General features: G+C 45.5%; 2 protein-coding genes and 2 long non-coding RNA genes across 4 annotated transcripts; all 4 read right to left on the reverse strand.

Moving 5' to 3' along the window:
• Positions 1 to 4,401: 4,401 nt before the first annotated feature.
• On the reverse strand, positions 4,402 to 5,180 carry LOC136479399 (uncharacterized). Its single transcript, XM_066477276.1, has 2 exons — positions 4,962 to 5,180; positions 4,402 to 4,821 (listed from the first exon to the last, which is right to left on the reverse strand). Exons 1-2 carry the CDS (start codon positions 5,178 to 5,180, stop codon positions 4,402 to 4,404), a joined length of 639 nt encoding a protein of 212 aa, XP_066333373.1.
• Positions 5,181 to 5,853: 673 nt separating this feature from the next.
• Positions 5,854 to 8,217, reverse strand: LOC136481518 (uncharacterized). The gene is made up of 3 exons (XR_010764740.1): positions 7,724 to 8,217; positions 6,934 to 7,125; positions 5,854 to 6,209 (listed from the first exon to the last, which is right to left on the reverse strand). It is a non-coding gene; the product is annotated as an uncharacterized lncRNA (long non-coding RNA).
• Positions 8,218 to 25,345: 17,128 nt separating this feature from the next.
• LOC136479400 (uncharacterized) lies at positions 25,346 to 26,092 on the reverse strand. Its single transcript, XM_066477277.1, has one exon. It carries the CDS (start codon positions 26,090 to 26,092, stop codon positions 25,346 to 25,348), a length of 747 nt encoding a protein of 248 aa, XP_066333374.1.
• A 7,535-nt stretch (positions 26,093 to 33,627) lies between these two features.
• On the reverse strand, positions 33,628 to 49,837 carry LOC136481519 (uncharacterized). Its single transcript, XR_010764741.1, has 3 exons — positions 49,341 to 49,837; positions 48,682 to 48,788; positions 33,628 to 33,704 (listed from the first exon to the last, which is right to left on the reverse strand). It is a non-coding gene; the product is annotated as an uncharacterized lncRNA (long non-coding RNA).
• Positions 49,838 to 64,997: the final 15,160 nt, after the last annotated feature.

Genomic DNA, 64,997 nt, shown 5'->3' on the forward strand with positions numbered 1-64,997 from the left:
TTTGGTGGCAAGAAGTTTTTGCTCTGGAATATGAATTAGATATGGTATCCCAAGATGAATGAACAGGCATACAAGGACAGCTGTACATATCCACGAACAACATTGCAATAGGCATCGACAACTACAAAAATGAAGTAAATAACTAAAGGAGATTTAAATACCTTGATCAGTTGGTCAGCAGAGAGAAGCCCAAGAATCAATTTACATTTCCAAGTCGCAGCCACTTAAAAAAAAGAATGCATGAATGAATTTAGGAAGGTAAAGGTAAGTTAATTCTTAGCAGAGAAGGGGTCACTTGATAGGGTAAGAAGCATCAGTCTGGAACCATGTTTCAGAGGCCTGGAAAAGTTCAGCAGGATGGAAATCATGTAATTAGGCCCAATATATTATAGAGCACTATTCATGTATCATCTGCAGCCATGTCTAGAAGGTAATACGACACATAGGGCATCAACCAAGAACAAGAGTGATCCATGAACTTCCTGCTGCTAGAAATCATGTTATAAAAAACAAGAAGACCAACCAAATGCGAAATCATGTCATAAAAAACAAGACCAACCAAATGCTCACCAGTGTAGGAAGCACCTGCAACGTGGAAGTTCAACAAATCCCATTGCATAAAGCTGTAGCAATGAACAGAAGCAGTATAACAAATTAGTAAAATCCTGTAACATAGGAAAAGCATAAGGAAAAAAACAGAGCACAGTGCTACAGGGAAGAAGGAAAACTGAGCAGTCACATTACACAGGGCACCGTAGAAGAACGATAGGTCACATGAAGCACTAGTTCGAAGCATTGGACAAAGCGGTGAGGCCCGCGATCGTAGTTACGGTGCAGCACACCCAAATCAAGTACCTGCGGAAGTGCGGAACCACATTCGACCAAAACAGAATCTAGGTTAGCAAACCCGACAAATGGAGGGCCACAACGGGGACGAATCCCATCCATAAGAGCGGTGAGGAGGGGAGAGGAGAGCTGAGCGGCACCATGCAAGAGGAGAGTCGCCACTACCTGGATGTGGTCCCAATGAAGGCCTCGCGCGCCCAGGCGGCCGGGGTGCGCCGCTAGGGCTTTCCCGCGCCGGGGCTCACACAGAGGGAGGGGTCGACCGCACAGTGCTGGGAGAGGCGGACGCCGGCACGCAAGGCGAAACCCTAGGTTGGCGCTGCCGCCGTGTTGGGGGCTCGCCGTCGCCGTGCGGCGCGAGGAGGGCACGGAGGAGGAGAAGGGCGGCTGCCGCCGCGCCGAGTCCCAGCCACCGCGGAGGTCCGCTCGCGCCGCTGCCCTACCCGCGTCGGGAGAGATGGGGAGAGAGAGGGAGGGGAAGAGAAGGGACTGTCGAGATTTACCCATGCGGGGGACGGAGGGGGAGGGGGAGGAGGCTGGTGTTGTGCCAGCTGCAGGGGGGGGGCATCGGCCGCACCACGGGAGAGACCGAGAGAGAGGATGGGAAAGGCGACCTCCGTGCCTAGGCACGCCATGAGGTACGCGACCGTCGCGCCGCCCACGAATTGCGGCGGGTTTTGTTTTTTCGGGAAAATGCATGGGCGGACTTGCGGGATGCGGAGAGGAGTGAGGGCGCGGCGTCGGCATGCGGGGTGTGGATGCATGAGAAGCCTGGCATCCTACGTCGGCGTGCGGGGTGTGGATGCGTGAGAAGCCTGGCATCCTACGTCGAATCGTGGTCATCGGATTTGATTTAGGTGTTTTATTAGCCCTTGATTTTAATGGAGATGAATTCCTGTGTGCATTTTCTTAGGTGCATAATGGTTGGAAGCACTCAACGGACGACGTTTTCTGGAGGACCTAGTATAATTTTGATTGGTCCATTATAGTAGAGATATTTACACTATTATAAACCGTATTAGACTATCTAAATTAAGAAAAAAGTATTCCACCCTCACAGGGATACTGTTACGTTGCTTCGTTAGTTTTTTCTCTTGAACTACACAGGAGAGCTACGTGTCATTTCATTAAGATAGAAAAGAAAGTACATAGAGAGGGGGAGAGCCCCAAGACTAAGTACCAAACACACCCCAACACTCACAAAACACTACACACCCAAACACAAGGAAAGACCTGACCAGAGAGCACCAAGCCTAAGATGGTGCTACAAGCGACCTAGCAAGCAACTCTTTGAGCTTTAGAAGCTCCAGCCAAGCACCACAGGGTGCTTTCATTTGTTATGGCCTGCAGGAGCACCTAGGAGTTAGGGAGAACACCTTCAAACACGCAAGAATTTCTATGTTTCCAAATCTCCCAAGCCACCAACATGATGAGCAAATTTAAACCCTTTCGCCACTGATTTGGAGCAGCTCTAATGACTTTGCCCCACCAAGCTGAGAAGCTAGAGGAGTTTACCGGCACATCAACTACCAGATTGAGATGTGAGAAGACCAAAGTCCAAATTTGTTTGGTAAAAACACAAGATAACAGCAGGTGGGGGGCTCTTTCCTGCGTTTGGTCACAGAACAGACATGCCGGGAGGTGCTGCAGGCCCTTCCTGGCCAGCCGGTCAGCAGTCCATAACCGCTGTTTAATAGCCAGCCAAACAAAGAACTTGCAGCGTAAGGGAGCCCAACTTTTCCAGATTCTTTTCCATGGGATAACTTTATTGAGCCAACGAAAAGGGCTTCATATGCAGACTTGCTAGTGTAGATTCCAGATTGGGTCAGCTTCCAGAGGTGTTGATCCAGGGTATCCTGATTTAGATGGACACCATCTAACTGATCCCAAAGTAACAGGTACTCCATCAGAACCTCCACTGAGAGGCCTCCTCTAATATCTGAAACCCAGTGCCTGTTGGAGAGGGCCTGTGCCACTGTTCTAGATTTGACAACTTTCTTAGGAACAGTCTGAAACAGATTAGGAGCAATTTCAGCGATAGTTTTTCCATCCAACCATCTGTCTTTCCAGAATAGGATTCTTTCCCCGTTTCCAACAACCGAGACCACTGCCATGTTAAATAAGGCTTGGGCCTTTTGGGGTACCTGGATATGAAGACCAGCCCAAGGATGAGAATGATCTATTTTTTAGCCCAAAGCCATCTAATCTGCAATGCCCAACCAAAGGACTCAATGTTGTGTATGCCCAAACCTCCATATTCCAAAGGGCGTTGTACCTTTTCCCATGAGACCAGGCAATTTCCACCATTTGCCTGTTCCTGTCCTTTCCAAAGGAAACCCCGCCGTTTTTTGTCAATAGCTTTGATAACCCATTTGGGCAGGTTAATAGCCAAAAGATGATGTATCATAGAAGCCGTGAGAACCACCCTAGTCATAATCAGGCGGCCTGCTCTATTCATTAGGGAGGCTTTCCAGCTTGGGAGGTAACCAACAACCTTGTCAATCAGAGGCAGGAGTACTTCCTTGGAAGGTTTTCTGATTGTAAGTGGTAAGCCCAAATAAGTGCACGGAAACTCCTTTGTGGAGCATGCCAGGTGCTCCGAAATTTGCTATACCTCTTCCTGTGAGCACTGAATTGGGAAAACCGAACTCTTGGAGAAGTTTGTATGGAGTCCAGAGGCCTGACCAAAAATATCCAAAATCTGTTTCATTGTTATGAGATCATCCACACATGGTTGAAGGAAGATAACAGCATCATCCGCATAGAAAGAGGCCCTATGAATGGTCTGTTGAACCGCGAGGGGTTGCAGAAGGTGGTGTCTGGTGGCATATTTTATTAAGGAATTGAGAACATCCATTACCAAGATGAATAGCATGGGTGAGAGAGGATCACCCTGCCTAAGACCATGATGGTGGAAAAAATCAGACCCCGGCTCACCATTGACCAATACCTCAGTAGACGAAGTAGACAACACCAAGCATATAAGATTACACCACCCCTGTCCAAAGCCCGGATGGTGAAGAACCTCCAACAGAAAAGGCCAAGAGACAGAGTCAAAGGCTTTTGAGATATCCAACTTTAGGAGAACATGCGCTTCTTTTTCCCCATGCAAAGCCTTGACCATCTGTTGTACAAAAAGAAAGTTATCATATGTATGTTCCTTCCTCTAATGAAAGCGCTCTGATTGGGAGGGACCAGGATTGGCTAGAGAGGAACCAGTCTATTGGCCATGATTTTTGTCACCAGCTTGGCAAAACTGTGAATTAAACTTATGGGCCTGAAATCCTTGACCGAGTTGGCGTCCTGCTATTTTGGTAAAAGGGAGATGAAAGCTGTGTTGAGCAGCCTGAAACGAGCCACATGACCTCGATGTATAGCCGATAAAGCCGACATGATGTCGTCTTTGATAATACCCCAGCAAGATTTATAAAATCTGCCTGTGTATCCATCGGGTCCTGGGGCTTTGTCCAATGGCATCTCCTTTATTGTAGCCCATACTTCTTCCCCTGTGAAAGGGCTCTCCAACGAAGAGAGATCATGCTGCTAAATCCCAATTTATGCAAAGTCAATGGTATATTCCCTCTCCTCAGCCGTGCCCAACAAATTCTCATAAAACTGCAGGACTGCTTCCTGTTTATCTTTTTGGTCAACTACTGTTTGATCACCCACTTCCAACTTTGCAATGAAGTTTTTCTTCTTCCTGTAACGGGCTTGCTGGTGGGAAAAGGACGTGTTAGCATCACCTTCCTTCAAGTACAGAACTCTAGAACAGAGGTGAGCAATAGTACGTTCAAGAGAAGCCAATCCCAAACAATGAAGCTTAAGTTTCTTCCTCAGCCATTCCTCACTTGGAGAAAGATCTCTGGAATCCCTAGCAATCTCAAGATGATGCAGAATTTCCTTGGCTGTCCCTAGCTGAAGCTTGACATTACCAATTTTCCGTTGGCCCCATTTCTGAAGGTCCCGGCTAAGTCTCTGAAGTTTGAGGAAGAGCTGTTCAACTGCGCAGGATGAAGATACTGGAGTATTCCAATTCTGCTGAACTGCTTCTGTAAAACCGGACATTTTAGTCCAAAACTCTAAAAATGGAATCTATGTTTGCCTCTTGTACTAACCTTCAAACCCAAAACCAGTGGGCAATGATCAGACACAACCAAGGCGCTGCTCTGCAGGACGGCATCAGGGAAGATATCCTCCCAATCAACACAACAGAAAGCTCTATCAAGCCTCACGAGGGTGGGAGAAGATCTTTCATTAGACCATGTGTATTTCCTTCCTAACAGAGGAATTTCTTTAGCCTCAACATCACCTAGGAAGCGCTTGAACCGACCCATCATTGCTCGATCCAAATTGGTATTGTTTATATCAAAAGCTTGGTATATTAAGTTGAAGTCCCCCACTATCAGCCATGGGCTAGAACATAAAGCTCGCGCATCACGAAGCTCTTGCAAGAATGCTATCTTATCAACATCAACTTGAGGACCATAGACTCCTGTAAACCACCAATTGCGACCTTCTTGTTCCTCAAATTGAACTGAGATAGAATAATTATCCACTCTGGAAGCTAGGATCTGACAGATATTGCTTTTCCAGGCAATCAAGATCCCTCCCCTCGTACCATCAGCTGGCAGTTCCACATACTTGTCATAAGAAGTGCCAAAAACTGAGAGGAAAATTCTGTGATTCATAATAGCAATTTTGGTTTCTTGAAGACAGACCACAGGAGCATTTAAGGAACGTATTACATCGCTTACATCATTACACCGGCTTTTTTTATTAAGGCTGAGAGGAAAATTCTCTGATTCATAATAGCAATTTTGGTTTCTTGAAGACAGACCACAAGAGCATTTGAGGAATGAGTGCCAACGTCCTCGCCTCCCATGCATTGACATCTTCCTCAAACAAGGCGTCGTCAATAGGCAGTGAGGCAGTTTTTGGTCATCAATAGTGGAACAACATTTTCTATTTTTACACACTTCTATTATTTACTAGGTTAATGCACGTGCGTTGCAACGGAAAAAAAAATTATAACCATTAGCATTGAAGTTTGACATATGTTGTACCATTACAAAAAAACGATGTTAAGAGCGTGGTTCATAATGACAAAATCTATATGACCTATATAGATTGTACACATTAAAAGTCATTAATGGTTAATTCTCTACTCTCACATCAAGCCACATCATCGAAATTTCTTTTGTCTGGCCGTCCACTAATCATACATGGTACATCATCTCCTCACCTCCTTGACAGATTAAGGTCCTTCGCATCCGTGCTTTTGCTTCTTTGTTTGCCAACCAATGCTGCTTAGGTTGTATTCCTATGATATAGCATATCCATCCATTCTTGCTTTTACAGCCACTCTTTGGTAAGTCAGCCATGAGGTGCATATATACAGATATCAGCATAGCACATATCTGAGAGAAAGCAATACAGAAATATATCTACAGGGATTGATAGTACAGGGTGCTCACTTTAGCTAGCATGTAAGATAAATAAGCCATTAGCATCATAATGGAAACTTTATAGTACCAAACACCAAACTGCAAAAGGAGGGTGTCTCATCTTGGCTTAACACGTGCAAGATGCAAACAAAGTCTGTCACTCAGAATATTATCCCAAGTGTTGAAATTACATACAGTGGGAAATAAAGAAATCCAGTGTAAGAAAAACATAAGTAGTATGTGCATGTAAGCTGCAAGATTCCAATGTAAGAAATGGAATTCTCAGAGGCAGGGATTGAACTGCTAAACTAAACAGACTTTAATCAAATACCAGAAAGCCAGTGGACAAAAAGGTTAACCAAATTTGCTATCATTAAATGGTCAGTATTACGTTGAATTGAGGAAGTTTAACTTACAAATTATCACAAAGTAAGCATCAGTATGCAAATTTCAAAGAAAAAAAAAAGCTTTCCATGGAAACAGCCAACATGTTAAGTAATACATACAATCCATGTGACACGGCTCTTCATTTTTTGAAGTCTTTGAATATACAAGATACAAGAAAATGAAGATGGAAGTAATTTCGTACAGAAACATCTTCTAATCAATGCATTTGAATGTGAACACTGAAGTACGAACACACCTGTTTTTAGCAGGGAAGTGCCTTTTTTTTGACCGAAGCTAGTTGCTGCCTTAGGTTGCCCAATTTTTGTCATCACCTACGTAACCACCGTACAGTTGATCTTATGGCCCATGTGTGCTCTATTATGTCACTCAGATGGTAAAGGTCCCAAGTGGCCAGTCCAAGCTACAGTTAGGTTCCTCCAGTTCATTCCTGGAAAGCTCAGTCAGTTGTGGAGTCCAGTAGGCCCCGTTTGGCCGGGCTCCTGTGGGCTCCGGCTCCTGCACTGTAGCTGGGTGTCGGCCGCCCACGGGCCGATAGGTGCCCATAGGAGCCGGAGCCGCGGAGCCAGAAAAACGAGCTTCTCCGGCTCCGGTGGTGTCAGTGAGAGAGGAAAGGAGGAGAGAGAAAAACGTCTCTGGCGAACAGTAGCCAGGTGTCGGCCGCCCAAGAGCCGACAGGCGGGAGCCAGAGCCGCCGGAGCCCGGCCAAACGGGGCCTTAAAATAAGAAAAGGACAATGACAATAGATCAAAATAGACTATCCCGAGAGTAAAGTGGCATATCTTGAGGTCTTTGACTGCATTTCTCAGTCTGTTTGATATGCAGAATGGCTAATATTTCTTATATGTCATATATGGAGAAAGATTTAGTTGCATAGTCACAATGCAGCTTGACCGGAAATAGATTATAAGAAGTAAATAAAATATCTCATTTATCCTTTTCATTTACCACGTGTATGAAGGCATGCTAGATCAATATGAAGAGGACCCGTCTGCTAAAATAGAAATAGATGCACATGAAATCCTCACCAGTGACGCATTTCGTCAAACACCTCATGGTCTACCGTCCACGAGTACACGACTCCACCAGGCACAGAGGGACAAAGGGGCATCCCCACGAACGGCTTGCCCGCTGTTTAGTGCCTGTGGCCGGGCTCGGCTGCCGGCTGCGCGCTGCGGCTTGCAACGCGGTGACGCCTCCCCGGTGCCCGCCTGCCCGCCGGACGACCAGAGCTCGGATGCGGGATCTGGCCTGTGCGCTCCACGCCTGCGCCGCTGCCCTGCTCGGCGGCCTCCGCAGACAGGGAAGAGAGGGAGGCGAGGGCGGTTGCCAGGTGGCGCAGCGACGCGGAGCAGGGGGCGCTCGGCCGAGACGGGGAGGGGAGGTGGCCGGGCGGCATGGCGTCCAGGTGGTGCGGCGGCGTCCCCAAGCACGAGACGAGGTGGGCGGCAAAGGATGCGGATGGGGATTGGGGAGGGCGAGGCGGGCGACGTGCTCCTGGGCGCCTGGCCCACATGTCGGCGCAAATAGGAGTTACGGAGGTGTGATGGCGCTGCGGCTTCACCACAACCGGGCACCTCTCCGTATTTTTTATTGTAGAGATAGAGATAAACCATTTAACAAGCACAATCAATAACTCAGTCATACATGTACAAATAAATCTGAAATTTTTACCACAGCACATGAATCACATGAGTAGCACACCATAAATTTTTCATAATATGTGGAGCACAGAAACTACAGATATGAATTTAACCATAGAAAACCCTAAATATCATAAATATAATTCTACAAAGCAAACTTTGTACTAACACATGCCACATTATGCTTCTACTGCATAGATCTACTAACAAAGATTTCAAAACATTTTCATTTTCCATTTTATGATTTTTCTACGAATTACTATGCATTTTAGAAGTTTCAGCCGATTCCCTGCACAGAGAAAAAGATTAAACCGAAAAGGAAAAAAAACTTTGCACTGGGATCTCTGGACTTTTCACAAATCAACCCGCAGTTCTAAGCACTGTTTCACACTATTCACTTGAGTCACGGTCTTTGCAACAGGAGCCCTGGAAAAGCTTCTAATTCAATTTTCTCCTTCTTTTCTTCTTCCCATGGAGAGAGAGCAGGGGACGACGGATGAGGTCGGCCAAATCTCGGTGCGGTGGTGCTCGGTAGCGGCTGCGTGCGCGATGGCGAAGGTGAGGGCGTGTCTGGCATGGCAGAGGAAGGCCAGAGAGGGCACCCTACAGCTCCTCCACGCGGCGGCCAGGCAGCAGAGCGCAGAGCTGCGCAAGGAGCAGCGAACTCGGCGGCGGACCTGGCGATTCAAGCTCGGGATTCTAGGGTTTGAGTAAGCAGCAAAGGGATGGCATCAAGGAGGGTCCCCTGGAAAAATACTTGTTTGGGAGTGACTGGTGCAACTACTTGGAGACTTTTCCCTGTGTGCCCTTATAAAAGATCGTAATCCCCTGTGTGCCCCTGAAAAAATTCAGCGGTCTTCAGCGCCACTACTCCAACTTTTTCGTGTCATCCATGCCACTTCCGTCAGTTTGGGCTCTAACGCCGTTAAACTGCAGGTGTGAAAAGACGAAAATGCCCTTAAGTTCAAATATGTTATTAATTTTTTTTTGAGCATCTTAACGACTTCAAATAAAAAAACTCAAAACTAGAAAGTTGTAGATCTCGTCGAGATCTATAATTTTCATATAATTTTTTTTTTATTTAATTTCGCAAAAAAAAAATGATTTGATATGATTAATATATCTTAGAAAAATCATATTATTTTTTTTGCGAAATTAAATGAAAAAAAAAATTTATATGAAAATTATAGATCTCGACGAGATCTACAACTTTCTAGTTTTGAGTTTTTTCATTTGAAGTCGTTAAGATGCTCAAAAAAAATTAATAACATATTTGAACTTAAGGGCATTTTCGTCTTTTCACACCTGCAGGTTAACGGCGTTAGAGCCCAAACTGACGGAAGTGGCATGGATGACACGAAAAAGTTGGAGTAGTGGCGCTGAAGACCGCTGAATTTTTTCAGGGGCACACAAGGGATTACGATCTTTTATAAGGGCACACAGGGAAAAGTCTCAACTACTTGGCCAGTCTCCTCACCTCCTTTGATTTCTGCGTCACTACTGGAAACTCGAATTGTTCTGTAGGTGTTTAATTTTTCTGTGCGTTTTTTTCGGTACGCACAGAAAAATTACGATTTTTCTGTCGATTTCAAAATATCCCGACAGAAAAATACGAAAACTCACAGAAAAATTATATGCGTGACAATACACACACGGAAAAAATCAGCACTCACAGAAAAATACAAATTATTCTGTCGGTTCTTAAAAAACGCACAGAAAAATATACGTACGCACAGACAAATTCAAACGAGCAGGACCCCTCCCTTCTTCTTCCCTTCCTCCGCACCCGAACCCCAGCGCCCCCTCCCCCTCCCTTCTTCTTCCTCCGTACCCGAACCCTGGCGCCCCCTCCCCCTCCCTTCTTCTTCCTCCGCACCTGAACCCCAGCGCCCCCTCCCCCTCCCTTCTTCTTCCTCCGCACCCGAACCCCGGCGCCCCTCCCCCTCCCGTCTTCTTCCTCCGCACCCGGACCCCAGCGCTCCCTCCCCCTCCCTTCTTCTTCCTCCGCACCCGAACCCTAGTGCCCCCTCCCCTTCTTCCCCGACACCCGGCCCCCAGCGCCCCTCCCCTCCCTGTCGCCGCCCCTCCCCGGCCTTCTTCCCCGGCGCCGCCCCTCACTTTCCCGGATCCGGCCCTCCCTCTCCCGGATCCGGCCGATGGAGGCTGGTGGCGGCCGGATCTGGGCTCTAGTGGTGGTGGGCGGTGGGCGATGTGCGGCGTGGCGGCGGGCTTCGTGGTGCTGGCGTGGTGGTGGTGGTCCCCGACGCCGCCCATCCCCGGCCTTCTTCTTCCTCGGCGCCGCCCCTCCCCGGCCTTCTTCCCCGGCACCGTCCCTCCCTCTCCCGGATTCGGATCCGTGCAGATGAACTACATCGCTCTTCAAGAAAAGCTGCAAAGCACTATGTAGGTAACAGAGCTGTAATCTAACAAGGGAATTTGGATTAAACTGCATATCTGTTGATTTGCTTATTATTCTTTCTTTTTTCTGCTTTGGCCATGTGAAGTTATTCACTTAAATGAGAGTTCTGATCTAAAAACTGTACAAACAATTAACTCTAAAGGATGCCATTACTGTGCCTGTGTGGATAATAACCTTTTAAGTATGTCATTTTTGTATTTTTATTCTTATTATCTATGGTTCACCGTAGGATTATGTATAATGGCTAACCACATCTTGGTTCTGTATACCTTTTGAATTCCCGAACACTCTACTTGCACTTAATATGCATTAGTGCATATGCACTACAAAAAGTATGCATACTAATTCAAGAAAAGTGTGCATGCTAATTGCCATTTATAATTTATATATGGTTTGGATACACAGTCAAGCTTGAACTCATCAGATATTTTAGAAACTGCATATGTTAGGTCAAAGCAGCTAAAATTGAGTCTATAGAAAATAATTTCAATTTAATACATCCTACGTAGCAAAGCTAGGTGAGAGAAGCTTCGAAATATGATCTGGAGGCTGCAAACCTCTTTCATTTGAATCATTAATCTATTGTACTATAGTTCTTCAATAGACTTGAATATATTTTTTATGTCCTACTCCTAACATGGATTTTTACTGTTACAGATTCAAATAGATTTTCAAACTGGCAACATCCAAAATTAGAACTAAGTGTCTTATTAGAGCCACCACCACAATACCAAACAAAGCCCTAATCAAAGGTTTATATTACTAATTGAGCGTTGTTGCTTTGTTGCTCGCAGAATTCTGGAAGCAAGTTCCTCCAAATGAACCATATCGTGTCATACTTGGTGATGTCAGGGATAAATTGTACAACACACGTGAACGTTCTCGTCACCTATTGTCATCTGGAATTTCTGAGATTCCAGAGGAGGCAACTTTTACTAACGTTGAACAGGTTTGCTCTTTTTTCTGTGATATACATATTAGTGACTGCAGCCATCATACTTATAGTAATCTAATTACCACCTTCTATGTTGCAGTTTCGTGCCGCGCTGCTCTCCCCTTCCCTAACTATGCCTTTGTGACTTTTTTTGTTTTGTACTACTCTTGAGTGGCTATGATGAATCAAGTTTCCATTATAGAACTTTTGCACTTTAGCACCTTATGAGCTGGTACTTGGGATATTTTGTTCTATTTGCTGCTTAACTAGGATGGCTTGTACCAGTACAAGCAACCAGTTCTGTGGCCAGTTCAATTCTCATTAGATAGAGAGAATTAAATTAAGTTCTAGGTGAAATTAAGTTGCAGTTGTCATGCTGATAATGGGTAAATCTGAGCCATTTCTCGAGTTCTTTTGCTCCAGGTGAAATATATGTAGTTCTTGTGCTTTTGACATACTGCTCTCTAATGGATCTGGAATGACCAATAGTTTCTTTTCTATTAGCTCAGTTCAATAGAGCTTTGTGATTTTTGCATTGCTATTTGTAGAAGAACATGACTTTTTTGCATGCAAATCATATATTTGTTGCCTTGGACTGTGAAACTTAGGTAATACTTTCAAATATGAAATTTCTGGAGATGGTCAACTTCTAGAAGAATGTTCTTCTCCTCTATTGTTAGTTCAAACCGTTGTCTTGGTGGAGGTGGACCCCTCTCATCCGGTCTCCTTGGGGGTCTCCCAAGATTGTTTCTTTGGCCGCTCCTGTTACCAGATTTGGCACCCCATCCATCTGCTTTCCAGTTCTTGTTACTAGAATCAACTGTCTCTTTCCATTGAGCAGTACCTTGTGAGGTCTCAGCAGGCACAGCATTCCATCTTATCTTTCTCACCCCAAGTCACGCTCGCCTCCCGTGCTCACCTTTGCCCTCATCGTCCTGGTAATTCTAGCTCTCTGTCTGTTACCCGACTGCTACTGCTGTTAGTTGTAATTTTCCGGATGCTGATGGTGTTATGTGCTCATGTTTGCAGGGTGTCATCCTTCTCATCGCCTACTTCAACATTATTTGCTGCTTAACTAGGATGGCTTTTGACATGTACAAATCAAATTATTTGCTGTAGGGTGGCGAAAGAGTTTGTAACTTTTTAAATCAAATTCATCAATTGTTTTGTAGTCAGTACATGGTCTGATAGTGGGGACACACCAAGCATGCACAGTTGCTATTTGGTTGTTAAAAAGTAATAAATGCATATGTATTATTATGCAATTTTGAAAGCAAACTGACTTGAGTTAGTATGTATTGAATTGACAGCTATGAATTATGACCGTTCTATGTTATTGGCATGTACTGGTTTGTTCCAAAAGACCAAAATAAAACCAATCAGTGTTTCCTTGTACTTCTAGTTTGACTCTTTCTTTAATGGCCAGGTGATGTTATTTTTTTAGTCATCCAAATTTCTGATTTCTATCTTAAACTTGCTCTTCAACGTGTCATTAGACTTGCAGCCTGAAATATATGTTTTTTGTTCTCTCTGATTACAAGGTTGCACTTGCTATTGTAGTTTGCAATTAAGACGCTGAACTAGTTTTAACAATATATCTTATTCGTGGCTATGTTATTGTTATCTTAGCATTGTTTCTCAAGCATTATTATCAGTAATACTATTTCAACTGAGTAGTATGGTTTTTGTGTTATCCTTGAGTTTTTGTAGTGGGAAGCGAGAACCAAGTAGTCAATTATGCTGGTATTCATGCCTTCATGGACATGTGGTTTAGTTTTGATTTATTCCATATGTTCATATTGCCTGTGGTTGGCTCCTTTTGTCGAGCAGTATCATTCGATCTCTTTTTTACTTAACTAGGTTTAGTTGTTGTCTTGATCTGATACTATTCTCAAGTTGTAAAGCCAACTCTATGCAAATACATCTTGAGGCCATTTTAGTGCTTGAACAAAAAAGGTTACATATTAGGTTTGGGAGAACAGAGCATTGTATACTCTGCATCTAAAAATACTAATTCGATGTGCAGGAGCATGCCTCTCATTTACCTTCCCTTTTTTTCGGTAACAGCCCCTGAGCTCTGAAGATACATGGATGTACGCACCTCTTGCCTATAACCACTTGAGCATGGACCTCAGTCCAAATGTTGCTATGAAGCAATCATGACCGTCTGAAAAGAGTTGTCTGAACTGATCAGATGGGAGCTAGAACACAGTGCATGGTCCATCTTTTCATAAATCTGTAATTAGCCCTGACTTTACATTCTTGAGTTGCTTCTTGCAAGTATGAGCAAGAAGTTCTTTTGAAATAAAAATTGGACCATGGGTTCCCTTGTCATATGAGATATCGACAGTTCACGGAATGGGATTTTTTCTAGGGTGCATTAATGAATGTGCTGAACATTTGGATCTTTATATGTATGCTATCTATTATGTTGTGATGAAATTACAGTATGGACAGTCCATATTTAATATGTTGTTGCTACTGTTCTGTTTCTATATAATTATTGTATCCAATTTGCTGTATGATTAAGGGTTTTTCTATCGGTGGTCTGTTATTTTTCTGTGCGTTAACCGAGACCGACACAACATTTAAATTTAATCTGGGCTAACGCAATTTTTCTGTGCGTGTAACACGCACAGAAAAATCATTTTCCTGTCGGGCTTTTTGTTTTTTTCTGTGAGGATCAACGCACACAACATTTAAATTTAATCTGGGCTAACGAAATTTTTCTGTGCGTGTAACACCCACAGAAAATTTGTTTCTGACGGCGAACACACATAACAATTGAATTTTTCTGTCATTATATTTCCGTGGGTATTTTTCTGTCATTATATTTTTCTGACGGTATTCGCATTTTTATGTGTGTTTTCGCACACACAGAAAAAATGCGAGATTCCAGTAGTGCGTGGTAGCAAAGCATTCATGGACCCGTACGGTTCTACAATATATGACTGGTCCCCTGGAAAAATACTTGTTTGGGAGTGACTGGTGCAACTACTCAGTCAGTCTCCTCACCTCCTTTTATTTATGTGGTAGCAAAGCATTCATGGACCCGCACGGTTCTAGAATATATGACTGGTTCAGTTCCATTCTTGTTGGCTTTTCTTGGTGTTGACACATGATATTTGTATCGTTTATGTTAGAAAGATACTCCGGCACCTGTATTTCGTATTTTAGAAAGTTATACATTGATGGTTGACGCACCCTGCACCCTTGAATTCTTTTAACATAACATTCTTCTGGTGGCCGCCTAGGGCCTAGCCACAGCCTTGAGAGAACGCTGGAGAAGTGTGGTCCCCACCTCCGGAAGGCGCCCACCAGCAGTGTGCATACAGATATATCAGCAGCCTGTTCGGTTGGCTGGTTCGTGAAGAAGTACTGCTGGCTAGTTTGTGTGAGAGAAAAATACTGGCTACAGCCAAACGAACAGGCTGCAGGTTAGTAGTGAACTAGTGATCTATTTCGCTATGCCTACTTTCGTTCCAATAAATAAAAGAAGAAATCGCTATGCTACTGGTTTCAATTAGAAATGTGCATATATGGTTATGCATCTAATTTAGCCCACGTACGCTCGTAGCTTGACCATCAATATTATTACTGTCAACTTTTAGTAACTACTCCATCTCCATTTTAAATTATAAGACGTTTTGTTTTTTCAAAATACACAGCGTTTGTTATGTATTTAGGTATACACTATGTCTAAATAGTAACAACAACAATGTATATAGAAAAGCCAAAACATCTTATAATTTAGAATGGAGGGAGTACATACAGTTGTGATTTGTTAAATCGTGATTACTGTTAAAGCTGGATTAAGTAGTTTCTTCTGGTGTTAGATGTCGGCAATCCTAACCCGAAATCATCTTTTCATAGCTTCAACGTTAATAATAAACTACAGGCTACAATATGCATGCATGATTTATCTGTATGAATCCTTAGGGCAACTATCTATTGTGTATTTTAAACCGATGGAATACATCGGAGACCTAGCATCACCTTGCATCAATTGTCTATTTTTGCACCCCATGCAAATAATAGAAAACAATTTTCCTTCTCTCTCATCGTCTTACCCCTCTCATTTTTGTGGTGGGCGGCTCTGGGCGCGGGCACGACGACGACTACGCACGACGTGACGGCAGCGTGGCCCGCGGGCCACCCGCGCAGCGACGATGTGCCTGTTCTTTGTTAGCCCAGCCCGCCCACGAGGAGGTCCCAATAGTGGGCCCCACTAACCGTGTAGTTTCCCAGCGCGCAAGATGTAGGCCTGTCTGGCCAGGCTTGGATGCTCCAGCTCCGGTATCACATGGACCGCTGAGCGGGTGCTGTTATGCGCCGGCTGCTCGGACGGAAGAAGTCGCTGATAGTTTTCCGCGGCACGTGGTCGTGTCCGGCCCACCCCATTCGCGGCCCACCCCACGTACTCGTACATGGAAGAGCGCATCACGTAGTAGCTCTCAGCTCGCGCATGTCAGAGCAAGTATATCACGTCAGCGCATAGAAGAAATATTAGAAATAGAAAAAAAATGTGCGGAAGAGGTTGAAAACTAGACCAAAAGATTAAGACAACTATTCATCACTACTACACCATGTAGATGGTTTGTCTTACTTATAAAATATTTACACTATTATAAACCGTATTAGACTATCTAAATCTAAGAAAAAAGTATTCCACCCTCGTAGGGATACTGTTACGTTGCTTCGTTAGTCATCATGAGTGCCGCCGTCCTCGCCTCCTATGCATTGACATCTTCCTCAAACAAGTCGTCGTCAATAGGGATGGTAGCGAGGCAGTTTTGGGTTGGGTCTCCGCGAGTTTCAAGTCCAGTGATGTTAAGCCCTCTGATCATTTTCGGGTCCAACGTGTTAAGGCGCCCGCCTCTGGAAAGCCTCAAAACAATAGTCTGCTAAAATGATTTTTGTGGTGGTGGTGGGGGTGATTTTGCCCCGTGGTTTTTAGGTTAGAAACTTATCGGGTTTGGTTTCGGGTTTTGGGTTCTACCCATGGATGCCCAATGGAGATCCAAAATAGATCATTTTGAATCAAAACTCATGTCTTGTATTAATAAATTATTTTTGTAAACTGCTAAGTTTGTTCTAAGTTGAGCCATGGAATTATATGTTGTTTGTTGGCACTTGTTTGTACATGTGAATATGTAATATACATCGTACATGTGTTGCCAAAAATTCCTTATTGCTCTTATTGTATTGCCATACAATGGTGGGTTTTGAGTTTTAGGGAACCAATCAGGTTTCGAGGATTGTCGATGAAATCTAGTCGGTAGTCTACCAAGGGGTATACCCACGGTAGTAGATTATCGGTGGAGGTGCGCGTAATTGGAACCGGATGGTGACACGGGCGCAGAGACAGCGATTTAGACAGGTTTAGGGCCGTATGATCGACGTAATACCCTACGTCCTGTGTCTTGTATTATGAAGCGAGATGATCTGAGATGTTTTTGAGGGGTCCCTACCCGCCTTATATAGTCTGGGGGTAGGGGTACAAGTCGGTTAAATCTAGATCTATTCGGCTATATGGTAAGTACTTATAAGGAATACAATATCTATCATATCCGAACATATCATTTCTATCTTCAAGATTCTTTCCAGAAACCGTGGGATGCATACCGATCAGTTCCTTGCATCACACGCCTTCATCTTGTGGGCTGGACCGTCCCTGGTGGTGCAGCCCATCTTCATTGCCGTGGGTACCTAGGGTTATACCCCCACAGCTAGTCCCCGAGCGCCTTGTATCTGCTGTGCAACGCCGTGTTGAATATGTCCGAGTAGTTTAACTTGGAGCTAGACAGTTAACCTGGTAATCCGACCAGTTTAACTAGTAATGCAACCTGTTTAACTGGTGATCTGACTAGTTTAACTGGTAATCTGATCAACAAAATTAAAGGCCGGCCAGTTTAATTAGTGACCTAACCAATAAAACTAAGAGCCGATCAGTTTAACTGATAAGCCAATTAGTAAAATACAGGTGCCGACCAGTTTAACTGGTGAAAAACCTTGAACCTATTCAAGTAAGGCTTGCCAGAAGGATGTAAGGAGCTTAAGTAAAAAAATTTAAAAATTCTTCACCTTAGGTGAAGTGTACACACTTAGGCTTCATTGGCAAAGTCAGATGATTATCATCCATAGCTTAGCCAAGGAGGATCATAATAGTGATACATGCGCCGTGAGGTACAATGTATACATTGTAGTCCCCGAGCTTGACAGTAGGTGAAGAATACACCTAGTGTTAGGATCAAAGAACATTGACAACTGAGAAAGAGAATGGGGACTTAGTCCACCTAAAAACTTGACATATGCACCGTAAGGTGCAATGTATACATTGTAGTCCCCGAGCCTGATAGTAGGTGAAGAAAACACCTGGTGTCAGGATCAAAGAATTACAACGATCTTTCTACTAAAATAACTGAATCTCAGCTTAGCCGAGCACATAGATAGTCCCCAGCTTAGCTGCAGACCAAGTAAGAGAAAAAAATAGTACATTCACCGCATGGTGAAGTGTACACACTTAGTCCCCGAGCCTGCTGTAAGATAGAGAAACATCTTGTAGCAGGATCAAAGAACATTATTAATCTTGAGTTAAAACATCCATCCTCAGCTTAGCCGAGAAAAATTCATTCACCTTAGGTGAAGTGTACACACTTAGTCCCCGAGCCTGTTGTAAGATAGTAGCATCTTGTAGCAGGATCAAAGAATAAAGTGTGAAGAACGAAGTCCCCATGCTTAGCACTAGGCTTTGTAGTAAAACTAGAGATTACTGAGCAGTAAAACATGAAGAAATTTGGAGAGTGCTTAGCACTATACCGTGGAGAACATGGAGAGTGCTTAGCACTATACCGTGGAGAACATGGAGAGTGCTTAGCACTATACCGTGGAGAACATAGAGAGTGCTGAGCACTTAACCGTGGAGAAATTCAGAGAGTGCATAGCACTATACCGTGGAGAACATGAAGAGTGCTTAGCACTTAACCGTGGAGAAAAATGGAGAGTGCTTAGCACTATGCCGTGGCAAAAATCAAAGAGTGCTTAACACTGTACGGTGGCGAAAATTGGAGAGATAAAACAATGATGTAGGCCCAGCCATTTAGTATGTCCGGAGGCCCATTAAACTGGCCTAGCAAATATCACTGGAGAAGTCAGAGGGTCACAAATGACATGGTGCGAAGAATGCGGAGAGGCGCGAACATTTCGGCGGAGTCAGCACGGTTTCCCAAAAACCCTAGAGCTGAAGGGTCGGGGTCGAACCATATAAATTTGTCCACCACGGCGCACTCCTCATTCCACCATCGGGTCTTCTTCCTTCGCAACCGCAGAAACATTTAGCGTGCTGCACTCGGCTCGGTCGCCTTCCAACTCCCTGCTATAGTCGCATCGCAACCGTAGCACCACCTTAATCCAATCCGAGTGAAGCCACATAGAACCAGATCTGATCCAATGGCGAAAGGTGGGAAGAAGCGCAGCCGCCAGAGCCCAAAGAAGTCAGGGAGGGAGGTGGCAGAGAGTACCGGCGAGGTCCACCGTGACCAGGAGTGGGTCAGATCTACCATCGCGTGGGAGACCCTAGATGAAATGGTGGTCGAAGGCATCCTTCAAGATCAAGTAACCGCAGGATGGCGCCCCGCTGCAGGTGAACCAATCCCAACCCTCGATACCAATAAACTAGTTGTATTCGAGGCTTATTTCATTCGTGGGTTTGGGATTCCTACACATCTAGTCCTACGGAAAACTCCTAGTTTACTATGGCATTAACCTGTGCCATCTCCATCCCAACAGTATTCTTCATATTTCCCTTTTCATCAATCTGTGTGAAGCGTTCATCGAAATCACTCCGCACTTCAATCTCTTTCGTTATCTCATCTGCCTCAAACCCTTCGTTGGATCTAGATCCCCCAAAGTGGTCGGTGGGGTTTTTCTTCAGTTGAGGGATGGTATGGTGAGGGAATACATACCAGTACCCCTTAACACATCGTTGAATGTGTGGAATGCTAGGTGGTTCTACATTCGCAATGCTGAACCAAGCCTATTGGCTGACATAGACCACTTAGTAGTTCCACATCCAAACTGGTCGGCAAGACCGAATGGCTTGGAGATGGCCTAGGTCGATGAGCTTCTGTAGATTCTAGGTCGGATGCGTCACAATCTTGAAAGAGTTGGTGTAGCCATCAACATCGTCTTATGCCGAATCTAGCCGAGCAAGGAGAGGGTCCACCCTATGTATGAGTACGCAGGAGAGGACGATCCCGTACGGGAAGCTCCCAAGAGGATTGAAAGAGATGATGCTTATGCCCACCTCTCAGAACTCTTTGCAAAGAACACCAAGCTAAACAATGTGGGGCAACAAGGAGCTTATACTATTATGAATCCACCACCAAGGTAAGAATGTACCATTTGTAGTCCTTGTAGCAGCAAGTCTGATTGATATTAAAACATCTTGTTGAAAACTTGTGGAACATGATCGTGCTGTATGTGTCTCCAATGTGCCAGACGAGACCTGGCCGGAGGGCGTAGATGCCCATCCGACCCAAGCTCTGGCCGGTCCATCCTTGGAGAGCAGCTCATCGTCCTCATCCGAGGGCTTGGTGGAGAAACCCCCGTGCGGCGACAGACACCACGCGGGAAGCAGCCGATCCGAACAGAGCCAGTGAAGAAGAAGAAGAAGAAGCCAAACCCTCCACCACCACGCAAGAGTGGTGGAATCTCGATTACAGAGCCTTCAACATGTTGACGACTCATTTTAGAGTGGTCAGAAGATGATGAAGACGGAGGCAAGACGCTGCAGCAATGATGGAAGCTCTAGTTTGGTTTTGGTGAATTGATGAATCCCTAAGTGCTAACCTAGTTTATCAAAGTGATTATGAGATAGGTAGCACTACTCCAAGTGGTGAAGCAAATGAAGATCATGACATGATGATGATGATTGCATGGTGATGATCAAATGCTTGGACTTGGAGAAGAAGAAAGAAAACAAAAAGCTCAAGGCAAAGGTGAAATTGTTAGGAGCTTTTTAGTTTTGTGATCGAGACACTTAGAGAGTGTGATCACATTTAGGATCGATAGTTGTACTATTAAGAGGGGTGAAACTCGTATCAAAATGCGGTAATCAAAGTGCCACTAGATGCTCTAACTCATTGTATATGCATTTAGGATCTAGTGGAGTGCTAACACCCTTGAAAATGTTTGTGAAAATATGCTAACACATGTGCACAAGGTGATACACTTGGTGGTTGGCACATTTGAGCAAGGGTAAAGAAGATAGAGTTGAAAAGGAGTTAGTCGCGCTGGTCACAGAATGACAGAATGCGTCCGATGTGGCTACTGGACGCGTCCGGTATTTCATCCAGATATCAGGTAGTCTGACTGGAGTGACCGGACGCGTTCGATATTTTGACCCGAGGTGAAGCGACTAAGTGAAAGTGACCAGATTCTAGTTCTGTGGAGTTCCCGGACGCTGACGAATTACTGTTTAGCGTCAGGTCAAGGTGATATAGCCCGAGGTAGGATCGCAGGTATTGACTAGATGCTGTGACCGGACGCAGCGACCGGACACGTCCGGTCGCCATACCGGACACGTCCGGTATGACTCAGCAACTCTCGAGTTTTAGCGCTATAATTGATCAGACTCTAGGAGCGTCCAGTCAGGTGTGACCGGACATGTCTGGCCGGCCCAGAGCGGCTCTGGGAGCTCTCTGGACTCGATCAGACGCTGAGTCTCTTGCGTCCGGTCCGGTGTGACCGGACGCGTTCGGTCGGCCCAGAGGGGCTCTGGGAGCTCTCTGGACTCGACCGGACGCTGCCCATCCTATGTCCAGTCGTCCACACTGGACACGTTTGGTCATAGTTGAGCATGAGACTTGTGGCAGCAACGACTACTTCATTTGAATGGGACATGTGGCGGTCTAGCTATAACCAGATGCAGCGACCAGATGTGTCCAGTCGCCACACCTAACACGTCCGGTGCACACGACCAGTGCATCCGATCATCCCGCAGCCAGCCCAATAATTGAGCCAACGGCTCTATTGTTTGGCGGTGTCCATAAATATCATTTGGCTAGTTCTAGCTCACTCTCTTGGCCATTTGCATTGACATAGCAACCTTGAGAGCTTAGCCAAAGCCCTCCCACTCATCTCCATCATTTTTTCATCATCTTTGTGAGATTTGGAGAGAACCCAAATGCATTGCTTGAGTGTTTACATCTAGAGGCACTTGGTGTTCATGTTTCGCTACGGGATTTGCTTGTTACTCTTGGTGGTTGCCACCACCTAGATGGCTTGGAGCAACGAGGATCATCGAGCGGAGGTTGGTGATTATCTTCGGCTCCAATCGTGGTGACTGTGAGGGGTTCTTGACCTTTCCTCGGCGGAGAGCCAAAAGGTACTCTAGTAAATTGCTCATGGATTGTGTGATCCTCATCTTGTGTTGGTTGTGCGGCACCCTATTGAGGGTTTGGCATGTGATGCCAATTAGCGTATCAACCTCCAAGTGAGTGAATCACCACAATGAGGACTAGCTTACCAGCAAGCAAGTGAACCTCGGTAAAAAATCATTGTCAACATTTGATTCCGAGGTGATTGGTCTTCATTGGTATTCATTCTTGTGATTGATTGGTTCATTCCTCGACTCAGCGGTATAACCATCTTGCTCTCTCTCTTTATATTACCGCAAACTAGTTGCCGAGCTCTTTAGCGTAGCTAGTCGTGAGAGCTTGCTAGTTTGGTTAGTGTGGCTCTTTAGTTAGCCTTTGAGAGCACACTAACTTAGTGTAGTGACATAGCCATTACGTGGATAGAGACTATATAAACTAGAATTGTGGTAAGTGGCTTGCATTTTTAGTAGGCTAGCACAACACTCGCTTTGCCTCATATTTGTCTAACCGGTTTGTTAAGTGTTGTTGTAGAATTTTTTAATAGGCTATTCACCCCCCTCTAGCCATTAGGACCTTTCAAACGAGCAGCGCGTATGGCCACTGTAGTAATGACCAGCCAGCCCAAGGAGTAGCTAATCAGAGATCCACTCGGGGTGAAGTCCCCAAGCCTAGATGAGTGGCTTCGGCCAGGAGGACTACCGTGGTGAGGTCGGAAGCACCAGAGGCGAACCATCCGCCTCCGGTGTTTTCAAGAGTCATGCCAACAACTGAAGGGCAGGGGAGCTCCAACAAGCCCTAACCATTCAGAGCTGCACATAGGCATTCCAACGAGTGAGTATCGCTATCCCAGACTTAGTCTAGGCGAAACCAAAGTGGAAGTAGTAATAATATGATATCATGTTGCAGGGACGCCTCGACCGAGGAGGTCCACCCGGTCGGCGTCGATGATGCTCGGTAGGAGGCCGAGCCGAGCGCTACGATTGTTAGTACGCAGGGTGCTGGGGATGGACAGCCGGAAGAAACGCGAGAGTCACCCAAAGACCCGGCTGATCTCCAAGGCAAAGTTCTCAAGCACCCGAAGCCAGTAAATGAAGACATCCCTGTCGAGCCAACCAGTCGCCTAGACCGAAGGGCCAGTCCCTGGGCTCAAACACCGATGATGGATCTTGGCCCCTCTGTCCGACCACAAGCGAGCCGAGCTCCAAAGCAGGCTAGGGAGTCCCTCGAGGTGATAGAAGAGATTGAGCGCGAAGCACCAGAGACCCGGGACCCTCCGCCTTAGCTGTTGCGGACCTTCGTATGCTGCGGAGACACTATGGAGGTGGTGGAGGACGAGGAGGCAAGTGAGTAGGTTAAGGAGCTCAAGGCGGCACTAGCATCAGTGTCCAGTCACATTGAGGTAAGTTAATCTGCACAACCAATTTGAAGTCGTAGATTACACCTGTTAACTTTTGTTTGCTACATGAGCTAATTAAGATCCCCGAGAACCACACACGCCAGCTACAGCAGGCGGCTCCGTTGATTGCTGAAAACCAATGGTTGTGTGAGTCTGTGGAGACTTTGGAGAAAATGTTAGCCGAGGCACATGCTGATTGGGAGAAGTTGCGGGCAGAGAAGACACAACTGGAGGCAGAAAACTGGGAGCTGACGGACCAGCTAAGCGATGCTGTAGACCATGAGAAAGGTAAGGCCTTAGGCCCCATGGTGTATTACTTTCATATTCTCATGTCGCCTGGGCTAACAGTAATCTTTCATTCTTGTAGAGCTTGCTAAAGCATAGGCACAAGTAGAGTCCAAAGCGTGCCTGGCACGTGATGCTAGGGCGGAGGCAGATACCGAAGCTCTGCTAGCGCGCGAAGCCAAAGCGTTAGCAGAGAAAGAAAGAGATGAAGCTCGGACAGAGAAAGAAAAACTCACTAAGGAGCTGAAGTGTAAGTCAGTCCTCATAAGAATGCTTGTCTTGCTGTGAGAAACGTGTTTAACACGATTGCCCTTCTTGTTTGCAGTGATCCGAACCAATACCTAGGTGCAATTCCATGACTTTGGGCTCTGGCTATGTGCCAGTGAAGACAAGGTGAAGGCCATGACTGATGGGATAAAACTCATGTTGGACCTCATCGCCCCACATCTACCAGAGCCCAACAGGCCACATCAGTCGGACGTCATCGTGGAGAAGTGCAAGTTGGCGCTGGAGAACTTCAAGCAATATGCTCGTGGCGTCGCTTATTCTTCCTTGGGACATGCCCTGGTGGTAGTCTGATCGGTCTATCCCTCAGTGAAGCTTGAACGAATAGACGGTGGGTTTGCTCAAAATCTGAGTGACGAGCAAATCACCGCGCTTGAGGAGGAGGTGTCCGAGTCGGCGATCAAACTGGCGGATGACTTGATCCTGTTCGGTGATGCTGATAATCAACCTTGAGGGATTAGAATGTAATAGACTTGTCTACATTGTGCTGAGCAGTTGTATAGGAAACATTATGTTTAACATATGTTAATATTTAATATTAACTTTGTGTAGTTGTTTTGTTCTTTATCTTGTTATCAGCCCCAGCTATCCCACGCTCCATGGCGTAAAGAGCTTAGCTCTTATGTACGCTTAGGAGCATAGGCATCACTGAGGAGCCGCTGCTGACCGCCCATGACGCAGAGTGCTATTGCCCATGCACATTTAGGTGCTAAGTCGAGAACAGGGCTGCTTCTAGATAACTTGAATGAGAACATGACTGGTTGGCAAAGTAATGGAGAACAAATGGAGAATCTTAAAGATGTTTGCTATGTTTATAATGAGTTTGTTATTAATATGAAAGGCGTCCGAGCTCTTGGTTCTTATATGAGCCCCTAGCCCCAGCTAGCCCATACCCCATAACGCAGAGCGCTAGAGCCTGTGCATGTGTAGGAAGTACATGCGTCACTGGGGAGCCACTGCCAACCACCCGTAACGCAGAGCGCGGAGCTCGTGCACGTGTAGGGAGAAGCCAGAGATAAGGCTGTCTCTGGAAAGTGCAAATAAGAACGAGGCAGTTCGGCGAATCGAATGGCGAAAGTATCTTTCATCTTAAGGATGTTAAACATGGAAAAACAAATATTGGGAGGACAAATTATGGAGATAAAACAATTCGGAGAGAAAGTAGAAAAATCAATATTGAAATGCGTATATACATAAAGAGGTACATATCTTTGTAGTGCGTCTCTGGGATAGAAACGCCTAAGGTGTTCGATGTGCCAAGAGTTAGGGATGTCTACACCATCTTGATCACAGAGCCTATATGACCCGGCTAGATCACGGCCTTGACGATGTATGGGCCCTCCCAAGGTGAAGATAGTTTGTGCATCCTGTTGGTCTTCTGTTTCCTGTGGAGTACCATGTCGCCGACCACAAAGGAGCGCTCCTGGACATTGCAGTTATAGTACTTTCGTAGACTGTCCAGGTACTTGGCCGTCCGAACACATGTGACCAAGCGTTCTTCTTTGAGTCGATCGACATAATTTTGCTGAGCTAGATTATTCTGCTCCTCATCGTAGTTCTCTACCCTTGGTGCTCGGAAAGCAACATCGGCAAGTAATACAGCCTCTGATTCGAACACCAAGTAGTAGGGGGAGACTTCGGTGTTGCGACTGTGCTGGGTCCTTAGTCCCCAGACCATAGCCGGCAACTCTCTTAGCCATTTGCCTAGATGTTTCTGGTCCTTCTCGTATAACCTCTTCTTCAGGGCGTCTGTAATCATGCCGTTCGCTCGCTCAACCTGGCCATTAGCCCTGGGGTGCGTGATTGATACATACTTGACGGAGATGCAATGATCCTCGCAAAAATCCCAAAAGTCGCTGCCGGTAAATGTAGAACCGAGGTCAGTGATTATGTTGTTTGGCAGCCGAAACCTATCGATGATGTCGTCGAGTAGCTCTACTGCTTTTTTTGCTGTAGACTGGACGAGTGGCTTGTACTCAATCAACTTGGAGAATTTGTCAATAGCGACATAAACCCATCGGAATCTACCTGAGGCATTCTTGAAAAGCCCGATCATGTCCAGTCCCCAGCATGCGAATGGCCAGGAGGTAGGAATTGTCTGCAGAGCTTGAGCTAGAACATGGATCTGTTTGGCGAAGAATTGGCATCCCTCACACCATCGGACGAGTGTTTCAGTGTCTGTGACTGCTGATGGCCAATAGAAACCTACTCGGAAAGCTTTGTCAACTAGACTTCTAAAGGCTGCATGGTTGTTGCAAGATCCAACATGGATTTCTTGAAGTAATGCTACTCCTTCCTCCTGAGAGATGCACTTTTGAAGCAACTCCTTTGCATTTTTCCACATTAGCTTGCCATCGACTAGCACGTAATGCTTGCTGCGGTGGATGAGGTGCTCTATCTTAGTCTTGTTAGCCGGTACTTGTGCAGTGGTTAGGTACTTGATGAAAGGGTCTCGCCAATCACTGCTCGGCACAGGAATTACCAGGACCAACTGCTCAGCAGAGGAAGATTCTTGAATTTCTTGCTCCTGCTTAATGGATGGCGTGTGGAGATCTTGGACAAAAACATCGGCTGGAACTTTGGCTTTGGTCGTCCCAAGCTTAGATAGCTAGTCGTCAGCTTGGTTCTGATCTCATACGATGTGGTGGTATTCAATACCATAGAATTTGCCCTCCAACTTTCTGATTTCCGAGCAGTAAGCATCCATCTTGTCACTAGTATAGGACCAATCCTTGTTGACCTAATTAATGACAAGCGTGGAGTTGCCATATACCAAGAGGCGTTTAATGCCGAGCTCGATAGCTATGCGGAGACCGTGGAGACAACATTATTGGAGGCCAAAAAATGAATCTAGGGGACGTATTGAAGTTTGTCTCCGAATGGAGAGATAAAGAAGATGCCTACCCTAGCACCATCAAGGTTGAGGGAGCCATCGAAGTACATGACCCAGTGCTTGGGTCGGTCAGCTAATATAGGAGCTTGCATGTCGGTCCATTCGGCGATGAAGTCAGTGAGCACTTGAGACTTTATCGTCTATCGGCCTCTGAAATCGATGGAGTACATGCCGAGCTCTACCGCCCATTTAATGATGCGGCCATTGGCTTCCTTGTTACGAAGGATGTTGCCCAGCGGATACTCAGTAACCACTGCTACTTGATATGTCTCAAAGTAGTGATGGAGCTTCCTTGACGTAATAAGGATAGCGTACAACAGGTTCTAGACCTGTGGGTACCGAGCCTTAGACTCATTCAGGACCTCGCTGATAAAATAGATAGGGCATTGAACCTTATAGGCATGCCTGGCTTCTTCTCATTCAACGACGACTGTAGTACTGATGACACAGTTAGTTGCAGCGATGTAGATCAATAAGGTTTCGCTAGCTTGTGGTGCCATCATGACTGGAGGCGTCATGAGGAATTGTTTGAGCTCGGCAAAGGCCTTGTTGGCTTCAGGCGTCTAGGTAAACTTCTCCGAAGCTTTGAGTAGCTTGAAGAAAGGTAAACCCTTTACGCCCAATCGGGATATGAAACGACTTAAAGCTGCCATACACCCCGTTAGCTTCTGGACATCCTTCATGCTGGTCGGCGGTTTCATCTTTGCAACCGCTTCTATCTTCTCAGGGTTTGCCTCAATACCATGGTGACTAACGACATTGCCTAGGAGTATACCAGATGGAACGTCGAATATGCACTTAGTGGGATTCAGCTTCCATTGGAATTTCTTTAGGTTTTGGAAAGTTTCTTCAAGGTCGGTGATGAGGTTATCGACAGTCTTAGACTTAACAACCACATCATCGATGTAGGCCTCGACGTTCTTCCCAATTTGATCCTAGAGGCATCGTTGGATAGCCCTCTGGTAGGTGGCACCAGCATTTTTATGCCCGAAGGACATGGTGGTGTAGCTGTAGGCACCGAAAGGTATGATGAACGATGTCTTAATCTAGTCATCCTCCTTTAAGGAGATCTAGTGATAACTTGAGTAGCAATCGAGAAAGCAGAAGAGCTCACAACCGGCTGTGGAATCTATGACCTCGTCAATGCAAGGTAAGCCAAAGGGGTCTTTAGGGTAGTGTTTGTTAAGATCAGTGTAATCAACACACATTCTCCATTCATTATTCATTTTTCTTACAAGGATCGGATTGGCAAGCCACTTCGGGTGATACACCTCCTTAATAAAGCCAGCTGCTAAGAGCTGAGTTATTTCTGCCCTAATAGCCTCCTTTTTGTCTTGCACGAATCGGTGAAGCTTCTGTTTGATCGGTTTGGCTATCGGCAAGACATTTAAGGAGTGCTCGATCAGCTCCCAAGGAACGCCGGGCATGTTAGTAGGTTTCCATGCAAACACATCGACGTTACTATGAAGGAAGCTAACGTGCGCGTCTTCCTATTTGGGGTCAAGATTGGCCCCGATTCAGGCCATCTTGCTTTTGTCATCGACGACGAGTTCGACCTCCTTCGTGTCTTTGGACTTAGTCACAGACCAAGGTGGCTCTTGAGTCAATATCGCCTATTCTTCTACTGGCACCTTCTTGGAGTCAGCGATGCAAGCCTCCATCCTAAGGGAGAGGTCCTTCTCGTTCGCAGTCATAGGCGGTGGAGTCGTTGGCGCGCAGGGTGAGGATTCCCTGCTCTGTCAGAATCTTCAATACCAAGTAGACATAGTGCGGCACGGTCATGAACTTGGCAAGAGTTGGTCGACCAAGGATGGTGTGGTAGGCAGTGCCGAAGTCAGCAATGAAGAAGTTCACGTACTCAGTACGGAAGTGGTCGGCGGTGCCAAACTAGACTGGCAGCGTGATTTGACCCAAGGGCTAGGATGCTCTGCTAGGCACAATCCCCCCAGAATGGAGAATCGACAGGGATGAGATCGTCCTTGGTGAGTCCTAACTTAGTAGGGCTCCGACGAAGAGGATGTTGAGGGCACTCCCACCGTCAATGAGGACCTTCCTAAATCGCACGTTGCATATAATGGGATCCAACACGAGTGGGAAATGCCTCAGATATGGGATATCTGCCCACTGGTCAGCCCTACTAAAAGTGATATTGTACTCCGACCAGTCCAGATACTTACGATCGGTGACCGTATCGTACTTGGCGATCGACATGACCTACCGAGAGGTAAGCTTTTGCTGGCCTTTCCTTTTAGAGGCGGTGTATCCTCCGAAGATCATGGCAACAGTCTTGCAAGCGTCCTATAAGGTGGGTCTTGCATCCTTAGGATGCTCCTCTCCCTTGTTGTCTGACTCATCGTCCTTGCGGTTCTGTCGCTTTTGCTCCTCATCGCGGAAAGCTTTGGCCATGCCATAGCATTGCTGCGTGGTGTGCTTGCTGCCCTTATGAATTGGGCATGGACCGTCAAGGAGCTTTTCGTAGGCAGCGTTGAAATTGTGCTTAGCGTGTGGCTACTCTATGTTGTTGATGAAGTTCTCTGGTCGGCGGTGGCGCAGCTGTGCGGCCCTTGATCCCTCTGGCTGATCATTATGATGGCGTTCATGATCGTTGTAGCGCCTGTCATGGTCTTCATAGCGCCATTCTTCATGGCAATCATCATCGCGATGTGGATGGTGATCCAAGCAGGAAGCACGAGCGACGTCGTCCTTGAACTTCCAATCGGCTTCTTCGGAATCAGCGTATGAATTTGGAACCTTCAGGAGTTTGCCAATAGTCTGGGGCCTCTTGCGATAGAGCTTGGAGTGCAGCTCTTGGTGGTGATGGAGTGCTCTGGTGAAGGCAGAGATAGCTTCACTGTCGCCAATGTTAGGGATGGTGTTCCTCATTTCTAAGAAACACCTGATGTAGCTTCGCAAGGGTTCCCCAGACGTCTGATGGAGTTTCTCTAGATCATACTTCGTGATACGCTACTGACACGTTGCCATTTAGTTTTCGATGAAAACTTTCTTGAGATCATCCCAAGATTCAATGGAGTCCTCTGCTATGCCCATAAGCCAATTATTGGCAGATTGGGAGAGCATGACAGGAAAATAGTTTGCCACCACATCGGTGTTTCCTCCGGTGGCACGTACGGCGATCTCATAGAGCTGCACCCATTGCTTGGGATTAGCTTTGCCATCGTAGGGATCGATCACGAAGACCTTGAATCCTATGGGCCATTATACAGCTCATAGCCTTGCTATAAAGGGATGGGGTCCCATCGGCTCAATGGCAGGGAGTGGTCGGATGCCGACGGGGTCACCGTGTTGTTTGTCATATTCCTATTGGCATTGGAGTTCCACTTGATGTCGCCGAGCCCGACTTCTCTCGATGCGATTGCAGGCATCAATATTGGTATTAATGTGGTCGCGGGCATCACCTCGCAGGGGTTGATTAACCTCCTGGTTAGCATTATGAGCTGGTTGGCCATGCTGATTTCATGGTCCATGTGATCCATGGTTGATGGCGATGTTGCCCCTAGACCCCCTTGGATGATCTGGCCGCTATGGTAACGACTTTCCCCTTCATAGCGAGAGCCATGGGGGTTCTGACTACAAGCCGACGTGGTAAAAAAGGATGGAACTGGGTTTCAGATGTCGTTGACCTAGACCTGAGCAGCTTTAAGCAGCGCTTGAACCTTCAGTACCTCCGACATTTGTGGGAGTCTAGCCAACTCGTGGGTGGCCATAGCCAGATTGACACTTGGTGTTTGCTCCACTTGTTGATTGTCCACCATGAGGAAATCTTGCTGGAGATCGCAGGCGATGGGTGGCAGTCCACCTCTGGCGACTTGGGCAACGTGCTTGGCTTCCTCATGGCGACGTTGCTGGCAATCAGCATTTCTTGTTTCGCACTCACGGCGCTGAACACTAGTTTCTCCATCGATAGCAACGCTATCGTGGCTAACCATGAAAAGCTCTCTCCCAAAACCTAGAGGGAAAGGTGGACAACTGTTGGTAGAGCTCTCAGAGTATGGCTCGGGCTTTCCTCTAGGATGGTCTAGAGCGTTTCATCCGGAAGCTGCCGGAGTTGCACCATGTTCACCATTGGCGCAGGCTGGTCGGCCTCAGGGAGGTCGATCTTATATAGGTCATTGACATGGCTGCGCTCGGCGTGGTCGACAAAAAGATGGTGCATGGCATCCTAATAGATCGGATTTGCACCCACTGGCCCAAGAGAATCGGGCATCGACGTACTTTCCGTCAGGGCGGAGAGTGGTCGGCGTCGAATGGTACGCCCTTCTGGAGTTGCCGTGATCACCAAATCTTGATCTTGCCACCTCGAACGATGTACACAAGCAGGGCGCTTAGCATTAGTGGCATGGTGACCTTGGAGTGTAGGAGCCTCGCCTCCAATGGTAGATCGGTTTAAAACCGACTTCGCGAGAGACAAGCACTCGGCTAAGCCGTCGGTGACCCGATCGACCGATGTGATCAGATCATCCTGATCAATGGATCTTCTTACGCGGCGAGGGGCCGACATCGGAGCTTGAGGTGTCAACACCGGCATGATCGGCGTCAACATGTTTGGAGCAGGATTATCCTACATTATCTCCACAATCTCTCCGTTGCCGTCGGTGTTGATGACCCAGGTTATGGATCCAATCGTGAACGATAGGCCTGGCTTAGGGAGGATCATGGAGCTTGGGAAGTTGACCATCTAGTTGGCCATGGAATTAGCACGCACACCCCCTACCTGGCACGCCACTGTCGACGAAATCTAGTCGGCAGTCTACCGAGGGTATACCCACGGTAGTAGATTATCGGTGGAGGTGCGCGTAATTGGAGCCGGATGGTGACACGGGCGTAGAGATAGCGATTTAGACAGGTTCAGGCCGTCTGATCGATGTAATACCCTACGTCCTCTGTCTTGTATTATGAAGCGAGATGATCTGAGATGTTTTCGAGGAGGTCCCTACCTGCCTTATATAGTCTGGGGGTAGGGGTACAAGTCGGTTAGATCTAGATCTATTTGGCTATATGGTAAGTATTTACAAGGAATACGATATCTGTCATATCCAAACAGATCTTTTCTATCTTCAAGATTCTTTCCAGAAACCGTGGCATGCATACCGATCAGTTCCTTGCATCACATGCCTTCATTTTGTGGGCTGGACCATCCCTAGTGGTGCGGCCCATCTTCATTGCTATGGGTACCTGGGATTATACCCCCACAAGGATCCACCAGGTTTGGTGGCGGGGTGGATTTTCACCCGAATCGGTGTTTGGTCGTTTTCGGGTTTGTCATTGTCTTGGATCCGGTCTAATCTCACCACTAGGAGATAAGTTCAACTAGGACAGGGTGGGCCAAGCCTGCTAAGGAAGAGGCCTAGGGCGGATACGGTGTATCAACTTCTTGGAAAGCTATACATCGGCTAGATAGACTTGAGAGCCAAGCAAATGTTCATCCGATAGAATCATCTTGTAACAAACTAGGACAACTTGTATCATATCATTCGGCATTTCGTTTGTAATCCTCCCCCCCACACTATATGAGGGAAGGTAGAGGTGAGCCATTCAGAGTGCTTCAACATTCATTGCTACAAACCCTAGACTAACTCATCAGCGCCCCTGTAAACCCGAGCATACGATATACAAGGAGCATTCCACACTGGTCGTAGGGTAACTTGTACCTAAACCAATATATATATATATATATATATATATATATATATATATATATATATATATATATATATAAATATGTCTCGTGTGCTACCCTTATGATTCCTGCACATAGATCAATGATTTAATAGTCGGACAATAAACTCTATGACAAGGTTCGAACCTGACCCGAATCTGGCCCATTGCTATCCCTAGTCATCAACGTCACCATTCTAAAGGTGTGGGTGATTTCCCCGTTAGGGCTACTTTGGCAACAGGTGACAGATTTGCCCTGGGTAGTTAGCCCCCCACGGGGATTTATGCGGCTTGCTATTTCCCTGGGGCCGTTCCCCCTCCCCGTTCCCCCTTCCCTGACGCCGTTTGGAAGCAAGATCAAAAGAGGCCAGGGTGTGTTACGTACTTACGTCCGCATGTCTGTGTCAATCTCAAGCCGCTTTGTGCTTATGTGTCAGGCTAACATAGTAGAACTATATTGATTGAGTTTGCTTGTTGTAATCTATAAATTGCACAATGTTCTGAACTCCAAATAAAAACTTAGTAAGTTCACAAAAATATTCTAAAAACAAAAAGAAAGAAACATACAAAATATGCTGATATTTTAAATTATCTTTCCTTTCTATGAGATACAAACGTCCATATAACTATTAAAAATACTTCCCCATCCTGAATACATCAATTCCTAGAATTGTCTTAAGTTAAAATTTTTAATATTTGACTGAATTTATAGAAAAAATTATAAAACCAAACGAGCACATTATAAAAATATATTTCATAGTGTAACTAATAATACTAATTTAGTGTCATAATTCTTAACACTCTTTTATATAAATTTGATCAAATTTAAAAAAGTTACTTAAAGACAACACTAGGAATTGATTTATTCATGGACTGAGAGAGTAGTTCTAGATGAACTGATGAGTAACATCTCAGCCGAATAAATACAACTTAGTTCCTAATTTAGTTCTAATGCTAACTTAAGAAGGCAGCACAAGCTTTAATAACTTATGAATAAATTTGCAAGTTATTTTCAACAATTGCACGTGTCTTTAGCTTTTAGGTTGACCTCCAGTTTCAAATACCAAGATGTTGCCGACCTTCTGGTGCTCCCTGTTGGCTGTTGCGAACCAAAAAAAATTGTTAGTGAAATAATCATTAATTTGTCATGCATAATCTATCACGTCAGACACGCTGGACAAAGCATGTGTAAACAAAACAAGAAACCATACTAACATCATGTACCAATGAGATATTGTCACACCCAATTTTAAGGATAAAATTGAATGCACAAAACTCGTGTGTGCCCAGGAATCAATCACACACACAAGCTGACAAATTACATATAGTATCATCACGGTGTCTCATACATCAGGGTTATAATAAAACTTAGTCTTGTACAACACAGCGGAATAATAAAAAGATAATAAAACTCTCATGGCCGTCATCACAGGGAAGGTCAACTGGTTGACCACAAGCCTAATAATCCTCCGGGAAATCCTCGTACCCGTTGCCATCTGTTACCCATCCGGGATTTTTATCCAAGTAAAGAAAATAAACAAGTGTAAGTACATTCCGTACTTAGCAAGCTAACATGGGGTTATGAAACTCAAAAATGATAGACTCTGGTTTACTGCAGTTAGCATTTTTAATAGGTCAAGCTTTTATTCTCAATTATTATCAAGTTATTCTTAAGCTCCCATTTAATTCCCATAAGAACAATATCGGGGTTAGGTGTGCCATATGTCATCACTGAACAACTTTAAATGATCATCAACAATTAATCGGTTATTCTGTGAGTTTTCCGAGCCGCTCGTAACCGCGAGCACGGCTGTTATAACAGTTTGTTACCCTCTGCAGAGGTGGTGCACATTCACCGCGAGTCGTGATCCCCATATGCCCGGGTTAATTACTCCCATGTCACTACCAAGGTGAGCGGGCAGGGTACACTATGAAGCCATTTCATAGGTTTCCCTAACAAGTTAGGGCCGCTTGGTTTCCTTGGTAGGCAGATGTAGGGACCCCCCTTTCCTATGGCACAAATCCATCGCTGGCTATACTCATAGGAACAGAGGCAGCCCTATACCCAAAGTGGCAAGCCCCATTTGCACCAAAAAGGTAACCTCTAACTAGTTAGGAAAGATCCTATTACTGAGCTAAAGTCAGAGCCATATGACTCTCCCGGTTGCACTGTCAGTCCCCAGCTTTTGCCGACAGATAAGTCCTTATGGAGGGCCGGGAGCAACATGAACAAAGGTCATTTGCACTTTCGCCCTATGGAACAGTTGTTATAAATCATGTTACTCACTTTGTTCCATAGTATTATTCATCAACATGTATATCAAGTTCAGTTAGAGCACTAGCAATCTACCCATATGCATTTAACCCATAGGAGACAAGGAACAGGATAACAATCACTAGGATGTCCTTACGGGTATCAAAATTAGACACATGCAAATGAGTAATTGATTAAAGTGAAATAGGACATCAAGGAAGGCCCATGTTATACTTGCCTTGGTTCACAAACTCGTGCTGGTCCTGCTAGTCGTCGAAGAGTTCTTGGTCTCCAACGTTTTCCTCACCGTCTGAACGCGACCAACACAGCAACATACAACATTCCAAAAGCATTCATGCAAAGCAAACATTCCTATCATTAGAACAGTACACCAACAGTATTGAAATCAAGATAAAATGTTTGTAAAACTAATCTACATTTCGCTACGATCACGTCAACGCGAAGTTCACGAAAAACGGAGCTAAAATGCGAAAGTTATGATTAAAACGGTTTTTCCTATAGCCCTATATTTAATTAAATCTAATCATGAAATTAAAAAGTTCCAAACTTGACTAACAGTAGCTCCAACATGTAGCTTATGAAATTACGAAGCTAACGCGATTTGAATGGATCAATTCGGAGCTAAAACGACAATTTTATAAGCTGAAACAGTTCAAATGGCATTTCTGTAAATACAGAAAGCGTACTTTTGACTTAAGCCGTGGAGTTTACGCTTTCTAATCGAGATTGCGCATTCGGGGAAATATGTTTAGGACTACGGGTTAGGACTTAGAAAAGTCCAGGGGCTCTTATGCAAAATCACCCGCGAAGGGGTATCTTCTATTCCTGGCCGTTGATCTCGCGATGGGCGGCTAGGATCGGCCTGGGGGGGGGGTCGGCCGGTCGGAACAGTAACACCGGTGGCCAGGCGCCATGGCCGGCGGCAGTGGTCTCGCCGGAGCACGCGGTTAGGGCCAACGGTTCACCAAACTGACCACCGAGGGCACCCGTGAGCTCGGGGGGAGAAGGGGGCCGCGGCCATGCCATTTTGGCGGCCGGGAACGGCGGCAAGCGCGGTGGCCGCCATGGCTGGCGACCATGGCCCGCGGAGCTTGCGGCCAAGGCTCAAGAAGCCAACAAAACGAGGAGTGAGATGCACGGGGAGATAGAGGGGAGGACGGAGAAGCTCACCAAGGGGGAAATGGAAACGGAGGCAGCTCGGAGGAGGCTGTCCGCGCGAAGGGGCGGTCGACGGAGCTCGGACATCCCGGGGCGATGGTTGCGGCCTTCCTCGGTGCTCGGCAAGCGCAAAAAACGAGAGCGGGGCAGCAGGGAGGGGCGGAGACGGCTCGGTGCCAATTTAAAGCGGCCGGGCGTGAGGGGGGGCACGCTCCCACGACGCGGAGTGGGGCGGTTGCGGCATGCGGCCTGGCCGGGCGGTTCCGAGGAGCGCAGGGGTGAAGACGGCGCTGACAAGCGGGCCCGGGCGGTCAGCGGCTGGGCGCAGGGGCGTGGGTAGTTGCCCGGCGCGGCTTGCTGGGCTGGCGCGGCTGCTGGGCCGAGCAGCTGGGGCGCGCGGCTGGGCCGGCGGCTGGCGGGCTGAGCAGGGAAGAGGGAGAGGAGAGTGAGCGGGCCGCGCGGGAAAAAGGCCATGTGGGCCGAAAATGAGGAAGGGGAGGAGATAATCATTTTCCCTTTTTATTTTCCAAACAAATTTTCCCAAAAGCATTTTCAAATTATTTTTGAACTCATTTGAACACTAATTTAAGAACAATCATCACATGAATAAATAGTGCAGCAGCATGTATGCATCAAAAGTTTCAAATCTTATAATTTATTTTAATTCCCCAAAATTATTAATTTCCTATAATTGAGTGCACACTTAATAACATAATTAAATCAAATTTACTTATTTTAAAAGAATGAAATATTTTGGGTGTTACAATTCTACCCCCCTTAAGATGAATCTCGTCCTCGAGATTCGGGTGATTGCTTACTCAAACAGTTGGGGATAAGTCTTTCTCAGATCCTCTTCTCTTTCCCAAGTAGCCTCATCCTCTGTATAACGATTCCACTGCACCTTGCACATCTTTACTGTTCGGCTTCTCGTAACTCTTTCGGCAGTTTCCAAAATCTTTATCGGATACTCTTCATAAGTAAGATCTTCCTTGACAACAAGTTCTTCCAAAGGAATTTGTTCTTCTGGTACCCTCAGACACTTTTTCAACTGAGAAACATGGAACACGTCGTGCACACCGGACAAGCTCTCAGGCAGTTCCAACTGATAAGCTACTTCTCCACTGTCTCTCTAGGATCTTAAAAGGTCCTATATACCTTGGGGCTAACTTTCCCTTCATATTGAATCTTCTCACACTTCTCATTGGTGACACTTTCAGGTACACATAATCACCAATCTCGAAAGTCAGCTCTCTTCTGCGGGTATCAGCGTAACTCTTCTATCGAGACTGAGCTACTCTCAAATTGTCTCTAATCATTCTCACTTGTTCTTCCGCGTCTCTAAGGACATCGGGACCAAACACTTGAGTTTCTCCAGTCTGATTCCAGAACAAAGGCGTTCTACACTTACGTCCATACAACGCCTCGAAAGGTGCCATCTTGAGGCTCTTTTGATAACTGTTGTTGTACGAGAACTCTGCGTAAGGCAGACTCTTATCCCAACTATCACCATACTGAAGTGCACAGGCTCTCAACATATCTTCCAAAATCTAGGTTGATCCTTTCTGTCTGTCCATCAGTTTGCGGGTGGTAAGCAGAACTGAAATTCAACTTTGTTCCCAAAGATCTATGTACTTTATGCCAGAATTGCGATGTAAATTGGGTGCCTCTATCCGACACAATTTTCTTGGGAACACCATGTAAGCACACTATTCTTTCCATGTACAACTCTGCTAATCTTGCACCATTATAGGTAGTCTTGACTGGTAAAAAGTGAGCAACCTTGGTGAGTCGATCCACTATTACCCATATTGAATCATAACCTCTTTGAGTGCGGGGCAGTCCTACAATAAAATCCATACCAACTTCTTCCCATTTCCATTCAGGGATCTTCATTGGTTGTAGTAACCCTGCAGGTCTTTGATGCTCAGCTTTCACTCTTTGACAAGTGTCACACAAAGCCACATATTCTGCCACATCTCTCTTCAAACCATACCACCAATACTTTTCTTTGAGATCCAAGTACATCTTGGTACTTCCGGGATGTATAGAATAAGCAGACTCATGGGCCTCTTGCAGAATTGCATCACGGATAGCTTTCACTTCCGATACACATATCCTTTTCCCAAACCAAAGAGTTCCATTCTCATCCATTCTGAATCCGGGTGCCTTTCCAAGCACTACATTCTCTGCTATCTCCTTAAGTTTTTCATCCTCCAATTGTCCTTTGCGTATCTCCTGCTCCAATGTAGGCTCTATCACCAATTCCATTGCATTAGTGACCAGGCTCAAGTTGAGATACTCCATTTCAGCACACAACTCTGCTGACATAGATGTTGTCTGAATTCCATTGGCATAGCTCTTTCTGCTAAGTGCATCAGCTACAACGTTTGCCTTTCCCGGGTGATAATGCACTTCCAAATCATAGTCTTTGATCAATTCCAACCAACGACGTTGTCTTAAATTCAGATCTGATTGGGTAAAGATATACTTCAAACTCTTATGATCAGTATAGATATCACTCTTATGTCCAATCAGATAATGTCTCCAGATCTTCAAAGCATGAACCACAGCTGCCAATTCCAAGTCATGAGTAGGATAATTCAACTCATGCTTCCTTAGTTGTCTAGATGCATATGCAACCACTCTTCCTTCTTGCATAAGCACACATCCAAGACCCAAACAGGGATGCATCACAATATATAGAGAAGTTCTTGTTTAAATCGGGCAAAATTAATACTGGAGCTGTAGTCAATCTCTTCTTTAGCTCTTCAAAGTTTGCCTGGCATTTATCCGACCATACATACTTAGCATTCTTTTCCAACAAAGCTGTCATAGGCTTGGCTAGCTTGGAAAAGCCTTCAATGAACCTTCGGTAATAACCAGCCAATCCCAAAATGCTACGAATCTCACTTACAGTAGTTGGTGGTTTCCAATTCAGTACATCTTGCACTTTGCCTAGATCCACTGCTATTCCACCATTGGAGACAACATGACCCAGAAAAGAGACTTCCTTTAACCAAAACTCACACTTGCTCCGCTTAGCGTACAACTTATGCTCTCTAAGCTTTTGCAAGACCATCCTTATGTGTTCCGCATGTTCTTCTTCAGTCTTGGAGAATATTAGTATGTCATCTATGAATACTACCACAAATTTATCCAGAAACTCCATGAACACCTTATTCATCAAATACATGAAGTATGCAGGTGCATTGGTCAATCCAAAAGACATAACGGTGTACTCATACAATCCATACCGTGTAGTGAATGCTGTCTTGGGTATATCCGAGTTTCGAATCTTAAGCTGATGATAATCCAGATCGGAGATCAATCTTGGAGAACACATGAGCTCCTCTCAACTGATCAAACAAATCATCTATCCTAGGCAAAGGGTATTTATTCTTGATGGTAACCTCATTAAGTGAGCGGTAATCCACACACATCCGTTGACTACCATCCTTCTTATCCACTAAAGATCACAGGTGCCCCCCACGGGGAAGAACTGGGGCGTATGAAACCTTTTTCTTGCAACTCTTTTAGTTGTTTCTTAAGCTCTTCTAATTCATTAACTCCCATTCTATATGGACGCTTAGCTATTGGTGCAGTTCCAAGGTAATAATTCAATAATGAATTCAATGTCTCGGTCAGGTGGCACTACCTGGCAAGTCATCGGGGAAGACATCCGGGAATTCCTCCACGACACGATCTTGTTCATTGACTTCACCATCTAGCTGATTCACTATGGCTGTAGGCTGAGCTTGCACTACTACTTCTACACAGATTCTATCCCCATTGAGTGATGTCACAACCACAGATTTCTCCTGACACTGAATCACTGCCCGGTGTTGTTTCATCCAATCCATTCCCAGGATAAGATCAATTCCCGCTGTTCTCAACACAATAGGCTTCACCTTGAAGTCTACCCCCCTTAAGGAAATGCTAGTTGAGGGGCTCCAATAAGAAGCGGGCATACTACCTCCCGGGGAATTCACTAGTATAGGGTTTTTCATGGCACACAAAGGTATGCTATGCATTCTAACAAAAGCTTGGGAGATAAAAGAATGCGAAGCACCAGAATCAAAAAGTACGGTAGCAGAAATAGAGTTGACGCTGAACGTACCCAACATGACCTCAGGCGTCTCCTGAGCTGCATCAGATGACACATAGTTCACCTTCGCTATGAGAGGTGGTCGGGCGTTGAACTTCTGATTGTTGGTCTGGTTCTGAGGTGCTTGTTGGTTCTGCTTCTTAGGACACTGATGAGCATAGTGCCCTACTTCTCCACATCGGTAACAGGCATTGGGATTGTTGGGTGCACCACTCTTCACAGGAGCATTGTTAGGCACTCCCTGGCATGTTGCAGGATTGCTAGTCTGTTGCGGGGGACGCTGATTTCCAAACTGTTGCTAATACTGAGGGCGTTGTTGGAACTGGTTCCTCTGAGGATACTGACCACGGTTTCCCTGATGAGTTGGTCCTTGATTCCTCTGCTGGAAACCTTGCTGGGGATAAGCACGTGGGCGAGTGTTGCTTCTAGAAGCTTGCCCTTGGAGCCTTCTCTTCTTAGCTTCCATCTCCTTGCGCTTATCATCAATCACGATTGCGCGATTCACCAAAGACTGGAAGTTAGGATAAGTATTAGACATCAGCTGGAGCTGCAGTCCATCATAGAGTCCCTTGAGGAAACGACGTTGCTTATCCTTGTCATCTGCCACATCATTAGGAGCGTAGCGAGATAGTTGTGCGAACTTGTCCCGATATTCCACCACAGTCATTGATCCTTGCTTGAGAGATCTGAATTCTTCCTGCTTCAGTTCCACTAGTCCATCAGGAATATGGTATGATCGGAAACTATCCTTGAATTCCTGCCAAGTGATAGCAGGAGCATTGTTGGGACGTCCAAACTGGAATGATTCCCACCAATCCTGAGCAGCTCCTTGGAGTTGCCCGGAAGCGTACAACACCTTCTCAAGGTCGTTGCATTGTGCTATGTTCAGTTGTTTCTCCACAGCACGCAACCAATCATCGGCCTCCATAGGGTCTGTGGCATGGGTGAACACCGGTGGACGACCTTTCATAAACTCTCCATGCTTATCTCTAACCTGGACAGGCGGTGGCCCTCTTGCAGGTTCATTGTCCAAGCGCTGCATCATAGCTTGCATCAGCTGCGCTTGCATTCCCAATATCTATTCCATGGTCACAGGTGGCGGTGGTGGATTTATAAGAGCATCCACGCCCACGACCACGACCTCTGCCTCTTCCTCCTCTTGTGGCCATCTGTTTTCCAACAAATGCGCAAAATTTAGAGATTTTTCCAGTTATAGAGAGCTTACAAAAGATAAGAAACAATGCTGAGAATTTTCTGGGCAAGATTCAAATTCAGCAGTTCAGTAAAACTGTTATAACTCGAGTTTCATAGAATCCAACAGAGGTGCACCAAGATTCGTTAGAAAGCTTAGGACATCAGCTACAACTTTCATTTAGACCACTTTTACAGATTCGGACTCACACATAGTCAAAAATAGAGCTAAACCGAAACTGTTCTGAGTTCCAGACAGCGCAGGAACATCAACTTGTGTCAGCTAGATCTCCCAAACCTGAACAGCTATTGACGTGATTCCAAGGACACTTGAAAGATACAGAGGTCTAGTTATTTCCACAAAAATTTCAGAATTTTTATCATCCCAGATTTCGAGATACCAGATAAAGAACACAGGCTGCTCCAGAAATCAGCACAGCAGAGATAAGATAAAACGAAACATCTGCATTAAGATTTCATTCTAAACTAAAAGTTCCAATCTAAGGAAGTTGTGGACATGCCCACAAACTCCCAGCAATCAAGCAAAATACCAAATCAACCAAGTTCACCAATTAAACATCTAATCAACCAAGTTCACAAGACCAATAAGACTAATTAAGAACACGAATCTATCGACGTGGTAATCTAGATCAAGGCACCTAACACCTATGGAGCGGTGTCAATCATGGTGAAGGAACGACGCTTCTTCTTGTAGATGGAAGGCTGTCCCAGTTGTGCTCGAAGTTCATCCACTTGTTTCTGAAGACGTCTCTGCGCCCTCTGAGATGCACGCAGTTCTCCTTTGACTTCATCATCCACTCCCTGCATAGCGTGGACATGCTGCACCGCTTGCCTCTAGAGTTGGGTCATTCTCTGGTGGAGCCAAAACCTGCCAAACACCCTCATGATCATTTCGAGGAAGGAACCTGAAGCGATCCTCCCTCATGGCCTCGAAACGACGACCATGGTAGTGGATGTAGGCATTCTGTGCTGCATCCTCCATGCCATCCAAAGCATGGGCTCTCCTGGCAGGGGCACTATGGACAGTCTCCACCTCATGTCCATTAATGATATCATTCCATGCGGTGACCACCAGCTCTACCTTCTAGAAGGTAGCCTCCAGTGGATGCTTGTACTCGGCGCAGTGGTAGCTGATGGAGGCGTGCAAGTCGGGGAAGTAGTCGTCCAGCACGTGGGTGAGGAGAGTGTGGTAGTAGGCTGTCTCTGGAGCTGGCTTGAAGTAGTACTTGCACTTCCAGCCAATCTCCTCGTCCTCCACGGGGGCAGCTGGGGAGGGTGCAGGTGTAGGGGAAGTAGCCGTCGACTCCTCAGGTGTAGCTACCATAGGGTAGACGGGCACGGCGACTGGTGTAGGAGTAGGTGTAGGCGTCGGTGTAGCCATCTCCTCATTGTCGGAGATGATCACAATCTCCCTCTCCGCCGGTGGGGCACGCGGGGTGAACATGGCACGATAGCCGGCGGTGCTGAGTCGAGCTGTCTTCGGATTATGAGACATCTATAGATTTAAAGTGAGATGAAATTAGAATCAACAATTTTAAATAATAGATTAAGGTATGAAAAGCATAAATGTTTTAATAAAATAACAAGGATAAGTCAGTAAGCAAGAAACCAGAGGAGCAAAGATGCTAAAACGACCATTTTCTAACTAGGCTTGCATCCTACAGTCAACCTGGCTCTGATACCAATTTGTCACACCCAATTTTAAGGATAAAATTGAATGCACAAAACTCGTGTGTGCCCAGGAATCAATCACACACACAAGCTGACAAATTACTTATAGTATCATCACGGTGTCTCATACATCAGGGTTATAATAAAACTTAGTCTTATACAACACAACAGGAATAATAAAAAGATAATAAAACTCTCGTGGCCGTCATCACAGGGAAGGTCAACTGGTTGACCACAACCCTAATAATCCTCCGGGAAATCCTCATACCCGTTGCCATCTGTTACCCATCCGGGATTTTTATCCAAGTAAAGAAAATAAACAAGTGTAAGTACATTCCGTACTTAGCAAGCTAACATGGGGTTATGAAACTCAAAAAGGATAGACTCTGGTTTACTACAGTTAGCATTTTTAATAGGTCAAGCTTTTATTCTCAATTATTATCAAGTTATGCTTAAGCTCCCATTTAATTCCCATAAGAACAATATCAGGGTCAGGTGTGCCATATGTCATCACTAAACAACTTTAAATGATCATCAACAATTAACCGGTTATTCTGTGAGTTTTCCGGGCCGCTCGTAACCGCGAGCATGGCTGTTATAACAGTTTGTTACCCTCTGCAGAGGTGGTGCACATTCACCGCGAGTCGTGATCCCCATATGCCTGGGTTAATTACTCCCATGTCACTACCAAGGTGAGCGGGCAGGGTACACTATGAAGCCATTTCATAGGTTTCCCTAACAAGTTAGGGCCGCTTGGTTTCCTTGGCAGGCAGATGTAGGGTCCCCCCTTTCCTATGACACAAATCCATCGTGGCTATACTCATAGGAACAGAGGCAGCCCTATACCCAAAGTGGCAAGCCCCATTTGCGCCAAAAAGGTAACCTCTAACTAGTTAGGAAAGATCCTATTACTGAGCTAAAGTCAGAGCCATATGACTCTTCCGGTTGCACTGTCAGTCCCAGCTTTTGCCGACAGATAAGTCCTTATGGAGGGCCGGGAGCAACATGAACAAAGGTCATTTGCACTTTCACCCTATGGAACAGTTGTTAAAATCATGTTACTCACTTTGTTCCATAGTATTATTCATCAACATGTATATCAAGTTCAGTTAGAGCACTAGCAATCTACCCATATGCATTTAACCCATAGGAGACAAGGAACATGATAACAATCACTAGGATGTCCTTACGGGTATCAAAATTAGACACATGCAAATGAGTAATTGATTAAAATGAAATAGGACATCAAGGAAGGCCCATGTTATACTTGCCTTGGTTCACAAACTCGTGCTGGTCCTGCTGGTCATCGAAGAGTTCTTGGTCTCCAACGTTTTCCTCACCGTCTGAACGCGACCAACACGGCAACAAACAACATTCCAAAAGCATTCATGCAAAGCAAACATTCCTATCATTAGAATAGTACACCAACAGTATTGAAATCAAGATAAAATGTTTGTAAAACTAATCTACGTTTCGCTATGATCACGTCAACGCGAAGTTCATGAAAAACGGAGCTAAAATGCGAAAGTTATGGTTAAAACGGGTTTTCCTATAGCCCTATATTTAATTAAATCTAATCATGAAATTAAAAGGTTTGAAACTTGACTAATAGTAGCTCCAACATGTAGCTTATGAAATTATGAAGCTAACGTGATTTGAATGGATCAATTCGGAGCTAAAACGACAATTTTATAAGCGAAACAGTTCAAATGGCATTTCTGTAAATACTGAAAGCGTACTTTTGACTTAAGCCGTGGAGTTTACGCTTTCTAATCGAGATTGCGCATTCGGGGAAATACGTTTTGGACTGCAGGTTAGGACTTAGAAAAGTCTAGGGGCTCTTATGCAAAATCACCCGCGAAGGGGTATCTTCTATTCCTGGCCGTTGATCTCGCGATGGGTGGCTAGGATCGGCCTGGGGGGGGTCGGCTGGCCGGAACAGTAACACCGGCGGCCAGGCGCCATGGCCGGCGGCAGTGGTCTCGCCGGAGCACGCGGTTAGGGCCCACGGTTCACCAAACTGACCACCGAGGGCACCCGTGAGCTCGGGGGGAGAAGGGGGTCGCGGCCATGCCATTTTGGCGGCCGGGAATGGCGGCAAGCGCGGTGGCCGCCATGGCCGGCGACCATGGCCCGCGGAGCTTGTGGCCAAGGCTCAAGAAGCCAACAAAACGCGGAGTGAGATGCACGGGGAGATAGAGGGGAGGACGGAGAAGCTCACCAAGGGGGAAATGGAGACGGAGGCGGCTCGGAGGAGGCTGTCCGCGCGGAGGGGTGGTCGACGGAGCTCGGAGATCCTGGGGCGACGGTTGCGGCCTTCCTCGGTGCTCGGCAAGCGCAAAAAACGAGAGCGGGGGCAGCAGGGAGGGGCGGAGACGGCTCGGTGCCAATTTAAAGCGGCCGAGCGCGAGGGGGGGCACGCTCCCACGACGCGGAGTGGGGCGGTTGCTGCATGCGGCCTGGCCGGGCGGTTCCGAGGAGCGCGGGGGTGAAGACGGCGCCGACAAGCGGGCCCGGGCGGTCAGCGGCTGGGCGCGGGGGCGTGGGCGGTTGCCCGGCGCGGCTTGCTGGGCTGGCGCGGCTGCTGGGCCGAGCAGCTGGGGCGCGCGGTTGGGCCGGCGGCTGGCGGGCCGAGCGGGGAAGAGGGAGAGGAGAGTGAGCGGGCCGCGCGGGAAAAAGGCCATGTGGGCCGAAAATGAGGAAGGGGAGGAGATAATCATTTTCCCTTTTTATTTTCCAAACAAATTTTCCCAAAAGCATTTTCAAATTATTTTTGAACTCATTTGAACACTAATTTAAGAACAATCATCACATGAATAAATAGTGCAGCAGCATGTATGCATCAAAAGTTTCAAATCTTATAATTTATTTTAATTCCCCAAAATTATTAATTTCCTATAATTGAGTGCACACTTAATAACATAATTAAATCAAATTTACTTATTTTAAAAGAATGAAATATTTTGGGTGTTACAGATATTCCCCAGATCGATGAAAGCATCCTCACAAGAAAAAAAATAGAAACATATGTCTTGCAGGTCATGGACTCATGATAAAGTGCAAATTAAACAGGCTTTGGAAAGCAAAAAAAAAGAACATAAAGATGCTAACAAAAATCAGGAATACATGACTCTTCACACCACTGTTATCTTGTCAGAATCTTACCCAAGCAAAACTGTGGTCCCTTTATTATCAATGTACTCTCTTTTCACATGCATCTCTTCTATTCTGCTACTGATTCAAAAGTGATGATTACTAGAAGAAACTAAAGATTGAAGACTGCTATTAAAAAGCAAAACTTACAACTGAATTTAAGTTTAGTCAGCATCCTTGATCCTTCTATTGGTTATCGTCAACAGTTGTGCTATATACGTATGATGTACACTACAAGGCAATAAACCAATCATGATGGTCTACCATATATAGAAAATGATTAAAAAATAATTTTTGAACAACCCAGTCTCTAGAAATATCAAGCCAAACACATTGATGACTAGTAACTGACAGCCAATCGATATAGCAAGTATTGCCCAAAAGGGAAAAATTGATCAGTTAACAGTTTGATGCCTAAACTGTCACAGTCTAGAAAAAATGATCAATCATAGAGTTTAATTAAATAATGCTATACTAATGGTGACTGACTAATGCGCAATCTGAAAGGATATGCACATAATGGACTCGTTAAAAATTCATTAACATTAAGGTAAAGGTTTTCTGGGTGGTGATGGAAACACCAATGACAAATGGACCAGATTACCAATTGATAGATCATGTTGTTTTCTGGAATTGAAAACTGAAGCAGTAGCAGGAAATTCTTCTTAGCCCCTTCCTACGAAAACCAAGGAAAAGAAAAGCCAATAAGATAAAGCCAGCCTTTTCACATATATATGAACCAGAAAATGCTACATGCTTAATCACAAAACAGCACAATTGCAAACATATCCAACTATCTCAGAAGACAAGCTCGATGCAAGGGTCAACTTGTAAGCAATGAATAAATTTCGATAGAACATAAACTAATTTACGATAGAACATAAACTAATTGCTCGCTGAATCGGCTAGACACAAGAATAAATTTTTTTGCAAAACCCAACCTACATACTTATGAGCATGAATAAAATTCACCAAGGTAATCTTTCTAATCGGGTAGACATGAACCACAGATTTCACAAAAATCACCGAACAATATCACAAGTAAATCAAGCAAGAATACAAAGCCATGAGGTACTAGATATCCCAATCCTTTTCACAGCCACCAAACAAGAATGATAGGCCCCTTGTTTTAGGCATGTGGTGTGGGCCCTGGATAATGCAGATGTGATGAACGTTAGTGTTTCCGAAGGCCGCACATTTTGCAGGAAAAAAGCCAGAAGAAATACTCACTCTACTCTCTCCTTCCATGGCTTCGTTAAGCGCTTGCCGTTCAACCAAGAGCATGGGTATCTGCTGGTCCAGTTTCATGTTCATCCCCTCATAGTAGTCTCTGATAGAATGGCCCCAGAATGGATGGGCTCGGTACTCTATCAAGCCACTCCTGTTCGTTGGGATCTGCAGAAACACAAAAAGAATGAGTTTCTTGCACTGACAAACTGTAGAAATACTAATGCACATGCAGTTTATCAGTCTGCAGTGCAGATCATTCAGGTTCTAGAGGAAGCCTTACAAACTGAAGGCAGACGTCACATTTTGGATGATGCAGCTCCTTGTAGCACAACTTGTGGTATGGATCTGTACCCAGCAAGGTGAACTGGAAAACAGGAAGATCAATCGGCGGTCATAGCTGTTGGCAAGTGCAAGCTGTTGTTCAAATAATATACCTGCATACAATGACTGCAGCTGCGTTTTTCTTCTCAATTCAAACATTGCCTCCACCAACAATGCCTCCACTGATACCACTGCAAGTAAGCACAAGGAAAATACTGTAGATTCTAACTGATAAGCCGGCTGATAAGTTTAAGCGAACAGGCCTAACACATGCATCTCTTCTATTCTGCTACCTGATTCAAAAGTGAGGATTGCTAGAAGAAACTAAAGACTGCAGATGCTATTAAAAAGCAAAACTTACAACTGAATTTAAGTTTAGTCAGCATCCTTGATCCTTCTATTGGTGATTGTCAACAGTTGTGCTATATACATATGATGTACACTACAAGGCAATAAACCAATCATGATGGTCTACCATATATAGAAAACGATTAAAAAAGAATTTTTGAACAACCCAGTCTCTAGAAATATCAAGCCAAACACATTGATGACTAGTAACTGACAGCCAATCCATAGGGCAAGTATTGCCCAAAAGGGAAAAATTGATCAGTTAACAGTTTGATGCCTAAACTCTGTCACAATCTAGAAAAAATGATCAATCCATAGAGTTTAATTAAATAATGCTATACTAATAGTGTCTGACTAACTGACTCCTGCACAATCTAGTTTCCTTTGTCAGCTAAGCTGAAAGGATATGTAAAAATTCGTTAACATTAAGGTAAAGGTTTTGTGGGCCATAATGAAAGGCTGTGAACACTCCCTCTGTACAAATGGATGAGATTGCTATGAGGAAATTGAAGGGGCCAAATTCGGTTAAATTCAAAAACAATCTAAAATGAAACAGTAAGATTCATAAAGCAAGAAGGGGCTAAGAAGAATGGACTAGCTTACCAATTGATAGATCATGTTGTTTTCTGGAATTGAAAATTGAAATAGTAGCAGGAAATTCTTCTTGGCCCCTTCTCGCTTTACCAGGAGCGATCTAATAATTTTAGACCCTATAATTATTCCAAAAGTTGAAATTGGTGAGTCACCTAGGCAACGGATCCAGAGAAGGGTTCAGAGGTTGAAAGGTTACAAGAGTTAATAGAGAGACTTTGTAAATACATAAGGCAAAACTACACATCGATCATCCTATGTACGTATTTGTACCCTTTGTGTAGCAAGTTTACACATCGATCTAAAATAGCACAATTGCAAACATATCCAACTATCTCAGAAGACAAGCTCGATGCAAGAGTCAACTTGTAAGCAATGAATAAATTTACGATAGAACATAAACTAATTTACGATAGAACATAAACTAATTGTTCGCTGAATCGGCTAGACACAAGAATCACAAATTTTGCAATACCCAACCTGCATACTTATGAGCATGAATAAAATTCACCAGGGAAATCTTTCTAGTCGGGTAGACATGAATCACATATTTCGCAAAAATCACCGCACAATATCACAAGAAAATAAAGCAAGAATACAAAGTCACGAGGTACCAGATATCCAAATCCTTTTCACAGCCACCAAACAAGAATGATAGGGTGCATGCTCACCACGCTTCGATTGAATGAGGTATGGAGATAGGCTCGGTGGCACGATGCTTCTCCCAGGACGCAGGAGTATGGAGGAGGATGCGGCAGCTCGGCGGCCCCAGGATCTACGAGATTTTGCCGTGCTAGGAGGACGAGGCTGAGCCGCTGAGGTGGAGGTGCTGCTCCGAGATGTGGATCTTGTGGCGGCAGCGACACGGTCGCGATTCGCGAGAGATGCATCGCCGGGCACCGGGAGATGCACGCCAGTTGCCGGCCACCGGGAGATGCGCGCCAGGAGCGATGCGCCGGCCATGAGCTGCCGAAGGTGATGGCGACAGTGGTGGCGGCGGCCGCCGCCTCGCGGGTCGCGAGAGCGACGAGGTCGGGGAAGGGGAAACGCTCCCGGCCTCATGACTCGTGGATTTCTTCCGCGTGGAAAACGAAGGGAAACAGGCTTCTGGCCCCGAGTGGATGGGCTTCCAAAGAGCGCAACAGATTGGCGTAGGGAAAGCCACCGCGTGGTTTCTCGACCCGGGAAATTCGCAGGGAACCCTCCGGGATCCCCTGCTGCCAAAGTAGCCCTTATAGTTTTATAGTGGAGGAAAGGATAAGTCGGTAGTTTCATTAGCCGCACTACTAGTTGAATAATTGCAGTTCGGCTAGGGGGGGGGGGGGGGGGGTTGCTCGTATAGTATAGTAGAGGATGAATTAATTTCAGTTCAGTGGATAATTTCAGAACTTAAATGCAGCCGAATTGTTATATTGTTAATAAGGAGATCTCGTGTCCAAAGTTCCTTGTGCAGTATTGGTCTATTAATTTTTTTACCAGCATAGAGGCTGTAAACTAGTTTTCCAACGTGAGTAAAAAGTTGTACTAGTTGTTTTCATTATCCTTGTAGATTTAAAAAAAAAACTTTATCTTTGTACGTTAGTAAAGAATATATTTTTTGGTTGAACACAACATTGGATACAGGACTTTTGAACTCAAATGCAGTATTTCCCCGCCTGGCTCTTGGCCGTCAGGAGTTGTCTGCTGCGGCACGGCCTCCCCTAGGTAAACCTTCTCGAGGCTTCCTTGGCTTGCAAGAAGCCCCTGCCTAGAGGGGCTGACGAGTGGGCCCTGAAGCCCTTCACCCCGGAGCTGGTGAAGTCCCTTGTCCTGTTGTGTCACGCTAGTTGCGAGACCCTGTTGACAGAGTGGCCGGCAAGGCCTTGTGCCCACTGAACGGACAGATGGCGTGGAATCTCCGTACCAGCCAGGCCTCGGATACCTGACGGTTTACTCATGGCTCGAGACGTCGGTTCATTGCCCGAGCAATGGCCTGAGCGGGCGCTAGTTCAGAGTTAGGCTCAGGTTGCTGTCGCTCGGCAGTCCGAGGCCTTACCGAGTCCTCGAGCCCCGAGCAGTGGCTGCGGGCGTGCTCGAGCTCTCCCTGACTCCTTCCAGAGGGTGTGCGCTAATGTACCCTATGGGTATAGCCCCGAGTCCCCAGGAGATCTGGGAGATCAGTTGGGGAGTCAGTCGGTCGGCTCCCCCTCTCCCGGGGACTTAGTATACCCCTAGACTCTCGTCAGGAGCCCCGAGCCCTTCGTGTCCTTCTGGTCGAGCCCATGATGGCTACGAGGGGCTGAACCTGTTCTTTGATGTCCGGGTCGATCGAGGTAAATGGAGTCCTAGTAATTTTGGACCGGGCGCCCCTCTGAGGGTGCCCAAGCTTTTGAGTGTGCATGTAGCCTCTGAGCCGAGCGGTGCTAGATCGAGATTGTGTGAGGTAGCCCGAGCAAGGGCCTGGCTAACCCATCGGGGGGGGGGGGGGTCGCTAGCTCTGGGCCAGCGTGGGGCGCCCTGCTTACCTTGGCCTGCCGTGGGTCGAGCGACGTGGGCGTCAGGGCCCTGGCTCAGTGCCGACCCATCGCTCGGCGTCCCACGCCTGCTTCAGGGCTCGGTGATAGGCCTCCTTGGCTCGGGCCGCACTATGTGATGGCTGGGGGCATTCTATGTCTCTGGCTTGGGTGGACCTCATTGGGCCCATCACTTAGTGCCCTCTGCTCTTATATTTGTTGCGCTCAGAAGCGCCGGCGAGATGCCCATCGGTCGGGTCCTAGAATCCCGGTGGAGGGGCTTGCGCAGCCCCCGAGACTGCCGTGGGGCTTGCTTATCAATGGGTGGTGCGGTTTGTCCACACACCCTCCCCACTAATGCTTGGTGCATCCCATTGATGATTCATGGTCGACGCGCCGACGAATGGAGTGAATGCGTGCTGCAACCATGCCCCGTGAGGGGCGAACCATCGTGCCACGTGGAGCCGATCCCAGGGCCGAGGGGTCATGGTGCTTCGAATGCGTGGATCTCAGCCATCAGTCCCTGCGTGGAGGGCTCAAGTGGGAGGCGCATCCCCTCGAATCCCGCGCGCGGAGCGTGCGCGTGGCAAGCGCCGCTTCCGTCGAGTAGTGGCATGAGTTGATGGGGCATGACCGGACAGGAGTGTCTGGTCATGTCTCGCCATTATGGCACGTGGTTCTCCCCATGTAACCGCGTGGCGTCTGACTCGGGAGGCGGAGAGGCGCTGATACCCCTCCAAGCCTCTGTTTGCTGCTCCATAGGTGGCTGATCGGACGGTTGCCGTGAACCCAGGTCCTTTCTACCCGAGCTATAAATCACCCCAATCGTGGGGCGGCTGCGGTGCATCCCATCTTCCCCGCAGTGCCTCGACGACATGGTGATCCCTTGGGATAGATCTCTCCACATAAACCTCCGGAGCCCCTTGAGCCTTCTTCCCGTGAGGTTGGTGGGATTTCAGCATAGGAGGAGGAGCGGCGGCGTGGTGCGAGGGGAGCAGATCCGCAGCGGCGTGCGGGAGTGCGAGCACCCTCCTGCCTTCTTTGGCTTCACGAGGGGCGCTCTTGCCCCTTGCATCCCCTCGGCAGTGCCTGGTGCTAGCTCCTCCATGCGTGGGGATGCGACATTATGCAACCATTTCCATATCACTGGTAGAGAACAGAGCTTTACTCCCGATGGGGAACCCCCTCTAGTCCTGGTTCCCCACCCGGGAGCAAGCATCCGGGACTAAAGGGGGGTCCTTTAGTCCCAGGTCAGGAACCGGGACTAAAGGAGGACCTTTAGTCCCGGTGGGTAACATCAACCGGGACTAAAGGTGCCTCCTGACACGCCACGATGGCCGGCACCTTTAGTCCCGGTTGGTAATATGAACTGGGACTAAAGTTTTTTTTCTTTTTTCTTTTCTATTCATTTTTTTCTTTTCTTTTCAAAATAGGTTTTTGAAGTCGTATTGTACGATGCTAATTATACATTTATACGCGCGTATAGTATGTTTCGGTTCAAGCACAATGAACGTATTAAATCACACAATTCAAGCATAGAAATATATATATATATGCATGCATGCATCATATATATATTTACATGCATGCATGCATATGTGTATTTTACATTATATTATTTCATGTGCATATATTACAAAAAGATTGCATTACAGTTGTTGTGATATAACAAGTTTTCTCTCATCCTCTAGCTTGGCTTCCATGACAGTGTTGGGTTGAAGTAGAACTTGCCCTTGGAATCGATGACCTGCTCATTAAAAAATCCGGCTATAGACTCTTGAATTGCTTTGATTTGGTCTTGCCGTATGACCTTTTCCTCCAACCATCGAGTCTACAGGTTTGAATTAAAGGAAAATAAATTAATATATGTACATATATATATATATATATAAAGACATAGTAACACAATCAATAATAATAATTAAATGAATATATAGTGTATTTTTAACGTACTTTTAGTCTCTCTGTAGGAGTTCTTTGGGAGACCACCTTGATAAACTTGCAAACATAGTAACCACAATAGTTGTTCCCCTGTTCCTGCCTCAGACACCACTTTACAAGAAAAAGATTTGTCATCCAATCTGGTGATCCGGTGAAAGCTATATGTTTAATTAATAAAGATGATACGATTTAGGGGACTTACTTTCAAAGGGATTACATTCAGTAGCGCTTTGCATTTTCCCATGTGTTGCTTCTCAATAAATGTTTTCCAAACACTGCCCAATAAAAAATTTGCCACGTCAACAGATATAGTTAATCATCATGTTTGTGTGTATATATAGTTGCTAGAGATACCGAAATTACCTCTGAATAATATCTATCATATCTTGGTAGTCTTGTTGTGGTTTTCTCATCGAGTCATAGATTATCAAGTGACTTTTCACCAGATCGATGTCCATCAATATCCAGTGATTGCTGCATGTGTTTATAGGATATAACGCATAACACTCATTAATTAACTAGAATCAACATATGAGCCATTAAGGATGATTGACATTATTAACACTCACTTGAAGTTGTAGGGAAAGAGTATATCCTTCTTGTGGCGTTGGTTCACTAAGAAGTTCATGAGGTTACTCTCTGACTCAGACTTCCAATTAGTCTTTGGAGTAACTGGGTCTTTGAATACTATATGGGGATCAACAAAACCAATTTCATTGCAGCCTTCCTTTCTGAGCTCTGTCATTGTAAATCTGCATATATATAGTACTTGTTAGGATAATTTATATGCATATACACACATATGATGAGTTTAATAATAGATCGAAAGAATTATTACTTACAGGCAATAGCAGCTAATGATAACTTTGTCCAGAGAGGTCAGGTGGCATAGTTGATGAAATTCTGCAAAGTCAACATACATAACATCATCGCCACGGAACCAATGTTCGTCTCTAATTCTGACACCAACGCAGAAGTCTCCACCGGTAGACGCCTGCATGTACACTTGTTTAGCAGGTACATTTGCTTCCCTAGATCAGATAAGGCTTGAGGGTTGTATAGACTCTGGCCTAGTACAAATTTTTTCTTCCAAATATCAACCTCCGCCGCACTCTCAATGTTTCCGTCACCAAACATCTGGTAAAGGTCGAGACCAGTCTCTTCAATAAATTCACCAAGGTGATCCAAATCGACATCCGGAGGTATGTTTGCCTGATGCATTAATCCTAAATTCGAACCATATTCATTACCAACAAGTAGCGGGGGGACTGATTGGTGCGCTTGTTGTCCAAGTTGGGCAACTCCTTTCCCTGCCCGCTTCTTTTTCTGTGCCGCCTCAATTGACTTGGTGAGAGTGCGGTCATAGTCCGATAACGTTAATTTGGACGGCTTACGAGATTCCCGCTGTTGTTGCTGGTAAGAAGCCACCCTTTTTCTTAGAATATCTGGAGCTACGAAGAAGTACGGTTTCTCCGGGTTTCTCCTTGCTTCTTGATTCTTTTTAAGTTTGTCATAGAATCTAGACATATCTTTTTTATATGCATCAGTTCCTTCTTTCTTCTCTTCAGATATTATTTTGGGAATAGCCCTTGGTTTCACGGTGGCTTTCTTTGCCGACGGGGACTGGTTCTTCGTTTGCGGGGCTGGCCTCTTGCTCGGCTTCTTGGTAGGCGGGGGCGGGGGAGGCGTTGGAGACCTCCTTGGAGGTGTTGGCAGCGGCGTTGGAGACCTCCTTGGAGGTGGCAGCTGCGGCATTGGATACCTCCTTGGAGATGGTGTGGATGCAGCCTCGCCTTCCAACACAATGTCATCGTACAGAGCACTATGATGATCTGGCGATTGAACAATTGGATTTAGGTTGGGGGAGGATCTGCTACAAAAAAAGGAATGACATATTATTATGAGCAGATTATTAATTATTTAAGCCAATACAAATTAATGATGTAGTGTTTTCATCCGCACGTACCTATGGTGAGGTAGTTCAGGAGGAGGTGGAGCCGACATCTTGGGAATGATGATGTAGCGCTTGCGCCATAGAATGAATGTCTTCTCTGCTTCTCCTAGAGTCTTCTCGCCATCACCTCCAGGAATGTCAAGTGGCAAATCACTAAAACCTTTTTTTAGCTTTATCTACCGAGATGGTAGCATATCCTTCTTGGATTATATTCCCATGAATCCTTGGTGTCTTGGTTCGGTCGATAGGATTAACAAGACCGATAGCCACCTTGATTGTGGAATTCCCCTTCGGAATGTGTAGCTCACACGATGTACAAGGTTCAGTGACATCATCCACAGGGAAGCACAGTCCTGTGTCCCCTTGATTAGGTATCTCCGTGGAAGCACAGCTGCTTTTCAACTGAACAGATTGGCTAATGTTGATTCCTGGCTCTAATGCTTGCTCGCTTGCACTCACTGCTATTTGCACTTGCCTTCTGATTTCCTCCTGCATTCTCGCTTCAAGGTTTTTTTCCCGCTCCTGTGCTTCACGCACCGCTTCCTCCAACCTCTGGAGCCGCTGTGCCTCTTCTTCCTTCTTTCTCTGGCGGCTTCTGTAGGAAGGTCTGTCCTGAGGGAATCCATGCTCCCACAAGACACTTCCTTTGCCTCTAGTTCGGCCACCATGTTCAATAGTCCCGATGGCATATGTCAGCTCATCCTTCTCTCTGTTGGGCCTGAACGCACCACTAGCAGTAGCTCTCTAAGCATAAAACAATCTTTCTGCTGCTTCTTGAAGTCTTGCGCTGTAAACGCACTTCCCTGTCTCCTGGTCCAGTGTTCCCCCATGAGCGAAAAACCAATTCTTTGCACGTTCTCCCCACTCGAGTGATTCTGGTGTGATACCCTTGGCAAGAAGGTCTGCTTCCATTTTGTTCCACTTCTTAATGGCAGTCGGGTAGCCACCTAATCCTAGTTATGGTGGTATGTCTTCTGTTGGGCATTACGTTGGTTCTTTATCACCCGACTCACACCCTCTTCCGAAGTCTTGTACTGTACAAACTCATCCCAATAGGGCCTCTGCTTTGAGATCGGGCCTGTGATAGTAAAATCTGGTGCTATATTCTTCTTGACATACGTCGTGTATAGGTGTTTCTTCCAAGTCTGAAACTGGGTGGCCATCTTCTTCATTGCCCAATCCCTAACTCGCTCCTTCAATTCATCACCATCTATTATATCATCATAACCATCTGTTTGGAGCGTGAAATGTACCAAGACATCTTTCCAAATTAACGTCTTGTCACGATCAGATACAAAACTGATATGAGGAGCATTGGTCTTCTTCTTCCATTCACGGGTACTGATCGGGAGCCGGTCCCGTACAAGGTAACCACAGTGGTGCACGAATTTCATTTTATTCGGCCCCCCGGTTCTCCTATATCCACATTGAATTCCGAGATGATGAAGCGGCCCTCCAATGGCTTTTTGGGACCTCGAACATTTTTACTCTTCGTTGTAGTTGTTGATGTCGATCCAGAGGGCTACAAAACATAAACATTATTTTTAATGTCATGAGCACACATAAGACATATGATAATATATATAGCTAATAATAAAAAATATATACTTGGCCAATATGTTGTTGCTCATTTTGTTCAAGAGCTAAGTACTGACTCCCGTCATCTGCATCCTCTTGCACGTTATTTTTAGCACCATCATCGCCGGCAACTTGAGTGCCAGTGTTGATCAAATTCATCATCAACTCCTCCTCATCCATGTTTCTCGGGTCGGCCATCTAGCTTCAAAAAACAAAACCAATATATAGTACGTCAAATATTTGCTTACATGCGTAAAATCTTCCGCCGTATAAACCCTAAACCCTAAACGAGTAGGTTTTGACGGGTGAAGGTTGGTTTGTATGATAAGAAGAATCAGGAAGCGAGTAGGTTTTGGCGGTGATCCCACCTGAAACAAAAGGGGGGCGTCGCTACGCATTAGGTTTTATTAAACGGAAAATAGCGAGCCTCGCCCGAGAACAATAAACAATGAGCATCGCCTAAAAGAAAAGGGGGGCACTGCTGCAAACCAAAGTGACAACAAAATCACACTGCATCCTGACTCATCGAGTAAACAACTCCAAATAATGTTTACAATGATTGGAACCCTCGAAGAGGTTCACAACAACACGCCAAATTTACAACAAAACCACTTCAAGCACACTCTTCATAGACTAAGCTATATCCTTCATAGACTCAGCTATATCATCCACAACCACCTGCAAACCAACCTTCACCCACCAAAAATGATCGAACAAGGGCGGCGTAACCCTAAACCCTAGGGCGAATGAGGGCGGCGGTGCTCCGCCATATAAACCCTAAACCCTAGGGCGAACGAGGGCGGCGGTGCTCCACCGTATAAACCATAGCGCGAACGAGGGCGGTGGTGCTCCGCCGTATAAACCCTAGGGTGAACGAGGGCGGCGGTGCTCCGCCGTATACATAGAAACGCATGGCGCTTATACATAGAAACGCATGGCGCTTATAGATGGCACGTATACGCTGTAATTTTTTTCGATCTGTTCCTTTGGCGCTTTCTTTCTTATAATAGTTAGCGTGACAGAGAATAATGCCCGTCTGAATGCCGTGTGCGACGTGCCATGAAAATTAGCTAAGTATACGTTTGGGTTTGTGATCGATACACACATTTGTTGACGTACGTACGTATGCAAGTGACAACCAACAATGTTTCGCTACTGTATCAAAGCATGCACGTAGGAATAAAAGAAAATGTGAACAACATGTATGTACGGTTACCATGATCGTTGCCTAAAACATATGTACGTAGTGTTTCATGCATGCATGGAGATCGATGGTAGGATATCGGAGCAAGCACAACTAGCATACCTCGGGAGCCGACGGTGTGGCCGCGCGTCTGGCCGGGGCGAGGGTACCGGCCGGTGGTGTGGTAGCGCTTCTGGCCAGGGCGAGGGTACTGGCGCGGTATGGCTGTGCGTGCGCGTCTGGCCGAGAGTACCGGCGGTGTGGCGCGCGCCTTGCGTCTGGCCTTGCGGGTGGCGTGGGGGACCGCGGACGCGCGCGAGGCAGTGGCGACGACCGACGTCGGGCGGGGTGGCGGCGTGGCGTCCTCGGTGTGGCGGGCCGAGTGGCGTGGGCGTAAGGGGAGAGGAATCGGCGAAGAACGCAAGGAAGAAGATGGCACTGGTATATATATGCCATATCCCTTTACTCCCGGTGCCATCCCCCCACCGGGAGTAAAGGTCCTTTACTCCCGGTACGTGTTACCAACCGGGAGTAAAGATATACCTTTACTCTTGGTTGGTAACACGCACCGGGAGTAAAGGTTTACCTTTACTCCCGGTTGGTAATAAGCACCGGGAGTAAAGGTTTTTTTGGCGGGCCACGAAACTGCAGGACACCTTTACTCCCGGGTGGGCTTCCAACCCGGGAGTAAAGGTGGGCTGCAGTTTTATTTCCCGCGTGTTTTAAGCAATAGTCTTGTTAAATACAATAGAAATGCAATAGTTTTTGTTAAATACATAGTAAATTAAATAAAAGGCATAAAATTATTTTGTTAAAAATATGGATTTTCTTTTTCTTTATTGCACATAGGAAAAATCTATAACCTAACTTTTTTTATTTTTTGTTACAATTATAAAACATAATGTAACTAATATTTATTATTTCGTTAATGCAAAAATGTAGCATTTAATTAAAATTATTAAAACTATTGGTTTTGGACTGGAAATTTATTTTCACATCATTTTAACGTTAATATTTTAATTTTTCATCACTCAATATCCTAATTTACCTTTTTGAGAGAGAAATCCCACCAAATCAAACATTGATTTAATTTGAAACATGACATAATAAACATCTGAATTCACAATTATTACATAATATCTCAAACACACACTACATTAAATCACTATATCATCAAGTGGGCACAGCAGTGAACTTCTTCTTTACGTATGTCCCTTGGTTATGATCACGTCATAACCATGGAGTGTCCTCATCATTTACCAAGATGCTAGGGTCTTTGTTCACTTTGAATGGTGGAATTCGGTCATCCTTTTCATAATCTTCTGACATGTCCGACTTGTCCTCAATTCCCACGATGACTCTTTTCCCTAAAAGAACTATGTGGCGCTTTGGCTCTTTGGTTGAGTCATTATCGTTTTCCCTCTTTTTGGTTTGGTAGACATATCATTGACATAGAACACCTGATTCACATCCTTGGCAAGGACGAATGGTTCGTCTTTGTACCCAATATTACTAAGGTCTACTGTTGTCATTCCATACTCGTTGTCTACTATTACCCCGCCTCCGGTCACCTTGACCCATTGGCACTTGAACAATGGGATCTTCAAAGTAGGTGCATATTCTAGTTCCCATATTTCATCTATGCGTCCATAATATGTCTGCTTATTCCTATTCGGGTCTGTGGCATCTATGTGGACACCACTGTTTTGGTTGGTACTCCTTTTATCTTGGGCTACTGTGTAGAATATGTTCCCATTTATCTCGTACCCTTTGTATGTGACGATATGCCATGATGGTTGCATAGCCAATAAATACAGTTGCTCATGGATGCTCTCATCACCTTGACATTTTTTTTGCAACCAACCACCAAAAGTTTCCATGTGCTTACGCGTAATCCAAGCTTCAGTCTTCCCTGGAAACTCGAATCGTAAGAGATCCTTGTGTGTATCAATATACGGATCTACCAAAGAGGAGTTCTGTAGAACTGTGTAGTGCGCTTTATTGAAATAATCATCATCCATACCAATATATGTTTTCCTCCCTAGTGTCCCCTTTCTGCTTAGTCTCCCCTCATGTCTCGATTCAGGAACACCAATCGAGTCAAGGTCGGGAATAAAGTCAACACAGAACTCAATGACCTCTTCTGTTCCATAGCCCTTGGCGATGCTTCCTTCTGGGCGAGCATGGTTGTGAACATATTTCTTTAGGACTACCATGAATCTCTCTAAGGGGAACATGTTGTGTAGGAACACAGGACCGAGAATGAAAATCTCCTTGACTAGGTGAACTAGGAGGTGTGTCATGATATCAAAGAAGGAAGGAGGGAACACCAACTCAAAGCTGACGAGAAATTGAACCACATCATTCTGTAGTTTAGCTAGATCAGTTGGATCAATTGCCTTCTGAGAAATTGCATTGAGGAATGCACATAGCTTCATGGTGGCTAGACATACATTTGGAGGTAGAATTCCTCTTAATGCAACTGGAAGTAATTGCGTCATGAGAACATGACAGTCATGGGACTTTAAGTTATAGAATTTCTTCTTTGGCACATTTATAATATCCTTTATATTCGAGGAGAATCCAGATGGTACCTTGATGTTGTTTAAGCATTCAAACATGATTTCCTTCTCCTCTTTGCTTAGAGTGTAGCTGGCAGGACGTAAGTAATGGCGTCCATCATCTGTCTTCTCTGGATGTAGGTTGTCTCTTTCTCTCAAACAACACAGGTCCTATCGTGCTTCAAATGTGTCCTTAGGCTTTCCATACACACCCATGAAGCCTAGCAGGTTCACACAAAGATTCTTCGTCAGGTGCATCACGTCGATCGAGCTATGAACCTCTAGGACTTGCCAATAGGGTAGGTCCCAAAATATGGACTTCTTCCACATGGGTGCGTGACCATTAGCGTCATTTGGAACAGGTTGGCTGCCATGTCCTTTTCCAAAGACGACTTTCACATCATTGACCATATCGAGTACATCCTCACTGGTTCGGTTGCGAGGCTTGGTCAGGTGGTCTGCCTTTCCTTTAAAATGCTTGCCTTTCTTTCTTACGGGGTGATTTTTGCAGGAAGAAATCGACGATGGCCAAGGTACACGACCTTTCGACATTTTTTCAAGAATACACCTCTAATATCACTGAAGCAGTGTGTGCATGCATTATATCCCTTGTTTGACTGTCCTGAAAGATTACTTAGAGCAGGCCAATCATTGATTGTTACGAACAACAATGCTCGCAGATCAAAGTGTTCCTGTTTGTACTCATCCCACACACGTACACCTTCTTTATTCCACAAAATGAGAAGTTCGTCAATAAGTGGTCTTAGGTACACGTCGATGTCATTGCCAGGTTGCTTCGGGCCTTGGATGAGCCCAGGCATCATAATGAACTTCCGCTTCATGCATAACTAAGGAGGAATGTTGTAGATACTTAGAGTAACAGGCCAAGTGCTATGACTACTGTTCTGCTCTCCAAAAGGATAGATACCATCTATACTTAAAGCAAACCTTAAGTTTCTTGCGTCATTTGCAAACTTCGGGAATTCTCTGTCAATTGCTCTCCACTGGGACCCATCAGCAGGGTGTCTCAACATATTGTCTACCTTACGGTCTTCTTTGTGCCATCGCAACAATTTTGCATGTTCTTTGTTTCTGAACAGACGTTTCAAGCGTGGTATTATAGGAGCATACCACAAAACCTTGGCAGGGATTTTCTTCCGTGGACGTTCACCCTCAACATCACCAGGGTCATCTCGCCTGATCTTATACCGCGATGCATGGCATACCGGGCATGCATCCAATTTCTCGTACTCTTTGCCATGGTACAGGATGTAGTCATTAGGACATGCATGTATCTTCTCGATTTCTAGCCCCATAGGACAGACAACTTGTTTTGCTTCGTAGGTAGTGGCGGGCAATTCATTGTCCTTCGGAAGCATCTTCTTTTGGATTTTTAGTAACTCTCCAAATCCCTTGTCAGATACACCATTCTTTGCCTTCCATTGCAGCAATTCTAGTGTGGTTCCCAACTTTTTCTGCCCTGCATCACAAGTTGGGTACAACAATTTCTTATGATCTTCTAGCATCCGCTCGAACTTGATCTTCTCCTTTTCACTTTCACATTCTCTTTGTGCATCACGAATGACCTGACAAAGATCATCAGCCGGATCATCTTCTGCGGCTACCTCTTCTTCAGCTTCTCCCATTGCAGTATCATTGAAGCACGCACCATCAGGAATAATATCATTGTCGTCCCATTGTTCTTCTTCACCTTCTTCCATTACAACACCGGTTTCTCCGTGCTTCGTCCAACAAATATAGTTTGACATGAAACCCAACTTGAACAAGTGTGAATGAAGAGTCTTTGAGCAAGGATATTCCACCGTATTCTTACATATGGCACATGGGCAGCACATAAAACCGTCGCGTTTGTTTGCCTCGGCCGCATGTAACAAAGAATGCACACCGTCAATGAACTCTTGGGAGCGGCGATCGGTATTGTACATCCAATGCCGGCTCATCTGCATTACATGACATAAATACCATATTAGAACCTAGATCATAATTAATTATTTATACAACATGCGTGCCACCACAAAAGGTACAAATTTATGAAAGCATCGCTACAATGTAGACAATCCCAACTACCACTAAAAGAACTAAAGCTAAAATACATTTTAGGAGCACAAGGATTTCGCGACCAATCTCAACTAAAACAGACAGATCCCCCGATTGTGCAACATCTTTGGGCTTCTTCGGCTGGATCACTGCCTCATTAGCCGCCGTATCTACCTATTGTGCAAGATATTTTTGCATGAGTTTAACATACTCTTCCTCCCAGTAGAAGCCTGAACATCGTCCACTGCCATCCCATTGAAATTAAAACAAAAAATTAGAACTTTAATCACAACCATCATGAAAATAGGTATAAACTAACCATAATCATTAAATACGATAAAATAACTCACATTGCGACCCGGACACTTGTAGAAGATATGATCCTTATTGAGACCCTCCTTCTTCACTCGGTACTCCATCACAATCTTCGTCTCATCACGACACTTGCCGCATGGAATGAGAGGGAGGCCCGGCCTAAGTCGCTTTGGAAACCCATGAGAGGCCGAGGACCCGGAAGCAGTTACCATCTACTCTCTAAACTCATTTTTTAATACACTATAAATTTCTTATTTTATAAACAAATAAAATTAACAAACTATAAAAATTATCTATATCTCTAAACAATGATATTTTTAATGGTCATTGTGTTCTCGTCTTTTACTGCGGCAGGTAAGTAATTCACATGATATTTCCGCAAATTAACAGAAGAATGGGAGTGTACACACATAACAATCGATTATCGTTTATATTTATATATATATACTACTGCGACGATATCAGGACGTGTGAATAAATAACCATCCGTACTAGTTGACCTTGCTTACGTGATCATCTCGGCGAGCATTTCTCCACCGGACGGCACCGTACTTGGCCATGGAAGAGCTCCAATTCTACGAGGAAGGGAACACGGTCTTCCACGACCGTTGCCGCTCTCCCTCATAGAATCAAAGCTCCTCCTTGACGTCCGTTACCGCTCGGCAGAGAACATGCTCGCCAAAATGAAAACGGTCCGCTAGTTCAACTAGTACGGATTTTCTATAATTTTCTAACTATTTTCTAAGTTTTTCATTTCATAAAAAGTTAAAAAAAAAGTACGGTGATTGACAGACTACTGCGACGATATCGGGACATGTGAATAAATAACCATCCGTACTAGTTGAACTTGCTTACATGATCATCTCGGCGAGCATTTCTCCACCGGACGACACCATACTTGGTCAAGGAAGAGCTCCGATTCTACGAGGAAGGGAACACGGTCTTCCGCGACCGTTGTCGCTCTCCCTCGTAGAATCAAAGCTCCTCCTTGATGTCCGTTACCGCTCGACAGAGAACATGCTGGCCGAGCTGAACACGATCCGCAAGTTCAACTAGTATGGATTTTCTATAATTTTCTAACTATTTTCTAAGTTTTTCATTTCATAAAAAGTTAAAATAAAAAGTACGGTGATTGACAGACTACTGCACGATATCGGGACATGTGAATAAATAACCATCCGTACTAGTTGAACTTGCTTACGTGATCATCTCGGCGAGCATTTCTCCACCGGACGGCACCGTACTTGGTCAAGGAAGAGCTCCGATTCTACGAGGAAGGGAACACGGTCTTCCACGACCGTTGTCGCTCTCCCTCGTAGAATCAAAGCTCCTCCTTGATGTCCATTACCGCTCGACAGAGAACATGCTCGCCGAGCTGAACACGGTCCGCAAGTTCAACTAGTACGGATTTTCTATAATTTTCTAACTATTTTCTAAGTTTTTCATTTCATAAAAAGTTAAAATAAAAAGTACGGTCGCCGAGATGAACACGGTCCACAAGTTCAACTATCTACTTTAACCTTCTTTCATGTAAATATGCAAGCTTGAAGTGATTTTGAGCTCAAATTGCTTACAAATGAAAAAAACCCACAATAAAGAACCATATATATATAGTGAACAAAATGAGATAAGACAATGGTGAAAAATGAGAGTATGAGATTGGTAACCTTTACAACTGAAGAATCGACGGAGAAATCGTAGAAATCGACGGAGGAATCGAAGAATGGATGGAGGAACAATGGAGGGAGGGAGGAAGCAAGAACACTACTGCAGTGAGCTTCAAAATGTGCTGAGCTCGGGCTCGGGGAGGAAGGAGACGGCCGGGATATATAAAGGAGGGACCTTTAGTCCTAGTTGGTGGCTCCAACCGGGACTAAAGGTAACTTTCCAACCCTGGGCGCAGCCACGGCCCGAGAGTAGACCTTTACTCCCGGTTGGAGCCACCAACCGGGAGTAAAAGTATACCTTTAGTCCTGGTTGGTGGCTCCAACCGGGACTAAAGGTCCCTGCCCAACGGGGACTAAAGGTATCTCTAGTCCCGGGCGTAAAAAATTCCGGGACTAGAGCCCATTTTGGCCGAGGATCAAAGGTCTGTTCTCTACTAGTGTATGCAATCCCTTAACTGTCTGATCTCTAGAAATAGCCTCTTTTTAGATGCAGATTCTTAAGAAATTCACCTCTCAAAATCGATTCCAACATAAAATCCTTGTTGGAAGGCTTTTCCTACTAGGGCTCTTGGCACGTTA

This window comes from Miscanthus floridulus, chromosome 9, assembly GCF_019320115.1.
Source record: "Miscanthus floridulus cultivar M001 chromosome 9, ASM1932011v1, whole genome shotgun sequence".
Taxonomy (NCBI): Eukaryota; Viridiplantae; Streptophyta; class Magnoliopsida; order Poales; family Poaceae; genus Miscanthus; species Miscanthus floridulus.

What these genes read in the sequence shown, in the direction of transcription:
- LOC136479400 (XM_066477277.1), bottom strand. Translation starts at nt 26,092, where the DNA reads ATGATCGGGCTTTTCAAGAATGCCTCAGGTAGATTCCGATGGGTTTAT.
- LOC136479399 (XM_066477276.1), bottom strand. Translation starts at nt 5,180, where the DNA reads ATGGGTCGGTTCAAGCGCTTCCTAGGTGATGTTGAGGCTAAAGAAATT. An exon ending in CACTGGTTTTGGGTTTGAAG is followed by an intron (nt 4,822 to 4,961) that starts GTTAGTACAAGA and finishes CTCAAACTTCAG; the next exon opens with AGACTTAGCCGGGACCTTCA.